This window comes from Papio anubis, chromosome 14, assembly GCF_008728515.1.
Source record: "Papio anubis isolate 15944 chromosome 14, Panubis1.0, whole genome shotgun sequence".
NCBI lineage: Eukaryota > Metazoa > Chordata > Mammalia > Primates > Cercopithecidae > Papio > Papio anubis.
This window is the reverse complement of record NC_044989.1, coordinates 38,203,552-38,258,336: the sequence shown is the minus strand read 5'-3', so window position 1 is coordinate 38,258,336 and position 54,785 is coordinate 38,203,552. Positions and strand designations below refer to the sequence as shown.

The 54,785-nt window shown below is 42.9% G+C and overlaps 1 protein-coding gene and 1 long non-coding RNA gene across 4 annotated transcripts; one reads left to right on the top strand and one right to left on the bottom strand.

Annotated features, from left to right (window-relative positions):
• The first annotated feature begins 30,137 nt into the window (after window positions 1-30,137).
• On the top strand, window positions 30,138-38,022 carry LOC101014578 (cytochrome P450 1B1). 2 transcript variants are annotated; one of them, XM_003908520.5, is made up of 3 exons: window positions 30,138-30,533; window positions 30,924-31,967; window positions 35,006-38,022. In XM_003908520.5, the coding sequence occupies exons 2-3, from the start codon at window positions 30,925-30,927 to the stop codon at window positions 35,589-35,591; spliced, it is 1,629 nt and encodes a 542-aa protein (XP_003908569.2). In that variant the 5' UTR covers window positions 30,138-30,533; window position 30,924; the 3' UTR covers window positions 35,592-38,022. The 2 variants fall into 2 exon arrangements, with proteins under 2 accessions (XP_003908569.2, XP_009182272.3); XM_009184008.4 differs by having other exon boundaries at window positions 30,477-30,588; window positions 35,006-36,405.
• On the bottom strand, window positions 36,233-54,253 carry LOC103876867. Of its 2 annotated transcripts, XR_636280.4 has the most exons (4): window positions 51,851-54,253; window positions 48,308-48,395; window positions 39,460-39,843; window positions 36,233-39,342 (listed from the first exon to the last, which is right to left on the bottom strand). It is a non-coding gene; the product is annotated as an uncharacterized LOC103876867 (long non-coding RNA). The 2 variants fall into 2 exon arrangements; XR_001894025.3 differs by having other exon boundaries at window positions 36,233-39,843.
• Window positions 54,254-54,785: the final 532 nt, after the last annotated feature.

Below are 54,785 nucleotides of genomic sequence, written 5' to 3'. Positions count from 1 at the left end.
GTGGTGGTGCATTCCTGTAATCCCAGCTACTCAGGAGGCTGAGGCAGGAGAATCGCTTGAACCCGGGAGGCGGAGGTTGCAGTGAGCCTACATCGCACCATTGCACTCCAGCGAGATTCCATCTCAAACAACAACAAACAAACAAACAAAAACAAAAAAGAAGAGAAGATGGAACCGCCATTTTGAACCTGCCTAGTCCTGGGAAGTATTCCCCTGCTGGCATCTATGTCTTTGGCTTGATTTCACAGGCTGCTCTTTGTTAGAAAGGAAAAGTATTTGGGGCTGCTTTTCATTAAAAGGAAAACCTTACCGAGGACTTCTGTACCCTATCTGCCTAAGTAACTTATTTTTAACTTATGTATCAATTCCTGAATGGTTCAGAGAATCTTAATAAAGAGGAGGAGGTAGGGTGACCCTCAGCCCTTGGGAAAATACGGACATCTCATTCTGGAGTGACTGAAATCAGCCTGCAGGAACTCCCTCTGTCTGAGAGGCAGCCCTCGCTCTTCCTGAGCTAGTGGCAGAGGAAAGCGGCTGGAACAGCGGGGTCCTGTAGTGGGAGCTTTAACTCACCCTCCTTCCTATCTGTTCCTACTTAAAACCATCTGGGCTGTGAGGAGGTAATTTTCTAGCCCTTCAACTTGTGCGACCACACACATTCTTTAAAGAGATGTTCACTAGCTTCACAGGATTAAAAACAAACTCTCCTTTAAAAAGTTCAAAAAAACAAAAAAACAAACAAAAAAAAACCCCAAAAAACACACACCTCTCAGTTTTCTCTGTGTTCTCTCTTCTGACTCTCCATAAGAAAGGTATTTGTGGCCTCTCTGAACCATGACTCAGATTTTCACTTGAATTTTGACTTTTCTCTTTTCCCTACAACTTCCTGTTGCTGCTGTGAAATGCTGTTGCCTGAGAGGGCTTTTCTTTTTAACTCCAAGGTGATTTATGGGTCCCTGTCTCGATCCGTGTCTCAGTAGAGATGAGGGGAAAAAGAGACAGCCAAGACCTTCACAGCCTTCTCATTCTCCTTACCTTAGAGTCCAGCTCACACAGAGGCTGGCTAGGGACGGAAGTGCCACTTCTCTGTGAGGGCGGTCCCCATTCCTGACAGTGCCAACTGAGGATTGTACATATTTTAGGCAGCAAAGCACAGGACCTTTGTTTTTTAGAATTCCACTCTGATCTTTCTTCTTATTTTTTCCCTGTGCCAATGACCCAGGAATAAAGCTAGGGAAAGAGAAAATGTGATAATTCCAGCCTGGGGAAGGTGAAAGGACAGGATAGCAACAAATAACAGATAATGATGAATAACAACGTACTGATAGTGTTTACAGTTTGCAGAGCATTTTCATATCCATTATTTCATTAGCTCCTCACAGCTGCCTGCGGGGAAATGCACCACAGACATTCCGCTTATCCTGGTCTGCAGACTAGCAGCTGGAGGTTCTGTGATGGATGCTGTGAGGTGTCACCCAGACCCCTTGTCAGGGCAGAGAAACTCACTCCCCAGCTCTCCAGTGCTTACTGCCAAGAGCCACAGTAGAGTCCCTCACTGGGAATTCCCTCTGCTGAAGGAAGCTGCCTCAGCCAAGGTTATCTCCCTCCCTGGGCCCTGCCTTGATTCCAGGCAACTCTACGGGGCCATCCCAGCTCCAGAACACCCTGTAGGATCAGCTGAGAATCTGTAGCAACTGCATCAGAGGTCAGCTTCTCTCTGCCCAATTCTCCTTTCCTCCCTTGCTCCCTCTGGGGGTGGCTCTTGAGAGCTCTCCCTGTTAAACTTCTTGCATGCAAGTCCCCATCTGAAAGTCTTCCAAGGAACCTCACTCTATTGGCCCATTCAGGCTGCCATAACAAAGTACAACAGACCAGTGGCTTAAACGATATAAATTCATTTTCTCACAATTCTGGAGGCCAGAAGTCAGAGATCACAATGTCCTCTGGGACTCTCTCCTTGGGTTGCAGATGGCTGTTTTCTCTGTGTCTTCACATGGTCTTTGCTCTGTGCACATCTGTGTTCTTCAATCTTCTTATAAGGATACCAGTCATATTAGATTAAAACCCTCTCTAATAACCTCATTTTAACTTAATTACCTCTTTAAAGACTCCACATCCAGAACCAAGTTGGAAAACACTCTGCAGGATATCATCCAGGAGAACTTCCCCAACGTAGCAAGGCAGGCCAACATTCAAATTCAGGAAATGCAGAGAATGCCACAAAGATACTCCTCAAGAAGAGCAACTCCAAGACACATAATTTTCAGATTCACCAAAGCTGAAATGAAGGAAAAAATGTTCAGGGCAGCCAGAGAGAAAGGTCGGGTTACCCACAAAGGGAAGCCCACCAGACTAACAGCATATCTCTTTGCAGAAACTCGACAAGCCAGAAGAGAGTGGGGGCCAATATTCAACATTTTTAAAGAAAAGAATTTTCAACCCAGAATTTCATATCCAGCCAAACTAAGTTTCATAAGTGAAGGAGAAATGAAATCCTTTACAGATAAGCAAATGCTGAGAGATTTTGTCACCACCAGGCCTGCCCTACAAGAGATCCGGAAGGAAGCACTAAACATGGAAAGGAACAACCAGTACCAGCCATTGCAAAAACCTGCCAAAATGTAAAGTCCATTGATGCTAGGAAGAAACTGCATTAACTAACAAGCAAAATAACCAGCTAACATCACAATGGCAGAATCAAGTTCACACATAACAATATTAACCTTAAATGTAAATGGACTAAATGGTCCAATTAAAAGACACAGACTGGCAAATTGGATAAAGAGTCAAGACCCATCAGTTTGCTGTATTCAGGAGACCCATCTCACATGCAGAGACACACATAGGCTCAAAATAAAGGGATGGAGGAAGATCCACCAAGCAAATGGAAAACAAAAAAAGGCAGGGGTTGCAATCCTAGTCTCTGAAAAAACAGACTTTAAACCAACAAAGATCAAAAGAGACAAACAAGGCCATTACGTAATGGTAAAGGTATCAATTCAACAAGAAAAGCTAACTATCCTAAATGTATATGCACCTAATACAGGAGCACCCAGATTCATAAAGCAAGTCTTTAGAGACTTACAAAGAGACTAAGACTCCCACACAATAATAAGGGGAGACTTTAACACCCCACTGTCAACATTAGATAGATCAATGAGACAGAAAGTTAACAAGGATATCCAGGAATTGAACTCAACTCTGCACCAAGAGGACCTAATAGACATCTACAGAACTCTTCACCCCAAAGCAACAGAATATACACTCTTCTCAGCACCACACCAAAACTGACCACATAGTTGGAAGTAAAGCACTCCTCAGCAAATGTAAAAGAACAGAAATTATAACAAACTCTCTCTCAGACCACAGTGCAATCAAACTAGAACTCAGGACTAAGAAATTCAATCAAAACTGCTCAACTACATGGAAACTGAACAACCTGCTACTGAAAGACTACTGGGTATATAATGAAATGAAGGCAGAAATAAAGATGCTCTTTGAAACCAATGAGAACAAAGATACAACATACTAGAATCTGTGGGACACATTTAAAGCAGTGTGTAGAGGGAAATGTATAGCACTAAATGCCCACAAGAGAAAGCTGGAAAGATCTAAAATTGACACCCTAACATCAGAATTGAAAGAACTAGAGAAGCAAGAGCAAACACATTCAAAAGCTAGCAGAAGGCAAGAAATAACTAAGATCAGAGCAGAACTGAAGGAGATAGAGACACAAAAAACCCTCCAAAAAATCAATGAATCCAGGAGCTGGTTTTTTGAAAAGATCAACAAAATTGATAGACCGCTAGAAAGACTAATGAATAAAAGAGAGAAGAATCAAATGATGCAATAAAAAATGATAAAGGGGATATCACCACCGACCCCACAGAAATACAAACTACCATCAGAGAATACTATAAACACCTCTATGCAAATAAACTAGAAAACCTAGAAGAAATTGATAAATTCCTGGACACATATACTCTCCCAAGACTAAACCAGGAAGAAGTTGAATCCCTGAATAGACCAACAGCAGGCTCTGAAATTGGGGCAATAATTAATAGCCTACCAACCAAAAAAAGTCCAGGACCAGATGGATTCACAGCCGAATTCTACCAGAGGTACAAGGAGGAGTTGGTACCATTCCTTCTGAAACTATTCCAATCAATAGAAAAAGAGGGAATCCTTCCTAACTCATTTTATGAGGCCAACATCATCCTGATACCAAAGCCTGGCAGAGACACAACAAAAAAAGAGAATTTTCGGCCAATATCCCTGATGAACATCGATGCAAAAATCCTCAATAAAATCCTGGCAAACCGAATCCAGCAGCACATCAAAAAGCTTATCCACCATGATCAAGTGGGCTTCATCCCTGGGATGCAAGGGTGGTTCAACATATGCAAATCAATAAACATAATCCAGCATATAAACAGAACCAAAGACAAAAACCACATGATTATCTCAATAGATGCAGAAAAGGTGTTTGACAAAATTCAACAGCCCTTCATGCTAAAAACTCTCAATAAATTCGGTATTGATGGAACGTATCTCAAAATAATAAGAGCTATTTATGACAAACCCATAGCCAATATCATACTGAATGGGCAAAAACTGGAAGCATTCCTTTGAAAACTGGCACAAGACAGGGATGCCCTTTCTCACCACTCCTATTCAACATAGTGTTGGACGTTCTGGCCAGGGCAATCAGGCAAGAGAAAGAAATAAAGGGTATTCAATTAGGAAAAGAAGAAGTCAAAGTGTCCCTGTTTGCAGATGACATGATGGTTTATTTGGAAAACCCCAATGTCTCAGCTCAAAATCTTAAGCTGATAAGCAACTTCAGCAAAGTCTCAGGATACAAAATCAATGTGCAAAAATCACAAGCATTCTTATACACTAATAACAGACAAACAGAGAGGCAAATCATGAATGAACTCCCATTCACAATAGCTTCAAAGAGAATAAAATACCTAGGAAACCAACTTACAGGGATGTGAAGGACCTCTTCAAGGAGAACTACAAACCACTGATCAATGAAATAAAAGAGGACATAAACAAATGGAAGAACATTACATGCTCATGGATAGGAAGAATCAATATTGTGAAAATGGCCATGCTGCCCAAGGTAATTTATAGATTCAATGCCATCCCCATTAAGCTACCAATGACTTTCTTCACAGAATTGGAAAAATCTGTTTTAAAGTTCATATGGAACCAAAAAAGAGCCCGCATTGCCAAGACAATCCTAAGTCAAAAGAACAAAGCTGGAGGCATCATGCTACCTGACTTCAAACTATACTACAAGGCTACAGTAACCAAAACAGCTTGGTACTTGTACCAAAACAGATATATAGACCAATGGAACAGAACATAGCCCTCAGAAATAATACCACACATCTACAACCATCTGATCTTTGACAAACCTGACAAAAACAAGAAATGGGGAAAGGACTCCCTATTTAATAAATGGTCCTGGGAAAATTGGCTAGCCATAAGTAGAAAGCTGAAACTGGATCCCTTCCTTACTCCTTATATTAAAATTAATTCAAGATGGATTAGAGACTTAAATGTTAGACCTAAAACCAGAAAAACCCTAGAGGAAAACTTAGGCATTACCATTCAGGACATAGGCATGGGCAAGGACTTCATGTCTAAAACACCAAAAGCAATGGCAACAAAAGGCAAAATTGACAAATGGGATCTAATTAAACTAAAGAACTTCTGCACAGCAAAAGAAACTACCATTAGAGTGAACAGGCAACCTACAGAATGGGAGAAAATTTTTGCAATCTACTCATCTGACAAAGGGCTAATATCCAGAACCTACAAAGAACTCAAACAAATTTACAAGAAAAAACAAACAACCCCATCAAAAAGTGGGCAAAGGATATGAACAGATAGTTCTCAGAAGAAGACATTTATGCAGCCAACAGACACATGAAAAAATGCTCATCATGACTGGCCATCAGAAAAATGCAAATCAAAACCACAATGAGATACCATCTCACACCAGTTAGAATGGCAATCATTAAAGTCAGGAAACAACAGGTGCTGGAGAGGATGTGGAGAAATAGGAACACTTTTACACTGTTGGTGGGACTGTAAACTAGTTCAACCATTGTGGAAAGCAGTGTGGTGATTCCTCAAGGATCTAGAACTAGAAATACCATTTGACCCAGCCATCCCATTACTGGGTATATACCCAAAGGATTATAAATCATGCTGCTATAAAGACACATGCACACGTATGTTTATTGTGGCACTATTCCCAATAGCAAAAACTTGAAATCAACTCAAATGTCCATCAATGACAGATTGCATTAAGAAAATATGGCACATATACACCATGGAATACTATGCAGCCATAAAAAGGATGAGTTCCTGTCCTTTGTAGGGACATGGATGCAGCTGGAAACCATCATTCTCAGCAAACTGTCGCAAGAACAGAAAACCAAATACTGCATGTTCTCACTCATAGGTGGGAAATGAACAACGAGATCACTTGGACACAGGAAGGGAAACATCACATACTGGGGCCTGTTGTGGGGTGGGGGGAGGGGGGAGGGATAGCATTAGGAGATATACCTAATGTAAATGACGAGTTAATGGGTGCAGCACACCAACATGTAACAAACCTGCATATTGTGCACATGTACCCTAGAACATAAAGTATATATAAAAAACAAGACTCCATTTCCAAATACAATTATGTTCTGAGGTACCAGGGGTTCAGTGTATGAGTTTTGGGTGGCCACAATTTAGCCCATGATACCTACCTAACACAGAGTTGAAGAGATTGAGTGACATGCCCCAAATAAAGTAGTGTCCCCTTATTTAACACCTTATAAAATATCTTACAGCCCTATGGTTCTCCCTGATCTTCTGCCCCTTATACCTTACATAATGGAATGGGCAGGTATCACTGCCAGGAAATCAAGAATTAGGATCCAGAGTTTCTGTGCTCTGTTCGCTACTCCACGTGATCTACCACAACTGGGAATCTAACTCATTCTATTCTGCTAAATCATTGCCAGTGCTCACAAATGCACATTGCAGTGGACAGTTTAATAATATTTTTGTTAACTGATGTTATCAATGACAACAAAATGACAAAATTAACGACAAAAAAATAACCTGGAGTACACTCTTGGTGAAGCAATAACACAGGGTACAAAAGAATACAGAATACACAGATCTGGGTCTCTGGGATAAAGACTAGATCCTAAAAATTGTAACTGATCAGAAAAATACAGAGCTGTATGGTCCCAAGTGGGAAATATTTCATACAATGGTGATCTGATAAGCTTCATTTTTTTTTCATGTGTTATGATGTGATTGTTAAACACTAGATACACATTGCTGGATATTTGATTTTCCTTGTCTCCTGACAAATCCACATGGATGAAAAACTAGCTGGAGGAGATTGGGGAGAGAAAAGAATCTGATTTTAAATCGAAAGTGGTTTTGCCTGAAAACAGTATGCTGTAAACTTGACTTTAGATTCTCACTCCACTCCTTCCTATATTGTGTGCTATGCAAGTGCTTTTATTTCACTGTTCCTCATTTTTTTCTCATCTATAAAGTGGAGATAATTTTTTATTGCAGAAGTATTGTGAAGATTAAACAGATTTATTTTTTAAATGTAAAGCACCCTGCACAGTGCTGGTGTATAGCAGGAACTCCACAAGTGTTAGTTTCTGGTTCATTAGAGAGAAAACCTCTCCTGCTAATCAATGCATTGCTACCGCTGCCAGCAAAATGGGAGAAAGACCTTCAATGCCACCCCCAAATCTATCCCTTGTGCATAAGGGAGGTGGATATTCTCTTTCAACTTCAGGATTGCTGGAGGAGGCCTCTGCGTCACTGCACTGAGCCCTGCAATAATCCTGCTAGCTGATCTTTCAGGGTCCCCAGGGCACCAGAAGTTCTCAAGGGTTAATGCATGTAATGGATAAGAAAGAGAATAAATCAAATAAGAGAAAGAGAGAGAGAAAGCGCGCACTACACAGATGGGTCTTTCTTTTTTCTTTTTAACTTTTATTTTCAGTTCAGGAGTATATGTGTAAGTTTGTTACATAGATAAACTCGTGCCATGGGGGTTTGCTGTACACATTATTTCATCACCCAAGTACTAAGCCTAGTACTCAAAAGTTATTTCTTCTGATCCTCGCCTTCCTCCCACCCTCCACCCTCAAATAGGCCCCAATGTCTGTTGCTCCCCTCTTTGTGTCTTCATCATTTAGCTCCCACTTATAAGTGAGAACATGAGGTATTTGGTTTTCTGTTCCTGTGTTCATTTACTAAGGATAGTGGCCCCCGACTCCATTCATATTTCTGCAAAGCACATGATCTGGTTCTTTTTTAAGGCAGCATAGTATTCCATGGTATACATGTATCACAATTTCTTTATCTGATCTGCCACTGATGGGCATTTAGGTTGATTCCATGTCTTTGCTATTATGAATAGTGCTGCAATAAACATATGTGTGCAAGTGTCTTTATAGTAGAAGAATTTATATTCCTTTGGGTATATACCCAGTAACGGGATTGCTGGGTTGAATGGTAGTTTTGTTTTTAGCTCTTTAAGGAATTGCCATACTGCTTTCCACAATGGTTGAACTAATTTACACTCCCACTAATAGTGTATAAGCGTTCCCTTTTCTCCACAACCACACCAGCATCTGTTATTTTTTGACTTTTTAATAGTAGCCATTCTGACTGGTGTGACATTGTATCTCACTGTGGTTTTGATTTTTATTTCTCTAATGATCAGTGACATTGAGCTTTTTTCATACACTTGTTGGCCACATGTATGTCTTCTTTTGAAAAGTGTCTGTTCATGTCCTTTGCCCACTTTTTAATGGGGTTGTTTTTTCTTGTAAATTTAAATTTCTTATAGAAGCTGGATATTAGACCTTTGTCAGATGTATAGTTTGCAAATATTTTCTCTCATTCTATAGATCATTGTTTACTCTGTTGACAGTTTCTTTTGCTGTGCAGAAGCTCTTACATTTCATTAGATCCCAGTTGATAAACAACTTCAGCAAAGTTTCATGATACAAAATCAATGCACAAAAATCACTGGCATTTCTATACATCAACAACAGCCAAGATGAGAGCCAAATCAGGAATGCAATTCCATTCACAATTGCCACAAAAAGAGTAAAACCTAGGAATACGGCTAAACAGGGAGGTGAAAGATCTCCACAATGAGAATTACAAAACACTGCCCAAAGGAATCAGAGATGACACAAACAAATGGAAAAACATTCCATACTCATGGATAGGAAGAATCAGTATCATTAAAATGGCCACACTGTCCAAAGCAATTTACAGATTTACTGCTATTCCTATCAAACTATCAATGATATTCTTCACAGAACAAGAAAGAAAAACTATTTTAAAATTTATATGGAATTAAAAAAGAGCCTACATAGCCAAGGTAATTGTATGCAAAAAGAACAAAGCTGGAGGCATCACGTCAAACTATACTACAAGGCTACAGTAACCACAACTGCGTGGTACTGGTACAAAAAGAGACATACAGACCAATGAAACAGAATAGAGAGCCCAGAAATTAGCCTGCACACCTATAACTATCTGATCTTCAACAAAACTGACAAAAACAAGCAATGGGGAAAGGACTCCTTATTCAATAAATGGAGCTGGGATAACTAGCTAGCCATATGTAGAAGATTGTATATACACCATATATAAAAATCAACTCAAGATGAATTAAAGACTTAAATGTAAAACCCAAAATTATAAAAACCCTGGAAGGCAACCTAGGCAATACCATTCTGGACATAGCAACTGGCAAAAATTTCATGACAAAGACACCAAAAACAACAAAAACAAAAGCAAAAACTGACAAATGGGATCTAATTAAACCTTTTTTTTTTTTCTGTTTATTCTGTTTTCAAATACTCATTATAGAACATTTCACCCAATTCAAAAAGATACATAGAGGAGGGTGAGAAGAGTTGACATTTTGGTGAACATCCTTCCATGTCTTTCTCTATGCTAAAATACATAAGTGTAAATGACTTTTAAAAAAGGGTTTTATACTATGTGCTGGTTTGAAAACTGAATTTTTTTTCACTCAATAACTCATCATGCCTATTCATCATATCACTGAATATAGACAGACAGTCTTTAATAGCTGCAAAATACCCCATTGTATGTTTCAGAATTTATCCAATCCCATATTGCTGAATATTTAGGTACTTTCCACGTATTTGTTGTCAATTATAATAAAATATTTTGTTAAACAACTTTATATATACATTTTCTCAAACTTGTCCAGTTGTCTTTAGGATAAATTCCTAGACTAGGATTGCTTGGTCAAAGGACACTGGCTCCATAAAAGTGATTAATAATTTACGTTCCCACCTCAAGTGTTAGGGAAATCCCAAATTCCAGCTGTCTCACTTCAAATCCATGGTGATAAAATGTACACTCAACACTGGAATCCTATTATACATCTCTACATGGTTTGCTTTCCTACTCTTTTAAGATAATTCTAAATCTTTTCATTATGCCTTAACCCTACTGCACCACTTTCCCCTCTTATATGCTCAGCTGATGTCCTGGTTTCATTCTTAAAAAAAAAAGAAAGGCATGGAGCACACCACCATTATCTGTACACCTCTAAATCAACACACCCCTCCCACCCCCACATACACACACAGTGGAACCCATTTTCTCTACCTTCCTCCTTCACCGTGGCAGAGTCCACATGGCTGGCACAGTTCGGCATCTTACTTGAACCACATTTACGCAACCACTCAAGGACTCCTTTCCTTCTCAGGAACTCACACATAAAATCAATACCAAAACTCAACAAAGATAGCCTAAAAAGAAAAAATAGGTACAGATCAATGTCATATCACTCATCCATTCTTTCAAACTCATTTATTGAACACCTACTACATACCAGGCACTAAGGGAAGAGAATGGTGAATGAGATAAACTAGGTCTCTATCCTAGAAGAATTTATAATCCAGTGGTAGAAACAGATATAAACTCACCAAAAACGAGATAAGCAGATTGCTTGTGATGGATGCCAGGTAGAAAAGAGAGACTGACTGGATAGACAGCAATGGGGTGGATTCAGAGCCCTAGAAAGGAAGGTCAGGGAATGATGTTCTGAGAGGAGATACACAAAGAAGATAGCCATTTAAAAATTCTTCAGGGAAGAACTTTCCAGGCACCAAAAAAAACAAAAAAAACAAAAAAAAAACAAGCCCAGAAATCACTCTGACGTTGGAGGCAAAGCCAGGCCCAGGGTGGGTGGAGAGCAGTGCACGAAAAAGGCAGGAAGGGTATAGATCATGGGTGCAATTGAGAACATGTTAAAGAATTTCAAGCAACATGCTTGAAATTTCATTTTTAAAAGATCTCTTGCGCTAACCTGTGGAAATCGAACTTTACGGAAACCCAAACAACTAGTTGGAGAATACTCTCACTTTTTATATATTAAATCACATAAAACTCCAATAATGCAATGACGGATTAAAAAAAATTCCACTTCATCTCAAAAAAACAAAACACAAAAAACAAAAAAACAACAACAACAAAACAAAACCACTCCAAAGGTATACATCATAGAGTGTAAAGATCCCACATTCAAAGCAGAGGTGAATTACTTGTCAGGATCCCTTAGTGCTGAAACTGCATATGGAGCCCCCTTCTCCCTCCCTCCCTCCCTCCCTCCCTTCCTTCCTTCCTTCCTTCCTTCCTTTCTTTCTTTCTCTTTCTCCTTTCTTTTCTTTCTTTCTTTCTTCTTTTCTTTCTTTCTTTCTTTCTTTTTTCTTTCTGTCTTCTTCCTTTCTTTTCTTTCTCTCTTTCTTTCTTCTTTGTTTCTTATTTTCTTTTAATATTTAGCTTTATTAAAGTTTTTTTTAAGGAAAAGAAAAAAACCAGATTTGTGCTTCTGAAAAAAATTTTGGCATAGATTCTAAACAAACACACTAAAGCCATATTCTTTAATCTTCTTAGATTCATAAATGAGCTATTTCCTTAGTTAAGTACAATTAGGAATGGCTTATTTTCTCAATTTTAAGTGAGTTTCTGAAACATATCACATGACACAGAGGATGAGTGGAAATTAGAAATTGTTGCTGCTGTGATAGTTCATGAATTACGCCATCTTTAATTGTGTCTGAAATCTAAGACCACCACAAGGAATTAACATATAATTCAATCAGAGTTAAAAGGATATTACCCAAGTTAGCACTGTCAGTTCCCAGCATGCATATGGTGATAAATTAGGAAATCTTTTGTATATTTAAGATTGTCCTCTCAGAACATTTGGATATCCACGTAACACTGCCTTTAGGATAAAAATAAGATGGGGAGGGGGTCTGGAGTTGTTTGCAGATATTTTAACACACATTTGAACTAAATATGTAGAAAAATAAATTTTTTACACAGGTATAAATTATTCCACTGCCAGAGAGTCATTGCTCTTAGGTAGCCACAGGAGATGGCTCTTTTGCATGTAAACGCAGTTGGTTCCCTTGTATGAAAGGCTCTCTGGCTTTCTCTTTGTTTCCCCTTCAGACTTTGTGGGGGCCACTGTGTGGACATCTTGAGTCATGCATTAACTAGGCTAATTATTCCAGTGAACTAAGCCTGCTGGGCATTAAGGCTGTGGTTGGTGCTATTACTACTCTGAGATCAACGTTCTCTCCTATTTCACTACGTTCAAGGTCACTAAGGAAAGATTTTAAACCCAAAGCGGTGCCTCCAGAGCCCTGGGAATCCAGATAAGGCACTGCTTCTCCTAGTATCACCTACATCCTAGCAGCCTCTCATTACTGCAAGCAGTTTTGTGGAATTCTGTAAACCAGGCTAATGTCTCACAATGTTAATAAAACAGATATTTACCTAATGATATTTTTAGAGCAGAGGCGAAGGGACACAACTGGTATAGTAATTGTTGCAGGAGATCATAAGGTCGGATATCACATACCTTCCAGGCATTCCTGGCGGCTTTCCTTCCTCCTCCCGCATAACTCTTCCCAGCACAAAATTTCCCTTTCTCAGATGAGAAAAGAAAAGTACACACCCTCTTCGCTTCCTCCCTCACTTCTGCCTTTTCCCCACAGCTGTTCTTGTTGCATTTTCATTTCTCTATTCTGGTCCATCGATCCTAAAGGCTTTGGAGTCCTGCCCACCCAAATTGGGTATACTCTTTTCGTGGATTCAGAAGTTCCCTTTTTTCCTCCACTACCAGCTTCCAGCTATCACTACTTTTCTCACTTTCCTTTGTTGAAAACCAGCTTTACCGTGTTCATGATCATTTCTCAGATGTCTTATTTAAAAAAATAGCCCTCCCCACACTTCCTTTTTTTTTTTTTTTTTTTTTTTTTTTTTTTTTTGTAAGCCTGCATTCCAGCCGGCTAGGAGGAGAAAGGTCCCTGTCGAGTTGGGACTCGAGGTTTTATTCATTTTCCCTCCATTACAGGAACACTGCTCCCTCAATCCTCACTGGTAGTAGAAATTCTGCTTAGTTTCTCAAGCCTGTATTTCACTCATCTCAAGTCTTCTCTAGCTTCTCTCCTCACTCCCTGAGAATGCTGTGTAAAGTTGTATGTGTCATACTTATCCCAATTATTAAAGAAAAAGGACACCTAACTACCATCAATTGAATTCCCAATATAAATGTCCTTTCCTCCTTAAAAGTAACCTCAAATTCTCCTCTTAGGTTGAGTGATCCTGGGAGAAATGAAATATGTAACGTTCTTAACTACTGGCAGCTACATGCAAACAACCACACACATTCTTCTTCAAATACTTCGGTGAGATGATTTCTATTCTTTAAAAAAGGCACTTCCAAGGATATAGTTATTAACATTTTGTCTTTTATGTCTTTCCATAGTTACAACATTTTCACTAAGATAAGCAGCTTTTCAATGAAGTTGGTCCTTTCCTGAAGTAATTGTTCAAAATCTCTCTAATCACCACTCTAACTAGGTTTCCTTTGGGGACTGGGGCTAGCGCTGCTCATCTCAGATTGTGAAAGTCTATCTTAAACCCATGCAGCATTCTTATCCTATTGTGATGAAATCCACAGGGTTCAAAAGTTAATTCTTCCATGAATGTGTACCAGGTGCTGGGGAAGGCTGGGAAGGAGAGGCTGAGTGGTACAGATGACCGAGTTCCTGAGGGTCTAGTTGAGCAAAGATATATTTAATACAAAACCAAGAATAACAGCATGAAGTCAATGGAATAATAGTGTGACGTGCTCAAGGGAGCCCAGAAGAGAAAACAGTCCCATAATGGAAAGAGGAGGGTAACAGGAAGGGAGTTTCACAGCAGACAAGGAGAAGGGGCATTTTTGGCTGAGGAAACAGCCTTGAAATGTAGGCTGTACTTAGAGACCATTTAGCAGTCTGGCGTGGCTAGGGGGTAAATTTGATAATTCCATGGGGAATGAGACAGACACAGAACCTCTACCCCAAATCCTACCATCTGGGGGCCTAGAATCCTTCTTTGTTTCATGTCAGTAAGGCCAAGAAAAGTACTTTTAAAGAAGAATGTTAAAAGATTTGCATGGCTAGTGAAATCTTTGGGATTGTAGGAAGAAATCACAATAAGTTATAATAGTTATAACTATTATTATTATTTTGTCAAACTCCAAGTGATTTAAGACATACATAGTATTTTATAGCTAAAGGAACTTTAAAGACCATTTCATCCAGCCTACTTATTTTACAGATGAGGAAATTGAGGCCCAGAGAAAAGTTCCTTGCTGCAAATCCACGGCTAGTTAGGAACAAAGCTGAGCTGGAGCACAGATCTCTTGCTTCCTAAGCCAGATCACTTGCCATGAAAATGTGTCACTCTGTGCACCCCCCACCACCGACTTGTCCTATTTCTCAGAGAAGAAAAAACAATGGTTAGAGTTTAAGAGGTTTGCCTGAAGTCACCCAGCTCCTGGTGGCTCAGAGGGGACTCAAACCCAGGACATCGGGGACACATAGCCAACGCTCTCCTGTAAACATTCTTACTAAAACTAAACCTATTCACGAGGGATGAAGCGTGAGGCAGAAGAGCGAGTGTGGTAATTAGAGCCCCCCCAACCCACATATCTCCAGTCATGACCTGGGTAAGAAATACAAGGGCTGAAAGGGGTCTGCTTTGCCTCAGTTGCCACCAGCCTAACCACGCACGGCTAAGCCTCAAGGAGTTCTCTTTCTTCACTAAGGGCTTAGCTGCAATGTGGTTTAAATTAGACATTTCTTGCCTGAGTAGAACAAATCACTTAGGTTATATGCTGACAAAAAAGGAACAGTCTGCATGCTTGGAAAGCTTAGGGGGAATTAAATTATGTGCTGTCACTTCAGAGTTGTTCCTCTGTCCTGTACACCACCACCTCTCAATTGCCTGCAGGAGCTGCAGAGCCTTGCGTGCAAGCTGTGCCATAACCCAAGGCTTAACATAAACTTCGGGCTCTCAGGTCATTGGGAAATAACAGGTATATCCGGTTGTGCCTTTTGTGCTTGTCTGCACGCAAATTAAAAGCTCGTGCTATGCTGAACTCCTTGGAGCCTCTGGTTACAGAGAAGGGAGGATGCCTTGGAATGGAATTTTCACACAATTGTCCTGTTTGTTTTTCCAGAGAATTGGGTGATAGTGTGTGTTCGGACGAAGTTCGCACCTCTGGGAGGCTGAGCTCAGAAGGGGCGGGATGTGGAGATGGCCATTTGCCAGGCGATCCTCTAGAGAGCAGGGCTCCAAAGGACCCCACGTCTGAACTTTGAAGGGCTGGTAGTGCTTACGGGGGGGGCGGCGGGGAGGGACCGGGTTTGCGCAGATCTCAAACTTCCTGGCTAGAAGCAACAATGCCAAGTGCAGAGCTAGGCGGGGAGGGGTGCAGGAAGGGATCTGAAAGCTTGGGGACCATGTACTGAGGCTGTCACCTCCCTAAGGGAGACTTCCCACCTCCCTAAGTTTTGTGATGCCCCCATTACAATTCAGCCCTGAACCCTCCGGATGGCTGACTGGAGTAGGAATGGAGTGTCCACTCCCTCTTCATGCTTCTTCCCGTGGGACGCAATAGTATTCCCTTTGCTGTGACTACAGCCTCCCCCCGCAACTCCCCCGTTAAGTAGGAGAAATCTATGCCTATTGCACTCCAACTGTGAGATTTCCTCTGGCAGGAGTTTGCCTCGCTGGTGCAGCTGGGAAGCAGCAGAGAGTTTTTGCAGTCCGGTGGAACTGAATTCAAATTACAGTTCAACCAACATAGTGTGTGTGGCCTTGATTGATAACTCCAACTTTTCCTGCCTTGCTTTATTTGTCTGTAAAAAAGGGATTAGAGTAATAGTTACCTCAAAGGGTTGGCTGTGTGGGATTAATGAAATGATTTCTGTCAAGTGCTTGGCATATTGCCTGGCTCAAAATGCTCCATATATGGCAGTTCTTACATATATGACAGTACATTATTATTGTTACCATCGGTTTAGTTGGCAGAGCTGCCATCCAAAAATTTCAGACTGTGGTTCAATCATGGGCTTCGATTTCTGGCTGTGGCTCAGACACCCTCTTGGCTCCACACCTGAGCAGGATTCACATGCCTCTTCCACTGAGCTGGGCTCTCCCAGCTTCCTGACTCAGGCACCACCTGGTCTCTGGGCCGCAGGGGTTTGGGCATCATGCTGTCTGCCTCTTCTTCCTCCTCCTTCCTGGGGCTAAGGTACGTCATCTGTGCAGGTGGCTGTCTTCTGTCTTGGGAAGATGACATCTTTCTAGCCAGACACCTGGTGGTGGCGGCTCCGCAATAGCTTAGAGGGTTGCAGTGGTGTTTCAGTGTGCTCACACTTGTCTCAGGGGGCTATTCTCTTAAAATCGGTAACTGGGACATTATTTTTTCTGAAATGCACCGTACCCTCACCTACTTCCTATGCCAAGACAATAGCCCATTTAGATTTTTCTTGGATGAAGAGATATTCACAAAAAAAAAACAAAAAACACACTCTTAAGTTTAGACAATGGTTCTCAAAGTGTGGTCCAGGGACCCCCTCGGAGTGGCCCCTGAGACCCTTTTCAGGAAATCCACAAGGTTACAGCTGTGGAAATAAAACATTATTCGCCTTTCTAACTCTTATTCTCTTACAAGTTTACCGGGGTTCTTTCTGCAGAAACAGATGTGAGTCACCTGCTATCTTCTGTTAAGTCATAAATTAAAGAGATTTGTAACAATATTTTTAAAAACTGCCCTCTGACTAAATATTTGTGATTTTGGAAACTACTTATTTTCCATAAAATGTTATTTATGTTAACATGTATTAGGTTTCTTATTTTTAATGAACTAACAAATATTTTATAATTTTTTCAGCTCTCATTTCTAGAATTGTAAATATTGATAGATATTTAGCTAAACAATAGTTCTCTGGACTCTACAATATTTCTTAAGAGTTTTAAGAGGTTCTGAAAACAAAACATTTGAGAAACACTGAGCTAAGATTTTGGCACTGGGGCCTATGAAATCATTGCTTTTGCTCACTTCTAAATAAAACTATCATTTCTGAGGATTGAAATAGTGCGAATTTTATGGTAATTTCAATATAATGGGTTTGAGTGTAGCAGATCTAGTCATGAAGCCCACATGGAGGCTGCATGCCAACTCTCTGCATGTTCCAGCCACTGTGTTAAAGGAAGATTTTCTAAGCCCTCCCAAGATATTTGATTGTAAATTGTGGAGATTAAACTGCTGGGCAGATACCAAGGATATTCTGCACAGGGAGGGGAGGAGGGTGTGAGTTGCATCAGGTTCTGGAAACAAAATGGCTTTGCCTGTTGTGGTCTTGGGCTCCTGGAGGGAGTCAGCTCACAGGGCAGGAGAAGGCACTGGGGTGGCCCAGGTCCTTACTAGAGACCTCTACAGTTAGTGTAGTTAGAGGAGCGGGGCTTCTGTAAGACTTAGGATGATAAGCAGTAAGTCAACAAATGCGTACTGGTGTGGTATAGATGGGCTTTGGTGCCTGCAGACCTGAATTCTAATCCTGACCCCTCTCACTTGCAACCTCTGTGACATTTGGCAAATAGTTTATTGTCTCTGAGCCTTAATCCCTTTATATATAAAGCAGGCTGAATATACCAATATTTTTAGGATGATTGGGAGAAATAAATGAAGCTGTCAATGTAAAGAATAGAAAACAGTGCCTGGCACTTAGGGGGGAAATATTAGCTACTTTCTCTGTCTCCGAACTTGTTGTGTGGTGTGGGAGACTCTAAGGGAATGGAGGAGCTTAAGCCACAGGCCCTGGCCTTATGATTATAACATCAGAGAGGAGAATGCTCCTCACATTTAGCAGGGCACAGTGCTCCAACTGTGGTACTCACAATTGTTGGGGTGTTTACTCCTTGTTGAGTGATGTGTGTTAGGAGGCTAAGGCAGGAGGATCCCTTGAACCCAGGAGTTCAAGACCAGCCTGGGCAACACAGAGAGACCCTGTCTCAAAAAAAGATACGTGTAAGTTGCTCTTCACCTCTCTGATTTGCTGCAGGAAGTCTCAGGTATTGGGTTCAGAGTCCAGAGTAAATGAGAGCAGAAATGGAGGTTCCCACCAGCCCTGAGTCCCTTCAGTGCCCTTGCTGTGGAAGAGGATTCCATTTTACCCCATAGACCCAGGGATTCCACTGGCGTGTGGCTGGTAACCTTGGGGCTCAGGGCTCAGTCACATCCTTACTGCACCAGGAAGTCCCTGAAATAGTGTAGGAGAACGGGGTGCCTGGGGGCATGGCTGCTGATTGGAGACCACAGTGCCTTCTCAAGGCTCAGAAACTGGGAAGCCCTCCTTCCTTCTGCATTCAAACCCTTAAAATGCATAACCCACCAGTGACTGACTGAGCACAATGGGAAAAGGAAAAATGGAGGTTAGTCAGCACCAGAGTACAGACCATTGAATCTAACTTTCCATTTTGGACTGGAGAGCATTCGAGACAATTTCCTCCCTGGCCTTTAAGAAGGGAGAGCTGGGAGTCTCCCGCTCTGCCTTCTGGTACAGGCTCCAGAAGTAGGCTCAGCTTCCCTCAGTGTGGCTGTCAAATGGGCTGTATGCCCCGGGTCTGAGTCCACAGTACACTTTGACTCAGAGCTGTAATGTAAGAAAAAAAAAAAAAAAAAAGGCGGTGTTTTCTGGGAAGCTGGATAGCATTGCTTCATTTGTACAAATCACCACCGGGAGGTCCCACGACAGCACTCCCTTGAGTTTTCTCCCAATTGTACTGCACAGCGTGGAGTTTTCTGAACTCTCCTCGGTAGGGAATTGCATGAGTGTTGTCCTGGAGCCTCACTGCCACAGGGCTACGAAGCATCCACAAAAGCCACAGAGGGACTGGCCAAAAGCCTAGCTTGGCGGAAGAGGCCCAGCATGGCCTCATCAGGCTCTTTGGGGAACATGGCATCCCCCTGCCTAAAGAACTGTCTCTGCACTACCTAAGGGTCCTGATGTGGAGCGCGTGTGGGTGAGGAGAATTGAGATGAGGAGAAAGTGCTGCAGAGCTGCCATCTGGGAGTTGGAGGGAAACACAAATTGGCTATTGGTGCTGAGCTCTTCTGCCAACTGCAGATGGTTCTATGAGATCAGCCTTTTTAAGGCGGCAGCAAATGGCCTCCCACAGAATAATAACAACAGCTAATGATGCCTGAGCACCCAACACATGCCAGGCACCCTTCTAAAAGCTTTACATGTATTAGTTCATTCAGTCCTCACCACAACTCTGCATAATCGGTACTGGTATCATCTCCATTTTACATCACCATTCACTTAAGTGTAAGCTGGACCCAGAGGAGCGATTTCTAGCATGGAAGTCACTCTGTTGTAAGTAGGAGAGCCAGATTCAGATTCAGTCTGGCTCTGGAGTGATGCTAGCAACCACTCAATGTGCTACCTGAGAAAGGCAAGGAGGAAGTGACTGGTGCCACCTTGGGCTGTTAGGAATTTGCAGGTGGGTAACGGCACGCCACCCTGGTAGCTGTCACGCTGAACCAAGTGGGCCATATTTTTATTCCTGCGATGTTCAAGTGCTTGCCATGACTTGGATTTTACTGGACAGAAATAAGGACTTAGTAAGTAGTAGTAATAATGATAATGGCCAACTGTTACTGAGCGCTCACTCTGCCATCAGCTACGCTCTTTGTTTCCTTACAATCAGTATCTCACTTAATCCTCAAAACCACCCTCTGTGGTTGGCATATTACCTGTCTTCTATGAGTGAGGAAAGTCAGGCTCAGCAGGGTTAAATAACATGGCCAAGGTTACAGCTTATAAATAAGAGAACTGGTGCTCACACCCAAGAGTGCCTGGCCCCAGAAGCCAAACTCATAATGATTGGGTATGCTGGCCGTATTGCCTTTAATCTCCTCTGGAGGATTAGAAAAGCCCGGAAGGCATCTGGGCCTGTGCCCAGGGCCGGTAAAGAATTGCCATTCAGGCCGGGCGCGGTGGCTCAAGCCTGTAATCCCAGCACTTTGGGAGGCCGAGACAGGCGGATCACGAGGTCAGGAGATCGACACCATCCTGGCTAACACGGTGAAACCCCGTCTCTACTAAAAAAATACAAAAAACTAGCCGGGCGAGGTGGTGGGCGCCTGTAGTCTCAGCTACTCGGGAGGCTGAGGCGGGAGAATGGGGTAAACCCGGGAGGCGGAGCTTGCAGTGAGCTGAGATCCGGCCACTGCACTCCAGCCTGGGAGATACAGCGAGACTCCGTCTCAAAAAAAAAAAAAAAAAAAAAAAGAATTGCCGTTCGTCTAAGAGGGAATATGGAGGTGTGTGGAGTTGGCTCTCTAATCCTGGCTTCTGTGATGTGTTCCACAGGGATGTGGAGATCTGGAATTTCCCCCTTCTAACGTTTTACCAGCTTTCATCTGGGGATTTCCCTCATTTGTCAGGAAAAGGAGATAATCTGAACACAGGCATATGTATTATTTAAAATAAAAAATAGGTCTGAAAGACAAGTAAAAGTTTTGTTTTGTTTGTTTTGCTCCATATTGGCAAAGCTAAGTCAAAGTAACCATCCTTTATAGAAGGAAAAGTATTTAGGTACATTCTACTTGGTACAAAGCCAAGGTTCATAGGGATGGGAATTGGCAAACCTTTTTAGAAGACAGTGAGGATGTAGCATATATGCATATATCCCTATGGCTCAAGCATTTCTATTGAGAATCAATACTGGGGGAACATTTGCAAATGGATTCAGAATTGCACAGAAAAGTGAAATCACTGCAGTGGAGTCTCTAATAATAGAGTTGAGAACAACATAAATGACCATATAAGTCACTGTTGATTGTTGAATAAATAATGTTGGCCAGGCACAGTGGCTCATGCCTATAATCCCAGCACTTTGGAGGCTGAGGTGGGAAGACGGCTTGAGTCCAAGAGTTCGAGACCAGCCTGGACAACATGGCAAAACCCCATCTCTAAAAAATACTCAAAAATTAGCTAGGCATGCTGCCATGAGCCTGTGGTCCCACTTACTTGGGAGGCTGAGGCAGGAGGATTGCTTGAGCCTGGGAGGTGGAGGTTGCAGTAAGCCAAGATCACACCATTGTATTCCAGCCTGGGCAACAGAGCAAGACCCTGTCTCGAAATAATAATAATAGTAGTGATAATAATAATGTCATGGTCATACTATGCAGCAGTTTAAAATCACGAAGCGGCCCTATCTATCTATCTATATGTACAACCATATGCATGTACATAAATAGAAGGCACATAGTACCCACGGTTACTCTGGGAAGGGGTGGGAGTGTGAGTTTTCTCATTTTTTTCTCATTTTTCTGCATATTTTTATATACTGATTGACTCTCTTGCAACAAGAATCTATTTATGTTACTACATGTGTGTGTGTTTTAAGAACAAATATCTGGCCAAAATAGAAAAATAATTTAATATGCATAATATTCTGGATGTATAATGATACGACTATATAACATAAACCGTAGTCCAAAGATTTTTGCCTAGAAGTAGTCCAGACTGGGCCATGCTTTCCATGGATAGTCTTCCTGCCCTGTTCTAGTCTCTGCCCCTGGGAGTATCAACATGGCCTCTGAAGGCCAGAACACCATCCTAAAGCCACAGATGCATTTAATAGAAATAAACGTAAAATCTCACATGTAGTATTTTTTTGAAAAATCAATAATACAAGTGCAACTGAAGACTCAGCCAGCTACCAAGTCCTATATTAAAGGATGAAGATGTTTGTTTATCACAATCTTAGTAGAATATAGATGTTTTAACAGTGGGATGCGGATATTTTGAAATGGCAAAAACTTTGTTTGCATTGAAAGTAACATTATGTCTAATGGGAAGTAACCACACCCCTCTGGGCTAGACAGAATGTCATATTTGGGATACTATGTTCAGTTTCAGGCCCATACTCAGATGGACATACTGAAAAAGTACATTGTCCAGAAGCACAGATAAGGAACTGGGGCAGTTTTAATTGGTGGAAGGATAGCTCAGAAGCAGCACAATTCCATCTTCAAACATGTGACAGGAAAGAAGAATGAGTCTTGCTTTATGTCACTCCAAAGAATAGCTCTAGATTTACCGGAAGGCAAGAACGTTCACTCCAGAATTTTTCTTAATATTGGGAAGAACCTCCCAGCATCTAGAGCTGTCTAACCAAAGCAGTCCAACAATAGAACAGACCACAGTTGAGAAATGATCACTTCAATAGTAGAAGGGAAAAATCCTGTTGGGAGTCAATGGCCAAAAAAGCTGACGTATAATTATCCAGCCTTTGTGTTCTCCTTTGGGATCACGCACGGAAGACTAACCACTTAACAGTGGGATGCAGATATTTTAAAATGGCAAAAACTTTGTTTGCAGTGAAAGTAACACGATGTCTAATGGGAAGTAACCACACCCCTCTGGGCTAGACAGAATGTCATATTTGGGATACTACGTTCAGTTTCAGGCCCATACTCAGATGGACATACTGTTAAGTGGTTATTTAACTATCAACTATTTTTTCAAACCCTGGATACACCCAGAGTTTTTAACCGGAATTTTGGTCCATTTGTGGAAAGAGAAATAAACCTGTGACAGAATGCAGATCTAATGCTAAAAACTCAGAGGTGAATGGAGAGAGACAGAGGAGAGACAGAGAGAGAGAGAGAGAGAGATAAAGAAAGGCTAGAATCTGGATGCTAACCATCCAAAAACCTGGAGGCTGTACCTCCAGGTACAGTCAACATGTCCATGGCTAGATGTTGTGACCTTAGCTGAGCCCAAATGTACATTCTTTTGGTGGTGGGGTGTTTTACTTGTTGCTTTATGTATTTTCTTGGTAACCTGGTAAATATTTATTTTTAGAAAATGAAAATAAAAAGGAAAACCAGTATCCATCATCTGCCTAAAGATTTTCTATGGTTGGTCAAAGAAATAGGGAAGTAAAATGTTTCCCTATCGACCACAGTCATGGACAGTAGGCTCCCTGTTTCACTGTTAGAAAAGTTGATTTCAGGCTGGGCGCAGTGGCTCATGGTTATAATCCCAGCACTTTGGGAGGCCGAGGCAGGTAGATCACCTGATGTCAGGAGTTTGAGACCAGCCTGGCCAACACGTAAAAACCCTGTCTTTACTAAAAATACAAAAATTAGCCAGGCATGGTGGTGCACCCCCGTAGTCCCAGCTACTCGGGAGGCTGAGGCAGGAGAATCGCTTGAACATGGGAGGTGGAGGCTGCAGTGAGTCGAGATGGCACCACTGCACTCCAGCCTGGGCAACAGAGCAAGACTCTGTTAAAAAAAAAAAAAACAAAAAACAAAAAACAAAAAAAAAAAGAGAAGGAGAAGGAGGAGAAGAAAAGTCTATTTCAGGAACTGGAGCGGGTGGTAGTGGAAGCCCAGAGAAGAAACTTGCAAAAGCAACCACAGACCCTGGCATCCCTTCCCTTCGTATGGAATCATCACTGTGCCAAGTCGGTGGGAGCTTCCCCCCACAAATATTAAGTAGCAGAGGCACATGCTCAAACACTGAGCAAGAGAAATACGTGCACCGGCTGAGAGCCCAGACAAAGTGACTGACCACCATGACTGTCTTTTAGCCCCAGGACTGGATATTTTGTTCCTTTTTCTTTTTCTTAGTTGCTGTACCTCTCTACTCCCTTTTCTTATTTCCTTCACTCTTTTCCCCTCTGCCCTGACTCTTTACTGTTCTGTGTGAGAGAGAATGAAGGGAGGGAGGGAGACAGCAGAACAGAAAAGGGGGCACCTGGGGCGAGAGTGGAGGTCTTGAGGGAATGAGGGTGAGGAAGACAGGAGTGGACCCAGAGAAAGGGAAAATGAGAGACAGAATGAGAGAGAAGAAAGGATGAAGCAAGGGGAAGGAAAAGGGCAGAAGGAAGCAAACCAAAGGAAAGAAAGAATTGGGAATGTTGCTGGGAAAAACCATTAAAGCGCAGCACCATTTGCAGCGTTTATGAAGCACATGGAACCCTGAGTAGATTATGCCCCTTAACACAGGGGCACAGTAGAACTAAGGGCATGACACTGCTTTATATTATATTTCTTCTGCTTTCAAAAGGAATTGAAGAAAGCCTAAGATAAAAGAGACAAGATACACTCAAACCCTTCAAAGAACAAGGATGGCAGAGAAAGTACAGGTTATAATCCATAGTGCTGAGGAGAATGACTGCAACTGAGCACACTTTTTATTAGTCCTGAACTCCAGGAGTGATGTATCAGATGCAGGACCCTGAACTGCAGACCAATCCCACTTTCTTTCCACTGTCCTTGCTTACAAGAAACCCTCAACAGAAGCTAAGAAGGCAATGTAAGATCAAAATGTTGGGAAGATCTTTTTTATGTTCTTATAGTTAACTTTTAATTTTGATATAATTACATAAGAGTTTCAAGGAATCACAAAGAACTCCCATTTACCCAGATTCACCAATTAACATTGACCACATTTACTTTCTCATTCTCCTTTCTCTCCCTCTCCTTCTCCCCCAACCCCTCTATTTTTTCCTTGAGCCATTTGAGGGTAAGTGGCATACATTACACCCCTTTACTTCTAAATATGCATTTTGGTGAGAAACTAGAATACATGTAGCTTTCACTACATATATTTCTGTGGCTTTCACTAATACCAGAGCTCATGGGCAACCAGGTTGGATGGGGAGCAGGAGTAGGAAACTTATTTTAAGCTGCATCTACTTAGCAAGTGACTATCTTTTCTTAGATTAATTTAGGTCAATAAAAATAGCAGAATCTTCTAAATCAGTTTCTCACCAAACTTTACGTAAGACTGAGAAAACATCAATTGTCTACATGAAATAATATTAATAGAAATGAGGGGCCGGACGCGGTGGCTCACGCCTGTAATCCCAGCACTTTGGGAGGCCGAGACGGGCGGATCACAAGGTCAGGAGATCGAGACCACGGTGAAACCTCGTCTCTACTAAAAATACAAAAAATTAGCCGGGCGCGGTTGTGGGCGCCTGTAGTCCCAGCTACTCGGGAGGCTGAGGCAGGAGAATGGCGGGAACCCGGGAGGCGGAGCTTGCAGTGAGCTGAGATCCGGCCACTGCACTCCAGCCTGGGCGACAGAGCGAGACTCCGTCTCAAAAAAAAAAAAAAAAAAAAAAAAAAAGAAATGAGGGTTGGTAGCCAATACTCTTGGTGCTAACCACTCCATCCAAGAAACCTAGAAACTGCTTAATACAAAGAAAGAATCCTTATTAGCCTGTATAACGCTTTGTCAGCTCCAAATCATACCTTCATCTTTCCATTTTACATCTCTGAAATCTGGATGTATCTTAGAATCGATGATGCAATTATAATTGGTAGCTTCCTTTCTTTGTATTAGTACATAAAAATAAGGGTGCATCCTACAAATGATGGCTTCTGAGATTAGATAAAATACCTTTTTATTAGCTCTGTGGTTCTCTGCCTGTGTATTGCCAGGAACAAGGAAGTGGAGCATTTCAGGTGAGGCACGGGGTTTTGGTATCAATTCCTAAGATTCCTTTCATGGTCCAGCACATGGGGTGCATCATCCTACAGCTCCTCCCTCCATCACGCTCTCAGCCATTTGGTGTGTCTCTTTATTTCTGCTCCTCTTGCCTAGCAGCATGTGCCTGATTACTGAATCCTGTCCACCCAAATGTCAAGGGCCTACCAGAGACGGCTGCTTCTCCTCCACTCTCCTCAGTGCATGTGGGTATGTGTGTTTGGAGATGACTGGAAAAGCCCAGTGGCTACCCATTAAACTGACACAGGGGTCACGCTAGAGAGGAAGACCACAAAGAAAACTGACTTCCAGCCTGATAACAGAAGGGCCGAGCTTTCTGGGCTACTGGCTCTAAGGGCAATGCATGTATCTGCTGATTTAAAATAATAATAACAATAATGGCTTTGAGTTTCCTTGGGTTATCCTCCAACCCAAAGAAACCAATGGGCAGACATGTGTGCATGGAGTGGACTGGCTTGGCTTCCTAGCATGTTCTGCCATCTCTTTTTTTCTGATGACAGAAGAAGCCCCTGGCCACAGGGTAAAACCTGATACCAGTCTGGCCCCCTGGAGTCCTTCTAAGACCCTGGAAGAGAGCTGTTCTCTTTCTCTTTGGTTTGTTAATTGTAGGCTGCTTCCTCGCCATGCAAAGAGAGAAAGCCCAAGCAAAGACCAGCATAGGCAGAGAGCCTGTAGAGCGGCCTGGGTCCTTGCGCCCTGTGAAGCATCACAGTTACCTTCTCTGCACATGGGCCAGTGCATTCCTGTTCTGCTTAAACAAGCTTAAGTTGTTCCTTCGAATCAATACAAGGTATTTTAAACCTGTCTCTACTTTAAACTATCCCCCAGCTTAGCTGTTCTTTTTGAAAGTTATTGGCAACAAACAATTCAAGCTTGAGATTTGGGAGGGCAAAATGCCCATATTCTGTGTTGATTGAAAGGAGATTCCTGGGCCTTAGGTCCCTGCTTTGGTTGAGAAGTTGTGATGATAATTAAAGAGCCTGCGTAGAGTCTCACTAGAGGGAGGGCTCTGCCTTGAGCTGGGTTGGGGTGCCCACAGGCTGCATTGGATTTATCCAAAGTCCTTATCATGGTACCAGATGGGCCATTCAATGAAGTTTGTACCATAAAGCCCTAGGAACCCCAGGCTTGAAGATTCTCTGCAGGAGGTGTTACCATAGCCAGTCATTTTGGTTTTGCCATAACTGATAAGGGCTTATCTTTCTGACAGCACTTACCAACCTGGTTCCTCTGATTTTTGAGTCATGTCCTAGAAAAAGAGCTGAGCCCAAGGAACTACGGCTTGGAGGACATATCTGATCTATCTGTGATGGCAGGAAAGCATGCATCTAGTTGATCTAAAAACTAGATGGCATTATTGAGGAGCTGCACAGAAGATCTTAGGAACAGCCTCGTTTTATACTTTTTAAAAATAGGAATTTACTTAAAGGCAATTTCCATCTGCTCTCATTCTGGCAGAGGTATTGTGATAAAGGCTTTCAGGAATGTCAACAGCTCAGGATTGGCATTAGCTCATAGATAATTCCCATCTACTAAATTAAAGTCTATGAGAGACTGATGCATGCACCAGAGTCTTGAATTACTAGGCAAGGATCTTGCTAAAGCTGGACATGGGAAGGTTGCTATGAAACTCATTTCAAAGGCTATGTAGGCCAACTCAGCTCTGTGAAACCAATGCTTATTATTAAACCAATGCAACTGCTCAAAAACTAAAACTCCAGAAGTTCCCCATCATGGTGTGTGAAATCATTTCCAGAAAACTTTTCAAAAGATACCAAATAAAAGCCATCACAGGCTGGGCACAGTGGCTCACGCCTGTAATCCCAGCTACTCAGGAGGCTGAGGCAGGAGAACCTGGCGGGTGGAAATTGCAGTGAGCCGAGATCACGCCATTGCACTGTAGCCCGGGTGACAGAGTGAGACTCCATCTCAAAAAAAAAAAAAAAAAATCCACACAAAAAGACATTTCTTTATCAGGTCAGCAAATTGATTGCTGCTTTCAATCTCTCAAGAAGTCAGATTCTCTTCAGACACTCCTTTGTGTTTCTTTACAATGTAATCAATCATTCCAGGGTCAGCTATGAGGCACAGTCCACTGGCCTCCCTCATAACCAATTTAATTGCAAACAGTTAGCATACTATTTCTTCTCTGCTATTCTCAGAATTCTCAACTATGAAAACAAAAACACTATTTAAAAAGTTCTTCCAGCTGCTTTTTTTTTTGAGACAGAGTCTCACTTAAACTCTGCTGTCCAGGCTGTAGTGCAGTGGAGCAGTCTCTGCTCACTGCAACCTCTGCCTCCCACGTTCGACCAATTCTGCTGCCTTCCTCCCGATCCCCGAGGAGCTGGGATTACAGGTGTGCGCCACCACGTCCGGCTAACTTTTGTATTTTTAGTAGAGATGGGGTTTCACCATGTTGGCCAGGCTGGTCTCGAACTCCAGACCTCAAGTGATCCACCCGCTTGGGCCTCCCAAAGTGCTGTGATCACAGGCGTGAGCCACTGTGCTCAGCCCCAGGTGTTTTTTTTTTTTTTTTTTCCAGGAAGGCAGGAAAGAAAGCATTTGGGTCTGTTATCTGCAATTTTCTTACGTGTAAACTTATGTGAAGGATCTGGAATGGGACTTCGTGGCTTTAAGCCCTGACTCCACTTCTTGATGGCTGCGTGACCTGGGTTAAGTCACGCAACCTCTCTGAACACCAGTTTATTCATCTGTAAAACAGGTCAATCATAGCACAAGATTCGCAGCGCGGGTGGAGCTCAAAGTGCAGGGTTGTCCGTGGTGAACCCATCACTTTTATATTTATCCTTTGATGAAGCCAGCACAATTCCTACCTGGTTAACTAGATACACTTCACCTCTTCGCTCGAGTTCGCCCTTCCCCCCGCCTCGTGAAGTCCTTGTTCTCTTAGCTGTCTTGAAAATCCTATGCATCAACATGTAGGAAAAGGCGCGCCGGGCGGGGGAAGCCACCCCCGCCCGAGCGCCTCCGGCTTCCCTTTTAAAGGGAGCGCCCCCTTCGCGACCGCACCCGCGCCCAGGAAGACCACAGAGCCGCGGATGAGCGGCGAGGTCGCGATGCACGGCCTGCGGGTGGTGGCTCAAGCGTCTGCCTCGCTGGCCTGGCAGGCGCGACTGTGCGTGCGCAGCCGAGGGTGGTGGCGGCCTGCACCCCACGCCAAGGGTGGTGGTGGCCGGCACCCCACCCTCGGCCGCCGCCTCCGCGTGTCAGGTGCCGTGAGAAGCGCGGGAGGGGCAGCCGCGGGCAGCGCCCAGGGATATGACTGGAGCCGACTTTCCAGAAGCGGCGCACGCAAAGCCCAGCTCCGCACGCAAGGGGGAGGCGACAGCAGAAACTTTTCAACCCGATAAGGTTCGCCGGAACGCGGAGATTTGCCTCCTCTAGCCACCCTCCGCCCCGCTCGGATCCGCCCCGCTAGCTCCCCCAAGCCCCCCCAGTCGCCCCAGCTTGGCTCCCCGCCCTGCGCCAACGGCTTCCGTCGCAGCCTGGGCGGCCCCGCGCCCTCCAGCGGGCGGCGCCACCTGGAGTGGCCTCTACGCGGGAAATCTTAGGGTCAGCTGCGCCCCAGGAGCCTTTGTGTTCCCAAGCACTGTCGGGGCCCCGGGGCGGGGGAGCAGCTACTTTTACGGATCTCGCCGCAAGAACTGGAAAAAACTTTGCACGCCAAAGAGCCTCCACTGAGGTGGCAATTTGTTTGCTAGAACCTAAGATAAAATTTAAACAACAAACCAGGGGCGCTCTGAGGCAGGGCGCTGTGAGGCAAACCGCTGCCACTACACTGGCTTTCCGGGAAGCAAGCTCAAGACCGGGAGAGGGAAGGGAGGTCGTGCGCTGGGGGCGGGGCGCGCTCCCCCGTCTAGAGCACCGGCAGGGGCAGGTGGTCCCCAGCGCGGTTCTGGGGACACCGTGGAGCCTCGTTCGGAGGTGGCTGTGATGAAGAGCGGTTACCGCACAATGGAAACGTGGGCACCTCCGCTCCCACGAAAGCCTGCTGGTAGAGCTCCGAGGCCAGCCGGTGCGCCCCGACAGGAGTCCGGGTCAAAGCGGCGTGGTGTACGGCGCGCCCCGCCCCCCGCAGGCCCCGCCCCGCCAGGTCGCGCTGCCCTCCTTCTTAAAACCCGGAGGAGCGGGATGGCGCGCTTTGACTCTGAGGTGGGAGCGAGCGCTTCTGCGACGCCAGCTGTGAGAGCCGCAAGGGCGTGGGAATTGACGCCACTCACCGACCCCCAGTCTCAATCCCAGCGCTGTGAGGAAACCTCGACTTTACCAGGTCCCCAAGTGCAGCGGGGCTCGGCGAGCGAGGCACCTTTCTCCGTCCCCATCCCAATTCAAGCGCTCCTGGCACTGACGACGCCAAGAGACCCCAGTGGGAGTTAAAGCTCCCAATAGGGGCAGCAGGTGTCCAGGGCGGGCCTGTGGGTTCCTGTTGACGTCTTACCCTAGGCAAAGGTCCCAGTTCCTTCTCAGAGCCGGTTGTCCCGCGCCACTGGAAACCGCACCTCCCCGCAGGTCAGTCTGTCTGCGGAGCCGCTGCCCCGCGACCTCTTCAGATGGATTCCTGCAGGTAGGGAATGGCGTGGTAGGCACTTTAAAGGAAATCAAGCGCCACCGCCTCGATGCCCGCAGCGTTGTCCCCAAATTGCAGGAACCGTTACGCACCTTGCGGGGAGGGGAAGAGGTTGGCGCTGGGTTACAGCGAGGTGGAAACACGCCCCTTCTCTTCTCCAAGGGAGACTGGGTTGGGGATGGGAAGGGGTGTTTTTGGCCATTTCTCCAGAGAGTCAGCTCCGACCTCTCCACCCAACGGCACTTAGTCCCCCGAGGCTGGGGTAGGGGCGTGGGGCGCCCGCTCCTGTCTCTGCACCCCTGAGTGTCACGCCTTCTCCTTTCTGTCCCCAGCATGGGCACCAGCCTCAGTCCGAAGGACCCTTGGCCTCTAAACCTGCTGTCCACCCAGCAGACCACGCTCCTGCTACTCCTGTCGGTGCTGGCCGCTGTGCATGTGGCCCAGTGGCTGCTGAGGCAGCGGAGGCGGCAGCTCGGGTCCACGCCCCCGGGCCCGTTTGCTTGGCCACTGATCGGAAACGCGGCGGCGGTGGGCCAGGCGTCTCACCTCTCGTTCGCGCGCCTGGCGCGGCGCTACGGCGACGTCTTCCAGATCCGCCTGGGCAGCTGCCCCATAGTGGTGCTTAATGGCGAGCGCGCCATCCACCAGGCTCTGGTGCAGCAGGGCTCGGCCTTCGCCGACCGGCCGCCCTTTGCCTCCTTCCGTGTGATTTCCGGCGGCCGCAGCATGGCTTTCGGCCACTACTCGGAGCACTGGAAGGTGCAGCGGCGCGCAGCCCACAGCACGATGCGCAACTTCTCCACGCGCCAGCTGCGCAGCCGCCAAGTCCTCGAGGGCCACGTGCTGAGCGAGGCGCGCGAGCTGGTGGTGTTGCTGGTGCGCGGCAGCGCGGACGGCGCCTTCCTCGACCCGAGGCCGCTGACCGTCGTGGCCGTGGCCAACGTCATGAGTGCCGTGTGTTTCGGCTGCCGCTACAGCCACGACGACCCCGAGTTCCGTGAGCTGCTCAGCCACAACGAGGAGTTTGGGCGCACGGTGGGCGCGGGCAGTCTGGTGGATGTGATGCCCTGGCTGCAGTACTTCCCCAACCCGATGCGCACCGCCTTCCGCGAATTCGAGCAGCTCAACCGCAACTTCAGCAACTTCGTCCTGGACAAGTTCTTGAGGCACTGTGAAAGCCTTCGGCCCGGGGCCGCCCCCCGCGACATGATGGATGCCTTTATCCTCTCTGCGGAAAAGAAGGCGGCCAGGGACTCAGACGATGGTGGCGCGCGACTGGATTTGGAGAACGTGCCGGCCACTGTCACTGACATCTTCGGCGCCAGTCAGGACACCCTGTCCACCGCGCTGCAGTGGCTGCTCCTCCTCTTCATCAGGTAAAGCCTCTGGGAGGTGTGGGCCAGGTCTTTTCTCCTCTGAAAAAGGCGGAGTAGAGACAGAATATGCTGAGTTTGCAAGCAGCGCCCCGGGTGTTTCGCTCCAGGTCCCCACCCCTCAAAAACCAAGATCCCGTCGGGAAAGTGACGACCAAAGGACACACAGTGAGGGCTGAGACACGCGCACGCGCCCCACCCAGCGGTGCCCCGACCCCTCCGCAGCTCCTGTCCTGTCTCTATCCTCCCCTTCCCTGCTTGCGAGTGAGAACACATTTGCAAGACCCCTCCACTCCCCGGAAAAACAAGAGTTTTTAAGTGCCTGGAGATGAGCCCTGATATCTCTCTTCCTGGCGCAGTACAAGCAGAACTGGAATAGTTCCGAAAGAAAGGGTAACGCCATAAATATGTTAAACACAGCAGCCTCTCCTCGGCTCGTTCTCGGCGTGGATCCGAGGCCGCCTAGCCCTGGCGCTAAAAGCGGGCCGCCCGTCAGGGCTTTGTTCCAGGCCAAGGAAGCCCGTGGTGCCCGGGCTTCTGTGCGGGCTTCTGTAACCCGCACAGAAGCTTTCAGAAGGTGGCCACAACTAGCGAGCAGTGCTAGGTTTATAAAACCTGCGCGCTAGGAGTTTGAGAAATGCCGGGGTAGAAGACAATCACTTTTACGAGTGCAGAGTAGCATCCAGAAAGGCAGATGGGATATCCAGGAGGCGCCTGCAGACGTTTCTGGCCCCTGCGCTTGACTTGGTTAGCGGACCCCCTGATGCCCACGTTGGTCTCTACTAAGCTCCGACACGCACGGATTCAATAGGTCCCTGGTGTCGGGTTGCCAGATTTGGCAAAAGAAAAGTAAGTTTTACATGGGAATACTTACACTAAAAGATTAGCCCTTGTTAATCTGAAATCCATATTTAACTGGGCGGCCTGTAGTATTTACTCTGGAAACAGTACCCCTAGGGGCGAATGTTTCGCAAGGCAAATCTTGATTGCGGAAGAGACCAGAAATCTTGGTTGTGTCATTTCTTGGCGCACAAGTGAGCAGTTGGAGATGCTGAATCTACAGGCGCCACAGTAAGGTGTTTGGAAGGCAGAGAATGCTGTTTTCTTATTCAAATCCACTGCAGTCTGTATTTCCTTAGATACTGTACAGCTACCTTCACAAATGAAAAGTTTACACTTAAAATGGCTTTTTAGTATTAAAACCATAGAAACACCCATGGTGGGTGAGGGAGAGGCAGAAACTGAATAAAGAAAAGTCAGCCAGAGATCAGGGAAAAGGAAATCCCAGAATAGGATCCATAGGTTTTTGTGCATCCTCAGATAGGCATTTTAACTTTTGAAACGGCCTTTTTCATTAGAACCGCAGTAGTTCTCCGAGTACTCCAATTAGGCGGCAAAAAGAAAGAAAACCATTTGGGGGTCACTTTCAATTCAATATGCTGATACTTCTTTTTCCTTTTTAGTGAAAAGACAGTATGACAGGGCTTGGCAAATTACACGATCTCTTTTTGTGTATACGTTTTATGGAAGCAGTCATGCCCGTTCACTTATACATTGTTTATGGCTGCCTTCACTCTACAACACAGGGCAGAGCGGAGCAGTGCAACAAAGAGGGCTTGGTTCACAAAGTCTAAAACAGATACTATCTGGCTCTCCCCATCATACATGTTTCTATGAAAAAAGTTGGCAGACTCCTGCAATATAACGTTGAAGAAGCGATTTAAAAAATAACTCTCCATTTCATCACATATGTGTATACATTTTTTTTTCGGAGTTGCAAACAATCAGTTACATGTTTTTTTGACTTCTAACACTTTGACTTAAGGTAGTGGACATTTCTAATCTTTTAATATTTATTTTGGTAATTTTTGATGGCTACATAGTATTTTGCCATGATAATGTATAGTTATATATAATCATTTATTGAACTTTTACGTTGGTCATTGGCCTTGATTGCATTTAAAAAATTTTTAATTTTATGTATTTACTTACCTTAGAGACAGGGTCTCACTACGTTGCCCAGGCTGGTCCCAAACTTCTGGGCTCAAGCAGTTTTCCCATCGCTGTCTGGCAGGTAGCTGGGGCTACAGGTGTGTACCACCATGCCTGGCTAATTTTTAGAATTTTAGGTCCTGTTGTGGACCTATATTTGTGTACTTCTTAAATTATTTTCTGAAAATACATTTCTGGGCATGGATTACTGGGTTTAAAATGAGGCGGGAAGAGGTTATCCTCATGTCTCTTGCCTTGTACTAAGATTTTGTTTTTTAAAAAGATTCTATCAGTTTGTATCATCAACAGTGAGTAAGTATTACAGTTTGTACCATATCTTATGAACATTAGGAATTGGCTTTTAAATTTAAAAAATACAGTATGTAGCTTTATCCATCAGGACACCAATTATCTTTGTATAAAATGAGAACAGCATGTCTGTTGGAATTGTCCAGGGAAATGAGGGAGAAAAAAAATTTACTTTCACATTTTAACTTTTGTGGGCCCTGGGTGCTTTTGCCTTTGTAGATTCCTTATACCATAAAAAAATTAAAAATTTAAATTTTATGACTACCCTGATATAAAGATGAATACATTAAATGATGTATGAAAATATTTTCTTCTACCTAAAAGTGAGTTTTTTTTAGGTCTGAAGATTGTAAAAGACAAAACTATTTTCATGGGTCCCTAAAAAGTGTTGTGGGCCCTAGGCACTGTCCCTGCAGTACCCAGTGGGAAAAGTTGGCCTTATCTACTACTGTGCTTTTTGAGGCTGGGAAAACTTAAGAGTTTTTTGACTTATAACGGGAAAGAGAGTGTTAATCATGCAAGGTCTATTACAGGAAATATAATTCCTAAAGTCCGTCTTGTAATTTAGTGAGAAATTAGGAAGCTGTTTTAGATTTTTTTTTCCCCAGAAATATTAAGTCACTGAGCTAGATAGCCTATTTAAGGAAACGTAGAATTAAAATAAATTTATAATGTGCTTTCTAGATGAAATAAGAATTTTGGTCACTTGCTTTTCTCCCTCCACATTAAACACCAAACAGGTATCCTGATGTGCAGGCTCGAGTGCAGGCAGAATTGGATCAGGTCGTGGGGAGGGACCGTCTACCTTGTATGGATGACCAGCCCAACCTGCCTTATGTCCTGGCCTTCCTTTATGAAGCCATGCGCTTCTCCAGCTTTGTGCCTGTCACCATTCCTCATGCCACCAATGCCAACACCTCTGTCTTGGGCTACCACATTCCCAAGGACACCGTGATTTTTGTCAACCAGTGGTCTGTGAATCATGACCCAGTGAAGTGGCCTAACCCGGAGAACTTTGATCCAGCTCGATTCTTGGACAAGGATGGCCTCATCAACAAGGACCTGACCAGCAGAGTGATGATTTTTTCAGTGGGCAAAAGGCGGTGCATCGGTGAAGAACTGTCTAAGATGCAGCTTTTTCTCTTCATCTCCATCCTGGCTCACCAGTGCAATTTCAGGGCCAACCCAAATGGCCCTGAAATGAATTTCAGTTATGGTCTGACCATTAAACCCAAGTCATTTAAAGTCAACGTCACTCTCAGAGAGTCCATGGAGCTCCTTGATAGTGCTGTCCAAAAGTTACAAGCTGAGGAAACTTGCCAATAAGAAGCAAGAGGCAAGCTCAAATTTTAGAAATACTCACATCTTCGGAGATGGGGAGTAAAATTCAGTTTTTTTCTAGTTCCTCTTTTGTGCTGCTTCTCAATTAGCCTTGAGGGTGAGCATAAACCAACTGTTCATCAGGTGTGGTGTGCTCCATACCCAGTGGTTCTTCATGAGTAGTAGGCTGTACAGGAGCTTCTGGGAGATTTTTTTGAGTCAAAGACTTAAAGGGTCCAATGAATTATTATATGTATACTGCATCTTGGTTATTTCTGAAGGTAGCATTCTTGGGAGTTAAAACGCACATATAGACACATACACCCAAACGCTTACACAAAACTACTGAATGAAGAAGTATTTTGGTAATCAGGCCATTTTTGGTGAGAATACAAGATTGGTCTCCCATATGCAGAAATAGACAAAAAGTATATTAAACAAAGTTTCAGAATATATTGTTGAAGAGACAGACACAAGTAATTTCAGTGTAAGTTGTGTGATTGAAGGTGATAAGGGAAAAGATAAAGACCAGAAATTTCCTTCTCACCTTTTCAGGAAAATAACTTAGACTCTAGTATTTATGGGTGGATTTATCCTTTTGCCTCCTGGTATACTTCCTTACTTTTAAGGATGGATCATAAAGTCAGTTGCTCAAAAAGAAATCAATAGTCGAATTAGTGAGTATAGTGGGGGTTCCATGATTTATCATTAATTTTAAAGTATACATTGTTAAATTGTAAAACTCCAAGCTGACGTTGTACCTCTCTTGCTTGCCAAAGTACAGATTTTCAATTATGAGCAAAGAAAAAAAAAAAAAAAAGATTACCAGCCCAATCAAGCTTTAAATTATGTGACTGTAATGTACTGATTTCAGTAAGTCTCATAGGTTAAAAAAAGTCACCAAATAGTATGCAATATATTACTTAATTGTCCATAAGCAGTATAGTAGTTTTATCTTGTTCAGGAAAAGGTTGAATAATATATGTCTTGCATAATATTGCAAATTGAAAAGTACAACCAATGCAACCAAGTGTGCTAAAAATGAGCTTAATTAAATCAACCACCTATTTTTGACATGGAAGTGAAGCAGGGTCTCTTCTTCACCCAAATTTTGGCAAATCTCAAAGTTAGATCCTAAGATGTGATCTTATTTTTATACAGTCTTTATTGAAATTCTATTATAATACAGAATCTCGTTTTGAAAATAACCTAGTTAATATGTTAAAATTCCAAATTCATGGCATACTTAAATTTTAACACCATTCTGATTATCGAGTTCCAGTTGAAGTTAGTGGAAATCTGACCATTATCCTGTGGAAGGCAGAGAAATGTAAGCTGTGTCTGCCCAATGAATAATGGAAAATGCCATGAATTACCTGGATGTTCTTTTTACGAGGTGACAAGAGTTGGGGACAGAACTCCCATTACAACTGACCAAGTTTCTCTTCTAGATGATTTTTTGAAAGTTAACATTAATGTCTGCTTTGTGGAAAGTGAGAATCAGAAGATAGTCTTGGAAGCTGTTTGGAAAAGACCGTGGAGGTGAGGTCAGTTGTGTTTTTTAAGATAGCAGTTACTTTGGTAGCTGGGAAAGCATAAAGCTCAAATGAAATGTATGCATTAACATTTAGAAAAGTGAACTGAAGTCTCAAGTTTTAAATTTCATTGCAATTAAACTTCCAAAGGAAGTTCTACAGTGTCCTAAGTGCTAAGTGCTTATTACATTTTGTTTAGCTTTTTGGAATCTTTGTACCAAAATTTTAAAAAAGGGAGTTATGATAGTTGTGTGTATGTGTGTTGGGGGGTGGGTGACGGTAAGAGAAAAGAGAGAAAGACTGAAAAGAAGGAAAGATGGTTAAACATTTTCCCACTCATTCCTAATTAATTAATTTGGAGCACAAAATTCAAAGCATGAACATTTAGAAAAAAGATGTTTGGCGTAGCAGAGTTAAATCTCAAATAGGCTATTAAAAAAGTCTACAACATAGCAGATCTGTTTTGTGGTTTGGAATATTATAAAATTTCATGTAATTTTATTTTAAAATTTCATAGCTGTACTTCTTGAATATAAAAAATCATGCCAGTATTTTTAAAGGCATTAAAGTCAACTACAGAAATCAGGCTTGCCCAATACATTTAAATTTTTTGGCACTTGCCGTTCCAAAGTATTATGGCCCAGCAAGGCTGAGACAGTGAATCTGGGCTGCTGTAGCCTATTTTTTTAGACTGAGAAATGTATAGCAGCAAAATTAATCATGAACCAATCTGGATGCCTCATGACGTCAACCAGGTCCAGATGTGCTGCAATTTGTTTTTATGTAGGTAGGCCCAGTCGTCATCAGATGCTTGTGGCAAAAGGAAAGCTGTGTTTGTATAGAAGAAAGTAAGGTGCTTGGAGGTTACCTGGCTTATTTAGTATGTTTATAATCTAGTTAAAGAAAGGAAAGGAAACAAAAAACGAATAAAAATAACTGAATTTGGAGGCTGGAGAAATAAGATTACTGCTTTAATCAGAAAGCCTCATTGTATTTCTACAGGAGAGAGAATGTATTTGCTGATAACCATTAAAGTCAGAAGTTTTACTCCAGGTTATTGCAATAGTTAAAGTAGAATGTTTATTAAATGCTTCATTTGTATGTCAAAGCTTTGACTCTGTAAGAAAATTGCTTTTTTCCAAAACAAAAAGATGTCTCAGGTTTGTTTTGTGAATTTTCTAAAAGCTTTCATGTCCCAGAACTTAGCCTTTACCTGTGAAGTGTTACTACAGCCTTAATATTTTTCTAGTAGATCTATATTAGATCAAATAGTTGCATAGCAGTATGTGTTAATTTGTGTGTTTTTAGCTGCGACACAACTGTGTGATTAAAAGGTATACTTTAGTAGACATTTATAACTCAAGGATACCTTCTTATTTAATCTTTTCTTATTTTTGTACTTTATCATGAATGCTTTTAGTATGTGCATAATAGCTATGATGCATAGTTGTAACCAAAATATATTCTGGGGAAACAACATTTATATATAGCTTTTACTGTTTGATATACCAAGTTTAAAAAAAAATTGTATCTCATTACTTATACTGGGACACCATTACCAAAATAATAAAAATCACTTTCATAATCTTGTTACGAAGTTTCATTTTATGTTGTAGCAAATATAGTCTCATGCATCACTTTATTTCAACTGTTGCTATGGATTATTCATTAAAATATTGCACTGTAAACATTTTATTTGTCCATTCTACATTTCAGGCCGAGGCTGCATGCTTTTTGTTCCTGTAGGTTTTCATCAACCAAATTTCTAATCTCTATATTTTTTAATTTCTAAGAACCAACAGGGAAGTTACATTTCAATGCAAACAATCAAGCCAAATGAGAATTAATTTGCAATGTTGAAAGACTGAATAGATTGCGACTTTAAGTTGCTAATCGATTTCTGCTTCATCTAAAGAATGCAGTACACATTTTTCTTCCTCAGCCGCACACCAGTCCTTTCTCTGAGTATTTTCTTCCTTAATTTTTTTAAAGGTACATGTGCCTTAATAATTGCAATTAATGTCCAATAAAATAAGATGGGTACAAGTATTCTGTCATGTACTATGTGGAAATATTTTATTGCCAATCTTTTTACTTGGTAAAAAGGCTTGACTTCACAGGGCCTAGGTCATGAATCTCTAGGCCTTCACTGCGCCACACTCACAGATGATAGGGCTTGCGGTACCAAAGGCTCTTTGTCTTCCAGACTACAGCTCCTATTACTGTGAAAACAGGAAAAGAAGTAAAAATTGCACACAATGGCATTGATACTTTGGCTTGGGAACCTCACTTTAGCAGCCAGAAGGTATGGCTATGAAGTGGTTTAAGATAATACTCACTAGTTTTCCAGATGTATGACAGTAGGATCTTGGAAATGTCAGGACAGTTCAGAAAAAGTGAAGAAAATATTTTCATGGGAAAAAGATTCCCTTAAATAATTATAACTGGGGCCAGTTTTTGCAAAATTGTCGAGGAGAGTTGGAGTCTACCCAATCAATCCAACAGAGTATAAGAGCGGAGTACAGGGTGGGAAATGAATGCAGCTTTGGATGTAAGACAGGCGTGGTTGTTGGAAACTCACAGAGGCTGTTTCTTCAACCTCAGAGCCAGTCTATTTTTCTGCACCAGTGCAACAGAAGTTAACTGACTTTAACTCTCCGGTTTTTGGCTCAGTGACTCTCACATGCTCTCTACTCTCCCGTTTCAGTCTGTTAGTTATAAATCTCAGAAAGGGAAAAGGAAAGAAGACAAAAATTAAATATATTCAAATACATTCAAAAGCAATTTTTTTTAACTTCGAATTGTGGAGGAAAATAATCTAGTTTACATAGGTGCGGACACACTGTAGGTAACTGTTCATGCTTGTAGCTCCTCTGCTAAGCGACATACAGGCTTTGAGGACAAATGCTGTGCTCTTCATGCACACTTTACAATGTGTGTCAGGTATGGAGGGAAGAAATGGAACTAAAATATGTTGAGCACTTACAATTTTTGCATCACTGTGCTAAACTCTCTAATGCATTATTGCCCAACAGTCTTCTGAGGGATGCAATAAAGTAATGGGCCAAAATTATAGATTTAGAAGTATTCTCATCCAGATTTTCCCTGGAGATGAACTAATTCAAAGCTCATTATCTTTGTACCCTAGTTTGTCCCTTCCCAATGTGCCTGTGCTTGGATTTACAGGGTAGTCCGTCTATTTTTTAGGCCATGAGATCCTGGGAGTTTCGCAAGCAATTTACTTTCTTTGTCTAAGGCACATTCCACACTACAGTCAGGGAGTAACTGACATTGTGTGGGAATCCTCACCACACTGCTCTCTTCTGAGAAAAACCTCTTGAAACTGTTCTTTAGGCAAAACCAAAAATCGACCAAACAGTCACGCTTTGTCTTATAATCCTAAAAGTTCTGTCCTAGAACCTGTCTGGACCAAGGATCCTTGCTGGAGCCAGGGCCGTCCTTAGGCTGGTCCAGTTTCCTGGTACGTGGCCTGTTTGTCTGATAGCGGTGCATCACACTAGGTGTTGGTGTGTGTGGCTCATCAGAACCCTTTTGTCTCTCAGAGCCGGTGAGCACCAGCCAGAGGGAGAGGAAGAACCAAGGCACGAAACAAGCTTTTTGATGGGAAGCTTGCCTTTGCAAACAGAATGACTGGACCTACTAGAACTAGTTTTGAATCACTTGAGGCCCCTTTAGGTGAGACAATGTTATACAGCGGAAGCCTAACAGCACTGAGATCCCTTTGGGTCAAAGCTAAGAGTCGTTGAGCAAGCCTGAAAAATCAGCCAGCCTCCTTTTTTTTTTTTTTTTTTTTTAAATTTATTCCTGTTTCCTTGTTTGTTTCGCTCTCTCTCAATGGATAAATATTACAATATGCTTAATGTGCACTTTTTGTTTACGTGTTCCAGCAAAATTTGTATTGTTGTTTTGCATATATATGTTTTACTTTATGTAAGTGCTGTACATATCTCATCCTGTTGCTTAATCTTTTCTCAGCTCCATCCCTGTGTAATTCCATAGCTTCTAGCTGCTGCCTAGTATTCCATGGTACTCATCCACCACATTTTCTCTATCCACTCTCTTGGGAATAGATACCTGGATAACTTCCAACTTTATGAGTCCCTAAATGATGCAGCAAGGACCAGCTTGGAATGTGTTTCCTTGCCCTCCTGTGTAAACTTTGTAATGTATGCCATACCCATGATTAGAAGTGTTGGGTCAACAAGTGAGTACGTATGTAATTTAAATATTGTATCTTCTCCAGAATGCCAAATCTGTCCACACTCCCATCAGCTGTGCATGAGGGGAAGCTGTACCCATTTCCCCACCAACACATGGCATGACCTCTTTATTTTTAAATGAAATATATCCTCTTGGGAGAGAGATGCATTACATAGAATTTTTTTTTTTTTTTTTTTTTTAACGAGGAAAAAGACATCTACACTCATTTTTCAATGCTTCCCATAGCCATATTTGTGTTTACATTATATCTCCACTATTCAATGGTATATTCATTGAAAAGCAGGGACTAAGTCCCAACAATTTTGTTATGGAACCATATTGTATATACAGAAGCACGGGTGAAAAAAGTGGAGTGAGTTTTGTCAAGCCTGCTTCTCAGCACTGATGATCTCTTCACCTTCTCCATGACAGTTTTCAATTGGTACCCTTGAAGTCTAATCTGTTTTTTTTTTTTTTGAGATGGAGTCTCGCTCTGTCACCCACGTTGGAGTGCTGTGGTGCGATCTCAGCTCACTGCAAACTCTGCCTCCCAGGTTCAAGTGATTCTCCTGTCTCAGCCTCCCGAGTAGCTGGGACTACAGGCATACACCACCATGTCCAGCTAATTTTTGTATTTTTAGTATAGATGGGGTTTCACCATGTTGGTCAGGCTAGTCTTGAACTCCTAATCCACCCGCCTTGGCCTCCCAAAGTGCTGGGATTACAGGCATGAACCACCACGCCTGGCCCCTAATCTCAGTTTCTTCTCCTTGCTTGCGAATTGAGCTTATTCAAGGTTTTTAGGTTTCTGCTTAGTCACTATGAAGAAAGCAGAAATGCCAACTCAATGGCTTCCAATTTTTTAAACCATAACCTCACAGTATGCAATATATTTTACATGATTTAGTACATATCTCTGCATATGATTGTGTGTACTTCATAATGTATATGTATCTATGTATGTATATATATACACACACATACACACACACAAACAGGATTCACCATTGTTTTCTGTGATGGAATATATTTTTAAATTTTTTTCATAAGAAATGCAGCACAGTGAAAGACTACTACAAACCTATCACAGTGGCTAAATTTTTAGAAAAATGACAAAACTGATAATATATACCAAGTTCTGGGGAGGATGTGAAACTACTGGAACTTTTATACATTGCTTGGGGGAGTGCAAAATGCTACAGTATGACCCCACTCCTGGGTATTTATCCTAGAGAAATGAAAACACATTCACACAAAAGCTATACATGAATGTTTACAGCAGCTGCATTCATCATGACCTCCAACTGAAAACAACCTGAATTTCCTTCAAAGGGCAATTAGTTATACAAAAATCTGCTACATCCATGCAATGGAATACTACTCAGCAATAAAAAAGAATGAACCACTGATACACACCACAAGTCGAATGAATCTCAAGAGAATTATGTTGAGTAAAATAAGTCAGCTTCAAAAGGTTACACACTGTACAATTCCATTGCTATGACAGCCTCTGAGAGACAAAAGTGTCATGATGAAGAGTAGATCAGTGGTTGTCAAGGGTTAGAGGGGAGGGAGGGTACTACAAAAGGATAGCCTGGTGGAGTTTTGGAAGGTTTTCTGATTGTGGCAGTGGTTACATGGATGTATACGTGTGTTAAAATTCACACAACTACACCAAAAAGTGATGAAAAGTGATTGGAAAAAATGTTGAAGGGGAAATGGTGCAAATGAACTTAAGTGAAGCTGAACTGAAGTTGGCAGGTAGCACGGCAGCTGCTGGCAGACAAGGAAACGAGATGGCAACACTGAACAAAGAAGGTCAAGCCCGGAGGTGTGAACAAGGATCATGGCCTGTGCTGAAGTCCTTGCAGGAGAGGTAAAGTGGTGCCAGATTCTCAGGGCAGAACAGGAGGCAGAACACCAGCCTTTGGGATGAGCAACAGCTGGAACCTCCCTGCCAAGGCAATTTTAATTCAATGTCATAAGTGTTAATTGAGCACCTGTTAGTAGACAGACACTGTTTAGGACACTGATGATATATTAATGAACAAGGCACCCAGGCCCTGACCTCGTGGAGCTGATATTCTAGTGGGATGGGTGGCAGGAGAGAAAATAAGATTTCAGTTAATTATAAGTGGTGTGTATGTGTGTGCGTGTGTGTGTGTGTGTGTACTGTGTGTGAAGGGGCACCGTTTAGAATGAGTAGTCGGGGAAGCCTTCCTGAAGGAGGCAACACCAAGGGGTGGGCATTAAGGACAAGCTTCTTCTTACATCCTCCCCATGTGAAGGAAATACAGGCCCTGAGTTATCAGATAATATAATTACCTTAAAAAAGAGATGGCTGCAGTTCATTAAATTGATTTTTATGGTCACAAAATCAGGGCAGTCTGAAGTCAAATAATCTCAGCGCACTCCATGGCAGATGACATTGGCTCATAATCAGCATTGGCTTCTGGCTTGACTGATGGCATTGGTGGGTCCAGACCATTCCCTGCCATTGACTCCTGAGCTCATTCCTAGCCATGTTCCCCTTGGAGAACTGAAGCAAATCTGACACCTCAGGGCCTGCATTTCCTTCACATGGGGAGGATGTAAGAGGATACTTGTCCTTAATGCCCACTCCTTGGTGTTGCCTCCTTCAGGAAGGCTTCCCTGACTACTCATTTGCTCCTGAAGAATAACCAGAGAACAGGCTCTTGGAACTAACATACTTTTCAACAATGCCTTTACATGTAATTTAAAATGGCCTGCTGATTCTTTAATTTTAAGTGCACCAAAGGACTCCACATTGATTCTTTTAAGCACTTAATGGAACTTCTCTTGGAACATTTTCTAGACTATGTCTAGCCTTTGAGTCAAAGTTTTATTATATCTGATTGAAAAGGATTTCCACCCTCATCCCAGTGGGGTTGCTGAGAAAAGCAGGCGGCCTCGTGTTCTGTTTGGGGGATCTCCTTCCCTGGTGTTGTGCTGTGTAGCCAGCATGCTTTCCTGGCTGTCTCTAACTTTGTTGTTTAATCCCACAGCCCTTGGCCATTATCTAGGCCTTTGGACCCCACAAGTCAGGTCACATCAGCTTTGAGAGCACCACTCAGCTCCCATACCCACAGTATTGAAAGCTGCTGTTGTCCACTGGATCTGGTGGATGTTTGAGAATCCCAGGATGCTCTGAGTTTGTCTTTCCTGCACCTCCCCTGTCACTCTCCCTGCTCACATTCAGGAAGGCCAAAGGGCCACCTCTGTTCTGTTACTGCACATCCTAGCAATCAGTATTTAAATTTGAGACTTTGTTTCTGCAATTCCCACAGCCCACAAGCAAATCCAGTTGGCATTCTAGAGCTTGGTACTGATATTGAGGAAGGAAAAAAGTGGGGAAACACAGGCTGGACAAAGCGGTGGAAGAATAAGGTCAACTTTTCACTGTGTATTTTCCAATGTGGTTTCCAGGAACGATTGCTGTAAAAACAGGGCAAGCCTGCCTGCTGTCTTGTTTTGATTTCTAAAGAGCTGGGTCTGGAAACATCTATCTATCAAGGCTTTGTTAATAAAAAAACCAAAATGTTTGGGCATGGTGGCTCACGCCTGTAATCCCAGTACTTCAGGAGGCCAAGACTGTTGGATCACGAGGTCAGGAGATCGAGACCATCCTGGGTAACACAGTGAAACCCCGTCTCTACTAAAAAAAAAAAAAAAATTAGCCAGGCATAGTGGCACGCGCCTGTAGTCCCAGCTACTCAGGAGGCTGAGGCAGGAAAATCGCTTGAACCTGAGAGGCGGAGGTTGCAGTGAGCTGAGATCGAGTCCCTGCACTCCAGCCTGGGCAACAGAGCGAGACTGTCTCAAAAACAAAAATACCCCAACAACAACGAAAAACCACACACACACAAAACCCTGTCGTTCTTCTTCAGTGCCCTGCCAGGGTTCATTTTCTTTGTGACAGAGCGTAGGGGAGTTTAGGTCATCATCAGACCTGCCCTTGGCTCTGCAGAGGTCAGCACCTTTCTCATTTTCTTTGCCCAAGTCCCTATCAGTCTAGCTTGAGTTCATCTCTCATGTCTTTAATGAAGCCTCCTCTGTCCACACTGTTTAATACTTAGTCTGCCCCGCAAGCTCCCTTGACATGCCTACCTTGCTCTACTTTTTCTGTTCCCTATGCCCCAACACATGAAACATTTATTCCCTGTTAATATAACACAAAATAACCTTTACATTTTGATGATAGTTTACTGTCTGTCTCCATCCCCACTCCAGTCCCCAGCACATAAACTCCACACCTGCAGACAGAATCTGGATGGTTGCTTCTGCAAGCCTTCCCTTCCAAGGCTGGGAATTAAAGTTCAAAGGGGGTCTTCCCCTCATGCTGCTTCTTCCTGCACGGCAAAGCTTGAAGGCTTGACCAAACAGCTATGCCAATGGATGATGAGTGATTGAATGTGATTTTTCAGATGCCTGAGATTTCCACCCAGGGCTCCTTCACCCCTTTCCCTAGCTCACAGGGCTAACTCATATTAACCTGGCTTTTTCCCATAGGCAGAGGAGCCAACATCTCCAGTGGAAAATAAACTTAGGTCAAAAGAACAAGGCATGTGAGGAGCAAAATTATTTCCAAAGAAAAAAAGTTAAATTTTCAAGAGCTAAGGTGGCTTTCTAATGCTGCTGTTATGAGTTGGACATTTTTCCTGGGTAGTTACTCTGCTACTGTTCAGATAGCCTCAATGGGCTGTGTATGAGTCCATTCTCACAGTCCTATAAAGAAATACCTGAGACTGGGTAATTTATAAAGCAAAGAGGTTTACTTGGTTCACGGGTCTGCAGGCTGTACAGAAAGTATAGCAGCAGCTTCTGCTTCTGGGGAGGCCTCAGGAAACTGACAATCATGGCAGAAGGCAAAGGGGAAACAGGCACTTCTTACATGGCTGGAGCAGAAGGAAGTACTTTTAAACAACCAGATCTCATGATAACCCACTCACTATATAATACCAAGGGGGATGGTACTGAACCTGCTTCGACCTAGTAAAAGTCCTACATGTCCCTTTGGCAAAGGACCACACACTCCGGTAGCCAACTTATATATTCCTCTATTAGGAGATAAAGTATAAGGTTAGACAATAGCTAGGTCAGCAGCGGCACTCTGCTTAGTGGCAGCATAAAGCTGAGAAACTGGGGTAGGGTAAGACGTCTTTAAGGAGGACTCGAGGTCATTCCTTGATGTTGTAAGCCACTGCTCACTGGGTACTGGCGTAGGCCTGCATTGTAGTTGTTGGGGCCCCAAGCCTGCGGGCCCCGGCTCCCGTTTCCTGAGAGGGGTGACAATACATTCCCACTTTTATCAGTTTTTGAACGGCATTCATTGGTCCAATGTCGACCCTTGCCACATCGTTTACACATATCAGATGACAACCTTTTTTCTTTTAGAGCAGAAGAGCCTAATTTTTTCGGCATTCCTTTTTAAAATGACCGGGTTTCCCACATTGATAGCATATGCCTTGTTTAGAATTGCCTTTTAAAGCTTTAGAAAGTGCCCCAGCAAACAATTGAGCATTGTAAATAGCCCCTCCAACACCTGCACAAGCCCGAATATATTCAGCTAAATCAGTTCCACTAGCTTTTAGAGGACGCAGCAATTTTTGGCACTCGGGATTAGCACTTGCAAAAGCCAGAGTATCCAAAAGAATTTTAGCAGCAGGGCCTGAACCTACAGTCTTTAATACAGCATCTTGAAGACGGGCTGCAAAATCTGGATACGGCTCAGTGGCTCCTTGTAGGATCCTTACAAAAGATAAAGAAGTTTTACCTGATATTTCAACCTAAGTCCACGCTTTTATAAACAAGGCTTTAATCTGAGTGAGAGCAATATCATCTAGGCCTGCCTGAGCATTAAGAGTGGCGTATTGTCCTGAACCCGTAAGCTGCTCTTCAGTAGGTCCTGGGGAATTTCGGGTAGCATTTTTTTTGGCTTGTACTCTTGCTTCCTCCCACTACCAACTTTTTAATTGAAGCCATTGCGAACGATCAAGGACAGCCTGTCCCAACGTTTCCCAGTCAATAGGAATCATCATATGTTCTAAAGAGAAGGAATCGAGAAGGCCAAGAACAAACGGTGACTGAGGTCCATAATTAGAAATTGCAGCTTTCATTTCTTTCAAAAATTTAAATTGTAGGGCTGTAAAAGTCACATTCTGGCCACCGTTTGGGAACTGAGCATTGGGGCCGAAAGCAGCCCGTGTTATTGGGAATAAATCTAATTCCTCGAAATCATCCTTTTCCTTCGATTCCTTCTTTTCTCCTACAGGAGGAAGAGGCACAGAGAAAACCTGACCTGACATAGGCAAAGAGGTTGGAGGTGGAGGCAAAGGGAAGTCCTTTTCCAAAGGAGCAGAAGGGAAAGTAACAGGGAAGGCTCATGGCGGAGAGAGAGGAGAAACAGCAGCAGCGGTACCTTGCAATTTTAACAACTGTTGTGACATCTCTAAAATGCGCTGCAAATCAGAATTTCCTTCAGATGAAGGAGGCATTAGCTCTTTTTCCAATTCCTTGTCCTCAACAACCGGGGTGTAAATACGTTCCTCTCTAGGATCATTCCTCTCTAAAGCTTCAGATGCCTCACCTCCTGTGGCAGTATCGCCATGCTCTGAGTCAGTTTCAGGTAACTCTAATGCCTGAGTAATGGAACTACATTACTAAGTCCACAAAGTCAGAGGCATTGTTTGCCCTTGCTGATGAGCTCGACGCACGATTTTAACCACTTGTAACCATTCCTTTCAATTTAACTGCACTTTGGTTTGATATTGAAACCAATAACAATGTTGTTCAACATGGGCAAATAATCGCTTCAAAGTCTTACATTCCTTAACTAACTTCTACTCCTATAGACATCAACAGTCCCTGAAGTAACCGCAAATATTCAGAGGCCAGAGAGGTGGAATTCCCCATAATTTTCCCATGGGTCCCCCTTTCTTTATTTACCTGCCCGGGGTGTTCCCCCTCCGGTTCCTTGCTCTCGTGGAGCCACGGACCCGGCTCGCTGCGCCAGATGTTGGGGTCTGCGTATTTCCTAAACAAAGGAATGAACACACAAGACAACACAAGACAAGACAAACATGGCGGCTACTTCAAATGGCGCGCTCTGCTTTATTTTATACAGTCATTTGTGGAATGTTGCCAAGTCACAAGACACATTGTCGTTTTTCTGACCTTTCCCTGACTTTCTGGATTTTCAAGATGTTTACACATAAACAAGCCCCCAGGGTCTGCTGTTTACAGCTGGCTCCTTTGTCCTCCCTGTTTGCAGGGGAGGAACGCCCTGCTTCGTTTGCAAGAGCAGGACTTATGGGGAACGTCTCGTTTGCGAGCACGTAGTCCTCTACAGAACCATTCATGAGAACTCCACTCTATGATCCAATCACCTCCCACCATGCCCCACCACCAACACTGGGGATTACTATTGAACATGAGATTCGAGTAGGGACATAGATTTAAACCGCATCAGATAAAGTGGTTTCTCTATCAGGCTCCATTGGCTACCAACATCTTGGTAAGATGAATCTCCTGTGGTTTACAGCAGAGGTCAGCAAACTATAGCCCATGGCCCAAATCTGGTCCACCACCCTTTTTCCATAGTTTGTGAGCTATGCATTATTTTTACACTTTTAAATAGTAGAAAGAAATTGAAAGAGGAAAAGTATTTTATGACACATGAACATTTTATGAAATAAAAATTTCAGTATCCATAAATAAAGTTATGTTGGAACACAGCCATACTCATTTGACTACTGTAATGCCTATGGCAGCTTTTGTACTACAGCAGCAGAGTTGGGTAGCTGTAACAAAGACCACATGGCCTGCCTGGCTCTTACAGGAAAAGTTTGCCAATCCTGGTCTCCACCATCTATTTCTCACAGCACCAACTAATAATAGTAACAACTTTTTCATGTTACTAAAGCACTTTATGGTTGGCAAAGCACTTCTATGTGTATCATTTCCACCTCTGTTTTGAATGGCCCTGAATTGTGCTAGAGTCCTGGACAGCAGATGCTGCTTCACGGAGAGACATGAACCCACAAAGCTAACACCCCAAACAAGGCACTAGGAAGCAGAACAGGTCAAAGGCATTTTTCACAAAGGCAATATTCCACATTGCAAGTGGAGGCATTTTAGCATAGACTAGGGAACGCAGCAGTTAAATGGAAGGAAAGGCCAGGCGCGGTGGCTCAAGCCTGTAATCCCAGCACTTTGGGAGGCCGAGGTGGGCGGATCATGAGGTCAGGAGATCGAGACCATGCTGGCTAACATGGTGAAACCCTGTCTCTACTAAAAAATACAAAAAAAATTAGCTGGGCATGGTGGTGGGCATCTGTAGTCCCAGCTACTAGGCAGGCTGAGGCAGGAGAATGGCATGAACCCGGGAGGCGGAGCTTGCAGTGAGCCGAGATCGCGCCATTGCACTCCAGCCTGGGCGAAAGAGCAAGACTCCATCTCAATGGGAAAAAAAAAAAAAAAAAAAAAGGAAGGAAAAAATCAGACCCATGCAGTGTAATAACATAACTAAAACAAAATTGAAAAAAAGCTTGTAATTTCAGGACTTAAAAGCTCTTGCTTAATTAATTTCTTCTTCCTAATTGGGTCTCCATCATTTTATATTATTTAGGGGTATGTCATAGTTTCAAAATTACATGTAGCCTAAGAATGCAATTAATCAAACAAAATTCAGCCTCTTATCTAGTCAAATGGGACACCCTGAAATAAGTCTGGGAGAATTATCATATGTTCTTACTTACACAGCACAGTAAATCAAGTATAATATAGTTTTATATATATTCAGATTATCCAGGCCATTATTTATTCAGCATCTATTATGTCTCTAAGCATTGTTAAGCACTACTAGATACTATTCTAAGATAAAACTGTTACAAAAATAAACACATGCCCTGATTCAGAGGTGTTCATTTCCTGTTTGAGGAGACACACTGGCATGCCCCTAACGCAGTGTGATTGATGTTGTAACAATTGGTGCATGAAGTGCTTTGGGAACAAAGGTTAAGAAATACGTAATTCTCCTAGAGATTGTGTGGACATGAGGGTTAGGAAAGGCTCCATAGAGGAGATGCCCTATGAGCTGGGCCTAGATGCTTAGGGGTTGACTAGAGAGACACAATACCGGGGAGGGAGGATGAGAGGATTCTGGACAAAGCCCTCAGTGATGAAAGGACCTGCTCCCCGCTGGATCCCTGGTGCCTGGCACAGTGCTGCCCCCTCATATGTGCTCAGTAATAAAATATCTGCTGAATGAATGAATGTGATGTGCTTGGAGGTGGCAATGATCCAGTTGAGGTGGGGAGCACGCGTATGTGTTCGCATGCAATGTGTGTGTGTGTATTTGTGTGTGTGTTGGGGTAAGGGAGTATGGCAGGTACTGTTAATGTCTACCCAATATCCTTCACCCTACTTGTTAACAGAGACTTGATTTTTTTCCAGTTATCCAGTTTTGAGGGAAGATGACTGTCTCAGCTCAGAGTAAATCCTGACTAGCCTAAATCAATCATAAAATTCCTGTTCCCCTTGGAGTAATTGGCCTAGAGAGGGGCATGCCATCTATTCCAGCCAATGAGTTGCAAGCGGAAGGTCTATTGAAGGGCTGCTTGAAGAGTTGCATTGTTCTTTAAAAGACACACACACAAGTAAGAGACAGTGCATCCTCCTGTCGAATGCTATTGTGTCTGGATGTGACTCCTGCCATGATCTTGTAGTCATGAAGGGAGCTAACCTGAGGACCAAGCTGATACTTCAAAAATGACTCTATGAAAAGATGCAAAGATCTTGTCCTTGATGGGGTCATCAAGCCATTAAGTAAACCAACTTACAGCTTCCTACACTTCTGATTTTCCTCCAAAAAGAGGCAACTAATTTCCTCCTTTATAGGAAACAGTTGAGTAAGGATTTTCTATTTCTGGTTCTGAGAGCCGAAGACATTTTAACCGATAGGTCAGCTGTGTATATAGGGTGAGGGGAGGTTGGGGAGGTAGGTTGAGACAGGCTGCAAAGGCTACATGCTGGGTTGAGGAGTCTGGGTTTTTTCCCCATAGGATCCTGGGGTGGGTTGCACAGGAGGAATTAAAACAGGCAAGTACTTTAGAATGGCAACTTTGACTGCAAGATGTGACAATGGCTTAGAGGGAAGAAGGAGTGAAACTAGGCGGATCATCAAGGGGAGATGGCTATGAAATCATCTAGGCAAGAGGAAAAGTAGACCTAGTCCTGGCCTCACTGAGGAAATAGAGAAGAAGGAGTGGATTTGAGAGACATTTCAGAGATATAATAAGCAATGCTTGCAATAGAAAACTGATAATATACTATTCTTCTAAAAAATATGGTTTATGGTACATAAGACATTTCTGGTAACTTTCTGAATATGTTTTAGAAATATAACATGATATCCAAAGAATTTCCTGGTTGGACACTTGGAGCCCTTTGTCTCCCCCGCTGTCCTTTTGAGAGGAGCAAAGCCCTTACCTATGGAGCATATCCTGTGCTATATTCTATATCAGGTGTGGGCTTGAGGAGGGATGGTCCAGTAGCGAGGTGTCCAGAGTCGTGCACTGGGTGTTTGACTGCATGGAGCTGGCTGGCAAATCTGCAGCAATGTTCCTTAAGAAAGGTGGTAGAGAAGAGAGAAGAGAATCCATAAATGGGTAGGTGGCCATGCTGCAAGCCACAGAATGACCCAAAAGAAACAGAAAATTGAACCCTGGAGCAACAAAGCACACGGGAGGGGACAATAAACATGGAAGAAAATGCATTCATTTATTAATCTTGTGATGTAAGACTCTAGTCCTTAACCATGCATCTCCATTTTGGAATTTGGGGTGTATTTTTTTAAGTGAACTATCCATAATGCATCACCTATGATGTGTAGTTTCTGTGTATTTAAAGTGGAGCAAAAATTTAAAAAATGCTTGCAGATCAGTTTGAATGTAGAATTTTTAAGATTGTTCTAATATTTTCTCCAATGTTTTATAGTTGCCTAATTTAACAGTAAAATACTTTTAGCATATCAACTTTATTGAGTCTTTCCAAAGCATTCATCTTTGTTGTGTTCATCAATACATTAGCTCTTTATTTTCACAGTATTATTTGATGTTTCATAATATTTAATTAAATTATGTAATTTTGGAAATAATACTCATAAAACAAACCCAAATGATTCTAGATAAACAGAATTCAACTTGAGGAAGCAGAAGTGCACAAGCAAAGTCAACATTAGCCCCACTGGCCACTAGTGTTGAGAGTGTGGGGCATCTACTAGTATAGTTCATAGGAATGAGGTGAGTACAGTAATCTGATAAGTGGTCAAGTGGAAATTAATCAGTAAAACTCCTGGAATATCTGAATAAAAAATTCAACCAATCAATAGTTCTTGGTAGGTTTACTGCCTCTCTTTGTCTGCCAAAATAACTATTTAAGTGAGAGGTTTTCAGTGCTGGCTGCATATTAGAGTCACCTGGAACTTCGAAAAAAATAATGCTTGTGAGTCTTCTCCCCAGACAAATTAAATGAGAATCTCTAGGGTAGGATCTAACATTGGTATTTTTTTCAGAGTGCCCCAGTAAATGCTAATACGCATCTGGATTTGAGAACCACTGAGTAAGATCAAACAGCTCACACAGTGAAAATTCAACTTAGCACAGAAACGTTTATATGAACCATTTGGGATCTAAATTTTAAAATGCATTTTATTACAGTTAAATTGAGTTACTATTGGAATTAATAAAATTCAGGTAAATTTTTCCTTAGTAACATGCTTTTTGCAAACCACTTTGTGGACTAGATGAGACTTTTAATTAATATTTTAAGTGTTTGTGGATAAATAACTGGAACTTCTTGAAGCCCTTGAAAATAGCTTATACACTGCCTTCAGCAGCATTTCTAAGGCTCTCTCCTGCTGTGACACATACAGTACATAATGTGTGCATGCTTGATATTCTCATGAAACCCCAAAAGCTTCTCAGAAAATTTTAACCAATAATACTGAAAACACCCAGCTGCTAATGATACGTCAAAATGATCACTTGTTGAATGTTTGGTCTTAGGTCAGAGAGACTGTGGGTCTTTGGCAATTATATTTAGATGGCACTATTTTTTCCTTCCAAAAAAAAAGCATATCATAATTTGAGTGAGAAAATTATGTTATTGTAGGGATCATCTTTAGTCAACCACTCTCACTCTTATTTTTAATGGGAATTATTTGCACTTGTGGGTACATTTTTAAAAATATATTACTTTTAATCTCACAATGAATTAAGATGCAACTGAGATTAAAACCTGCTACCTTAAACTATAACAGAGCCTTGATATTTGGCAGCCTCGACATCTGTAAACTTGGCAGTCATGGAATTAGTGACCGAGGATCCATTCCATACAGTGATTTTTACTGAGGCATAAATTTGAATCCTATGGACAGCAAGGCTGGTGTATGAGAGGGAATCCATTAGCCAGTGAGTACAGCATTGCCCGCCCTCTCATGTCAAAGTAGCATTACCATTTTCTACTTGACTTCAGAGTTCCTGTAATCCTTGGGAACAGAAAAAGGAGGTTTGAGGATAATGTCCCCAGAAAAAAACACCAATTGCTGGTGATGGCAGTAAAAAGACAAGTTGTCTGAGAATAAGCATCCTTAGCCAGGTTCATACATAATTATAGAGAATCACTAACAATATGAAGGTCCTGGGACTATAAAACTACTTGCTCCAGGACATTGGTGTAGGCAAAGATTTTATGGCTAAGACTCTAAACGCACCAGTAACACAGCAAAGATGGACAAATAGGACTATGTTAAACTAAAAAAGCTTCTGTACAGCAAAGGAAACAATCAACAGAGTGAAGAGACAACCTGTTGAATGAGGGAAAATATATGCAAACTATTCATCCAACAAGGGACTAATTTCTAGAATATATAAGGAACTCAACAAAACAGAAAAAAAACACCAAAAAATCCCACTAAAAAGTGGGCAAAGGATCTGAATAGACATTTCTCAAAAGAAGACACACAAATGGCCAACAGGTATATGAAAACATTCTCAACATCGCTAATCATCAGGGAAGTGCAAATTATTATAAGACCACAATGAGATATCATCTTACCACCGTCAGAATGGCTATTATCAAAAAGACCAAAAGTAACAGATGCTGGCGAGGATATAGACAGAAAGGACTTCTTACACACTGTTGGTGGGAATGTAAATTAGTACAACCATTATGGAAAACAGCATAGAGGTTTCTCAAAAAACTGAAAATGGAACTAGCATACAATCCAGCAATCTCACCACTGGGTATTTATACAAATGATAGGAACTCAGCGTATCAAAGGGATACCTGCGCCATGTTTGTTGCAGCACTGTTTACAATAGCCAAGACATGAAATCAACCTCCATGTCCATCAACAGATGAA

Bases quoted from the DNA above. Each gene is read 5' to 3' on its own strand.
- LOC101014578 (XM_009184008.4), top strand. The intron at 31,968-35,005 runs GTAAAGCCTCTG...AACACCAAACAG, and splicing joins CTGCTCCTCCTCTTCATCAG to GTATCCTGATGTGCAGGCTC.